We start from the raw sequence: 72,089 nt of genomic DNA on the forward strand, positions 1-72,089 counted from the left end.
ATTGTTGCAGGACAAAGAGGTATCAAGTTCTTGGGATTCCACCTACCCCATACTATCCAAATAAAATTTCAATGTCAACGTGGTGGAACTGGTATCAACAATGAGAAACATTAAAGAAGCACAGTTCCAGAAGAAGATGAGATCCTACCCCAGTCAGAGGGATCCCAATATGCGATGTGAGTATCACATGGCTAACGACCATCGGGTAGGCGAGTGCCATCATTTGCGCGAGGAGGTGATGACATTACTAAAAATGGCCATCTCAGAGAATTATTAAGCGACCGGGCTAAGAATAATTACGACCGCAACCGAGATAACGCGAAACCCTCAAAAGTAGGAGAAAATCCACTTTTTCTAACAATCAACATAATATTTGGGGGGAAGGAGATTTATGGTGTACCCTTTTTGGAAGCAAAAGATATAAAGTTATCGGTGACCCATAGAAAAAGATTCTGTAAAGTCGCCAAGGATGACATCACCTTCATGGAGGAAGATGCAGATGGACTCCTACTACCGCACAATGATGCCCTGGTAATTTCTCTTAATGTTTTAGATTTTAAAATTAGATGTGGTTTGGTGGACCCAATAAGTTCAACCAATATTATCCAATGGAGAGTGTTGGAAAAAACCAAGTTGGCCGGAAGTATGATTCCATCCACAAAGCTCCTCGTCGAGTTCAACTTAGCAAGCGTGTCAACCTGAGGGGAGATTTTGCTGCCTACGAATGCCGAAGGGCTAATGAAGACGACCCTTTTTAAAGTAGTGGACAGTGATATGGGCTACAATATTATTCTTGGGAGACCATGGCTACACGAGATGAAGGTTGTGCCATCAACATACTATCAGCTTCTGAAATTCCCAATTTTTGAGGGAATTAAACAAATAAGAGGAGACCAACTTACGATAAGGTAGATGAACGTTATCTCAGTTTCTAGTAGCACAGGGAAGGAGCGTGTGGCATAGCAATTACAGGAACCGACGCCTGCTCCTAAGCCAAACAAAGACAAATAGGAGGAGCCATCAGACTCATATAAGGTTCCATGATATTTCCAGGTACAAGAAGAAATAGACGCATTAAAGTCCACAGCGGAAGAACTCGAGCACGTTGCATAGTTCAAAAAGTTCTTGGAGAGGAATTTTCACTTGGGGACAGGACTAAACCCCAAGCTCAGGTCAGGATTTATAGAATTTATTAAATTCAACCTTGACTATTTTGCATGGTCGCATACGGATAATATAGGTATCCCACCAGAGGTGGCCGTGCATAAGTTAAGCCTGGATCCTAACATCTCTCCGGTAAGGCAGAAGAAATGCTCTACTACTGAGGTTAGGAACAAATTTGTCAAAGAAGAGGTAACTCGATTGCTTGATATCGGTTCAATCCAGGAGGTAGATTATCGTGACTGGCTAGCCAATGTAGTAGTAGTTCCAAAAAGGAATAATAAACTTTGCATGTGCTTAGATTATAAGGATCTAAATAAGGCGTGCTCAAAAGACACGTTCCCATTGCCAAAAAGTTATCAAATGATTGATGCGATAGCTTGGCACGAGTTGATGAGTTTTCTCGATGCCTATTCCGGGTACAACTATATCAAAATGTACCCGAAGGATCAGGAAAAAACTTCGTTCATAACGAACTTTGGCACAAATTTCTATAATGTGATGCCATTCGGGCTTCCGAACATCGGAGCCACCTATGAGAGGCTCGTAAACAAAATGTTTGAAAAGCAAATAGGGAAAACGATGGAGGTTTATGTAGATGATATGATGGTTAAGTCTTTGAACATTGGTGATCATTTGAAACACCTCCAAGAAACCTTTGACATCCTAAGGAAGCACAACATGAAGCTTAACCCCGAGAAATATTTATTCAGAGTTGGCTCTGATAAGTTCTTACGGTTCCTAGTGTCGCAAAAGGGGGATAGAAGTCAATCCTGATAAAATTAATGCCATCGAAGACATTCCCGACCAGTTGTCAATTGCGAAAGAGGTTCAGAGGTTGACAGAAAGGCTGGATGCTCTAAGCAGGTTTCTTTCTCTGTCTTTAAAGAAGTGCCATCACTTCTTCTCACTTATGAAGAAGAAGAAGAACTTCTAATGGACTTGCCAACATGGTCTGAAAGATTTGAAATGGTATTTATCGAGCCCTACATTACTATCGAAACATGAGGAAGGCGAACAATTGCTTATTTACTTAGCAGTCTCGGAGATAGCGGTGAGTGCTATTTTAGTCCGTGAAGACGAATGTATGCAATCTCCTATTTATTATGTTAGTAAATTTTAATGGGAGAGGAAACTCGCTACCCGCACCTCAAAAAACTAGTCTTAGCTCTCGTAGTCACCGCTCGAAAACTTAGGCTTTATTTCCAATGTCACATGATAGTTGTGGTGACAACCTTTCCCCTCCGAAATATCCTTCACAAACCTGAACTTTTAGGTCGACTAGCCAAATGGGCAGTCAAGAGTGAATTTGACATAGAGTATAAACATAGGACTGCGATCAAGTCACAAGTTTGGGCTGAATTTATGGCCGATTTCAGTCCCAGACTGCTGCCTTTGGCCACCTAAGAAGCGATGATGGTGTCGGAATCAACATCGGGAGTCTGGACCTTGTTCAAGGATGAAACTTCCAACCTGAAAGGGTCCGGGCTCAGTGTAGTATTAATCGAGACTTTGGGAGAAACCCTGAGGCAAGCCATAAGAAATGTTCCCTTGACTAATAATGAAGCGAAGTATGAGGCCTTGATTGCAGGACTCGAGTTGGCCCGGGGACTGGACTACGAAGTCATAGAAATCAAATGTGATTCCCAACTGAAGGAATGAGATCATTGACTATCTCGAGCACGGAAAACTACCTGAAGATCCCAAGGCATCTTTTGCGTTGCGCACTAAAGTTGCTCGATACTGCTTCAGGGGAGGTCAATTGTATAGAAGATCCTTCCAAGGCCCGTTGGCTTGATTTTTAGGAGCCGCCGAAGCTAACTACATTATTAGAGAATTTCACAATGGAATTTGTGGAAATCACTCGGGCGCGGATTCCTTGGTATTAAAGCTAATTAGGGGAGGATACTACTGGCCCCGGATGGAACAAGACGCTAAGGCTTATGTTTAGAAATGTGATTAGTGTCAATGCCACGCACCGTTGGTGTATCAACCGGAAGAGCTATTGCACTTGGTTTTGTCACCCTGGCCATTCATAAAATGGGGGATGGACATAGTCGGTCTGCTACCGCTAGGTAAGATACGATTTCTTTTGATTTTACCTGACTATTTTTCTAAGTGGGTTGAAGTAGGTCCGTACCAGAAAATCAGTAAGTGTGAAGTAGTCAATTTCTTGTAGGTGAATATAATTTGAAGGTCCGAGATACAAAATGAGATAGCTTGTGACCACAGACCACAATTTATAGGTGCAAAGGTCAGAAAATTCCTTGAAGAACTAAAAATCAAATGAATCACATCATCATCGTACCACCTGAGCACAAATGGACAGGCGGAATTGGCGAACAAAGTAATTATTCAAATTCTCAAAAAGATATTGGAAGCAGCCAAAGGAAAATGGCCTGAAGATCTACCGGGAATGCTATGGGCATACCAAACAATGGCTAAATCAAGCACGGGGGAGACACCTTTCTCTCTCGTATACGGAGCTGAAGCCTTGATCCCGGTGGAAGTAGAAGAACCTACCATGAGATACCTCCGGGAAGATGAAGAGACAAACAACGAAGCATTAATGGTCAGATTGGAGTTGCTCGACGAACACAGGGGCTTGGCATATATAAGGATGGCGGCCCAAAAACAAAGATTGGAAAGATATTACAACCGAAGAGCCAATCTCTATTTTTTTAAGTGGGAGACTTGGATTTAAAGAAAGTGACTCAAAATACCCGAGAGATCAACGCAAGAAAGCTGGGTCCAACATGTGAAGTCCCTTACCAGGTTTCATCTGTCACCGGGAAAGGATCATATGAATTGGAAAATCAAGACGGAGTAAAATTGTCGAGCAACTGAAACGTGGAACACCTCAAAAGATACTATTGCCAATGAGCATCGCCTATACTGAAAGTATGTGCTGCACTTTTTTCCCTTCGTCTAGTTTTTGTCCCAATTGGGTTTTTCTAGCAACGTTTTTAACGAGGCAATGACGGAAAGCATACTACAAAGAAAGCACCGTCAGCACAAATAAGACCTTTAAATGACAAGGCATGAAAGTAATAAGACACTACGGGTCGGTTAGACAGTTTTTTGCTCGATAGCAAAATTCCCATCGGGAAATAAAGCTTGCTATCAGGCCAAAGGTTACCCGACCGTTCATGAGGTTAGGTAATATTTGGTTCTATAGAAATGTTTATTGGGAAATGAATCTTGCTATAGGACCAAAGAATATCCTACCATTCACTAGTGGGATCTTTAAAGGAGCAAGACTTCTAGTATTCAAATTCGCATTCCTCACATTCGAACACTAGGTGGGAATGATATGAGAATAAGGCAACATGACTGCCTCCTAAATCCGGATTATGAAATCCTGGAACAAAGATGTATCATCGGGACCGGGGACTGCCCGGCCAGCCCCGTAGAAATAAGTTGTACAAATTAGCCACAAGTAATGGAAATTTCTTTTTCAGCACAACGAATGCTTATATAAATTTGAAAATGGAAGGAATAAAGTAAAGTCCTTTTATTTTTATCTTGTTTCTTATCTGAATGATGAATTAATTTTATCATTTGAAAGTTAATCAAGTATTTCAGATGCTAGTGCCATAATAAATAGGAGACGTCCTCTTCAAGAGCACCGTAAACATAAGAGGGCCCTCTCTTATGAAACCCTCATATTAAAGGGTTAGTTGCGGAAGAACCTATGCCCGGAATCCAAATGCCATTGGGGAAAAATACAGTCAAAGCCTTGCATAACTCGAGGGAACAAACGAAAAAGCACTTTTATAGACAACAAACGTGCCAAGAAGCACAAGTACAAAAGTATGGAAAAGAAAATCAAAGTGAAAAGAAAGCAAAAATGTAAAGTAATGCATCCTAGAATCCTAGAAGAAGTAGGTGGATCTGCCACCGACTCGAGATCTTGGCCTTCATCATCATCTCCTTCAGGTTTTTTTTTCAGTTCATGAGAACTCGAAACTAGAACCAAAAGAGTCAGTCGCATTAGATTGGACCGGGAGACCCCTTCGGGCAATTGATTGTAGCTCACGGGCATTGACAATCTGGGAATCAAAATCAATGACACCCGCTTTAGCGTCTTCCAAGTTTTTTCTCCTAATGCTATACATAGAGTATATTTTTTCAACAATGAGGGAAGCTGCTCGGCACTGAAGCTCTTCCTTAAGCTGGTCAACGTCGGTTGAAAGGTTATTCCGCTAAGATCTAACGGTTTGAAGGCTAACATCAAGGTCACAGATAGTGGATTTGTAAACTTTATTATGATCCATGACCTTCCTATACCTCTCCTTCATCCGAGAATGGTTCTCCTCAGCAATAACAGCCTTTTCAGCTTTGGAGATCAACGATGACTCCATATTGTTCAATCTTTCAGTAGAGGCAACCTGATGATCAACATCAGCAAGAACATCATTTTGGACCTCGACCCACTTTGCCTTGGACTCTTCAAATTATAACCTTAACAGGGCGGACTCTTGGCTGAGGGTCACCACCTCTTGCTGTGTTTTTATTAGATGTTTGACAGTAGGGCCCTGACCTGACCTCATCACTACTAGACCGAGGTTAGGCTTGGCACTTACTGGGTACCGATTGGGGTGTACACATATTACTCTCTGCACATGTTTTTCGTGTGCAGATCTAGGTGTACCTTATCAGTCGCACTATTAGTGAGCCGGGACAGTTTTGGAGACTTCAAGGTATATCTTCCACGTCCGCAGACCTCAGAGTCCACTTCTACTCTTTCTCATATCCATTATCTTCTGTATTTTCCTTGTTAGATTCTGATGTATAGAGACACTAGATTTTTCCTTCTGTAGTTTGTGATTCACGATGTTCCAGATTTTGGGATTTGTTGTGTATTTTTGAATAGTTGGTTAAATTTATATTTATTTCATTATTCCACAAAAATGTTAGGCTTACCTAGTTATAGAGACTAGGTGCCGTCACTACGTCACACGGAGGGGAAATTGGGTCGTGACAAGTTGGTATCAGAGCTCTAGGTTCATAGGTATCGTGAGTCACAAATCGGTTTAGTAGAGTCTCGCAGATCGGTACAGAGACGTCTGTACTTATCTTCGGGAGGCTATGAAACTGTTAGGAAAAGTTCACTACTTTTATTCCTTGTCGTGCAAAAACTTTGTTGACTTCAAAGAATATAAACTTCTGTATTCTATTATCTCACAGATGGTGAGGACACGTACAAGCAGATCTGATGACCAGGCACCCGCGCCCCCTGCTAGAGCTGCGAGAAGTCGGGGCCGGGGTAGAGGCCGAGGACGTCCACGTGGTGCAGCCAGAGCACTCGCACGAGCTGCTACAGAAGTGCCCCCAGTAGCTCCAGCTGGAGGGCAGACACCTGAGGCACCTGTTCCTGCACCAGCCCTCCAAGAGACTCTAGCCTAGTTTCTGAGCATGTTCAGCACCTTAGCTCAGGCTGGATTGATTCTACTTGCTCCTGCCACATCTCAAGCTAGGGGAGGAGCACAAACTCCCGTCACTAGTACTCCATAGCACCGGGTTTAGGTCGACCAGGTTCCAGAGGTTGTACCAATATAGCCGGTAGCTCCAGCTCAGCCCGAGGTTATGGCAGTAGCTTCTGAGGTGGAGCAGCTCAGACTTGAGAGGTACAAGAAGTACCACCCACCTACCTTCAGCGGATAGGCTACATATGTTGCTCAGGGTTTTCTGGAGGAGTGTCATCGTATTCTCCATACTATGGGCATAACGGTGACGAGCGGGGTTTCTTTTACTACATTCCAGCTTAGAGGAACAACCTATTAGTGGTGGCATTCTTATGAGTTGAGTAGTCTGGCTGAGGCAGCTTCACTTACATGGACTCAGTTCTCGGACATGTTTTTGAGAGAGTATGTTCCTTAGAGCCTTAGGGAGTCATGACGCACGAAGTTTTAGTAGCTACGCCAGGGATCTATGATTGTGTCAGAGTATGCAGTTCACTTCAGTGATTTGGCCCGACATGCACCAGCTTTGGTTGCCACAATTCGAGAGAGGGTTCGACGGTTTATTGAGGGACTTCACCCCAGTATTAGGATTAGTATGGACAGGGAGTTGGAGATGGATATTTCTTATCAGTAGGTTGTGAGTATCGCCAGGGGAGTGAAGGGCATGCTTACCCGGGATAGAGAGAAGAGTGAGGCCAAGGGGTCTCGAGAGACTGGTTCTTATTCTGGTGCTCGTGTCCCAGCAGTTTGCCATGGTAGAGGTTATGTGAGCCGCCCCGTTCATTCAGCTCTTCTTGACGCCAGTGGTGTTCCAGCTCCTTCTAGACCCCATGACCCTTATTATGCACCGCCAGTATCTAGTGTGCCTCCTGCATGGGGTGTTACTAGCGGCCAGTCCAGCATACCTGGTCTGAGCCAGCCACAACAACCACGCCATCCTAGAGCTTGTTTTGAGTGTGGCGACACTCACCATATTGTGAGGGATTGCCCCAGGATTAGGAGGGTTGCGCCTCCACAGACTTCTCATCCACAACGGGCTTCACTGGGTCCTCAGGCTATGATTACAGTACCAGCTGCCACCCCACTTGCTTAGCCAGCTTGAGGTGGAGGTCGGGGAGGTAGAGGCCGCCCTAGAGGGAAAGGCCAGGCCAGATATTATGCCATTCCTGCTCATACAGAGGCAATTGTTTCTGATTCTGTCATTACAGGTATTGTTCCAGTCTGTCATAGAGATGTGTCCGTATTATTTGACCCAGGCTCTACATATTCCTATGTGTCCTCTTATTTTTCCCCGTATTTGGGCGTATCGCGGGATTCTTTGAGTTCCCCTATTTATGTGTCTACTCCTGTGGGAGATTCTCTTGTTGTGGACCGCATGTATTGGTCGTATTTGATTGCTCTTAGTGGTTTTGAGACCAGATCTGACTTATTATTGTTCAGCATGGTAGATTTTGATATTATCTTGGGCATGGACTGGTTGTCACCCCATTTTGCTATTGTTAATTGTCACGCTAAGATCGTGATGCTGGCTATGTCAGGTTTACCACGGTTAGAGAGGAGAGGTATCTTAGAGTATACTCCCACCATAGTTATTTCATTTCTTAAAGTTTAACGAATGGTTGAGAAGGGGTGTGATGCGTATCTAGCTTATGTGAGAGACGTCAGCATTGATACCCCTACAGTGGAGTCAGTTCCAGTAGTGAGGGAATTTCCAAATGTGTTTCCAGCTGATCTTACGGGCATGCTGCCCGACAGAGATATTGATTTTGGCATTGATTTGTTGCCGGGCACTCAGCCCATCTCTATTCCTCCATATCGTATGGATCCTCCTGAATTAAAGGAGTTGAAGGAGCAGTTACATGAGTTACTTGATAAGGGTTTCATTCGGCCAGTGTGTCACCTTGGGGTGCTCCTGTCTTATTTGTGAAGAAGAAGGATGGTTCTATGCATATGTGTATTGATTACCGCCAGTTGAACAAAGTCACTGTGAAGAACCTGTATCCATTGCCTCGTATTGATGACTTATTTGATCAGTTACAAGGTGCCAGAGTGTTTTTAGAGATTGACTTACGTTCAGGATATCATCAGTTGAAGATTCGGGAACAAAATATCTTGAAGACTGCTTTCAGGACCAGATATGGTCACTATGAGTTTCTTGTGATGTCTTTTGGGCTGACCAAAGCCCCAACAACTTTTATGCATTTGATGCACAATGTGTTCTGTCCTTATCTTGATTCATTCGTCATTGTGTTTATTGACGACCTTCTGGTGTACTCCCCGACTCGAGAAAATCATGAGCAGCACCTGAAGACTGCACTTCATACCCTGAGAGAAAAGAAGTTATATGCAAAATTTTCAAAGTGTGAGTTTTGGCTAGACTCAGTGGAATTCTTGGGTCATATAGTATCGAGTGAGGATATCCAGGTGGATCCGAAGAAGATTGAAGCAGTGTAGAGTTGGCCCAGACCGTCCTCAGTTATCGAGATCCAGAGTTTTCTTGGTTTGGCGGGGTATTACCGCCGATTTGTAGAGGGTTTCTCGTCTATTGCAGCACCTATGATCGGGCTGACCCATAAGGGTGCTCCGTTCAGGTGGACAGAGGAATGTGAGTAGAGCTTTCAGAAGCTCAAGACAGCTTTGACTACAACCCAAGTATTGGTATTACCTACAGCTTTGGGGTCTTATACTGTATATTGTGATGCATCGCGGATTGGTCTCGGCGCGGTGTTGATGTAGGACGGTAGAGTGATTGCCTACGCGTCCAGACAGTTGAAGGTGCACGAAAAGAACTATCTTGTCCCCGACCTTGAGTTAGCAACTATTGTTCATGCCTTGAAAATATGGTGACAATATTTGTACGGTGTTCCTTGTGATATTTACACCGATCATCGGAGTTTGCAGCATCTGCTTAAGCAGAAAGATCCTAACTTACGTCAGCGGAGGTGGTTGGAGATGCTTAAGGATTATGATATCACTATTTTGTACCACCCTGGGAAGGCCAATGTGGAGGCCGATGCTTTGAGTCTCCGGGCAGAGAGTTTGAGGAGTTTAGCATATCTACCAGCAGCAGAGAGGCCATTGGCATTGGATGTTCAGGCTTAGCCAGCCAGTTTGTGAGATTGGATATTTCTGACCCGAGTCGAGTATTGGCTTGTGTGGTCTCTCGGTCTTCTCTTTATGATCGTATCAGGGAGCGTCAATATGATGACCCCCATCTGCTTGTCCTTAAGGACACGGTCCAACACAGTAATGCTGAGGAGGTCACTTTTGGAAATAATGGTGCATTGAGGATGAAGGGCAGGCTATGTGTGCCCAATGTAGATGGTTTACGTGAGTTGATTCTCCAGGAGGCTCACAGTTCGTGGTACTCTATTCATCTGGGTGCCGCAAAGATTATCAGGGCTTGAAACAACATTACTGATGGAGGAGAATGAAGAAGAACATAGTAGAATATGTGGCTCGATGTCTGAATTTCGAGCAGGTAAAATATGACCATCAGCGACCAGGTGGATTGCTTCAGAAGATAGATATTCTGAAGTGGAAATGGGAGCGGATCACTATGGACTTCGTTGTTAGTCTCCCACGGACTCAACGGAAGTTTGATGTAGTTTGGGTGATTGTGGATAGGCTGACCAAGTTGGCTCATTTCATTCCTGTGATGACTACCTATTCTTCTAAGCAGCTAGCTCGAATCTACATCTGTGAGATCGTCAGGCTTCATGGCGTACCGGTATCTATTATCTCTGAAGAGGGAACGCAATTTACATCATGGTTCTGGAGAGCTGTACAACATGAGTTGGGTACTAGGGTTAAGTTGAGCACATCATTTCACCCTCAAACGGACGGGCAGTTCGAGCGCACTATTCAGATATTAGAGGATATGCTCCGTACGTGTATGATAGATTTTGGGGGTGCTTGGGACCATTTCTTGCCACTTGCGTAGTTTACTTATAACAACAGTTATCAGTCCAGCATTCAGATGGCACCGTATGAGGCTCTGTACGGTAGGCGGTGTCGGTTCCCAATGGGTTGGTTCGAACCCGGCGAGGCCAGACTGTTAGGAACAGACTTGGTTGAGGATGCCTTAGAAAAAGTGAAGGTGATTCAAGATAGACTTCGCACAGCCCAGTCCAGACAAAAGAGTTATGCGGATCGGAAGGTTCGCGATGTGGCATTCATGGTTAGAGAGCAAGTCTTGCTCTGGGTTTCGCCTATCAAGGGCGTTATGAGGTTTGGAAAGAAGTGCAAGCTGAGCACAAGGTTCATTGGTCCATTTGAGGTGTTGTGTCGAGTTGGGGAGGTTGCTTATGATCTTTCCTTGCCTCCCAGTCTAGCAGGAGTTCATCCAGTATTCCACGTTTCTATGCTCCAGAAGTATCACGGCGATTCGTCCCATGTGTTGGATTTCAGCTCAGTTCAATTGGACAAGGATCTATCTTATGTTGAGGAGCCAGTGGCTATTTTAGACAGGCATGTCAGAAAGCTATGATCAAAGAACATTGCTTTCGTGAAGGTTCATTGGAGGGGACATCCGGTCAAGGAGGCGACTTAGGAGACCGAGCAGGATATACGCAGCCGTTATCCTCATCTTTTCACCACTTCAGGTATGTCTCTATGCTCGTTCGAGGACGAACGGTTGTTTTAAGAGGGGGAGGATGTAACGACCCGACCGGTCATTTTGAGATTTAGAGCCCTGAAACCCTATTAACTGCTTTCTCCATATCTATTTCTGCTATTTTGACTTGCCGGGATGATTGGTTTTGAGTTTCGATGTGTTTTGGGATACTTAGTCTCTAAATGAGAGCTTAAGCCTTAGGATTTGGACCGCAGTCAGAACTGTGTGAAGACGACTCCGGAATGGAATTTTGTCAGTTTCGTTAGCTCCGTTAGGTGATTTTGGGTTTAAGGGCGTGTCCGGATTGTGTTTTGGAGGTCCGTTGCTCATTTAGGCTTGAAATGGCAAAAGTCAATTTTTTAGAGTTTTGGGCCGGTAGTGGAATTTTTTATATCGGGGTCATTTTCCGATTCCGGGAATTGGAGTAGGTCCGTAATGTTGATTATGACTTGTGCGCAAAATTTGAGGTCAATCGGACGTGATTTGATAGGTTTCGACATCGGTTGTAGAATTTTGAAGTTTCAAGTTCTTTAAGTTTGAATTGGAGGGTGATTCGTGATTTTAGCGTTGTTTGATGTGATTTGAGAGCTCGACTAAGTTCGTATGGTGTTTCAGGATCGGTTGGTATCTTTGGCCGAGGTCATGGGGGCCTCGGGTGAGTTTTGGACGCCCAACGGATCTATTTTTTGACTTAGGGGGTTGCTGAAGTTTTCTAGTATCTGAGTTTTGGTTTCCTTACACGCGATCGCGTGGGGTGATCCGCGATCGCGTAGGGTTAGCTGGGCAGAGGATGGAATTATTCTTCGCGTTCACGGATATTGGCATGCGAACGCGTAGTGATGTGAGGTGGTGCTTCGCGAACGTAGAGACAAGGTCGCGATCATGTAGGGTTAAGTGTACCACAACTGGACCACGCGCTTTGCTCATCGCGAACGCGTGCGGATGTTCGCGATCGCATGAGTAGGGGAGCCAGAGCATCGCATTCGCATGGTGTTTTACGCGATCGCGTAGAGTAATATCTGGGGCAGCAAAGTTGTTCTTTGCGATCGCGATTAAGAAATCATTGGGCAGTGTTAAAGTTTCCAAAAAATGGGGGTTTTGCCATTTTACCAAAACTTGAGATAAGGAGCTCGGATTTGGATGAGATTTTGAGGTGTTTTCAAATATATCGATTGGGTAACGATTCTTAACTCCTTTATGGTTATATTTCATTGATCTATCATTAATTTCCTCTTTAATTTCGAATTTTTGGGGTTGAAATTGGGAAACAATTGTAAGAACTTCTTCAACAAAGATTTCGAGTTTTGAAAGGGATTTGTGGTCGGATTTGAGTAAATTTTATATGGTTAGACTCGTGAGCGAATGTATGTTCGTATTTTGTGACTTTTACCCGATTCTGAGACATCGGCCCCACGGGCAATTTTTGAGTTAATTTCAGAATTGTTTTGTTAAAGTGTTGATTTCATTAATTAGACGAGTCTATTATGGTTGTATTTATGATATGTAATTGCTTTTGGCTAGATTTGGACTATTCGGAGCCGGATATTCATGGAAAAGGCATTATGACCGATTGATTGAGCTTGGTTCGAGGTAAGTGGCTTGCCTAACTTTGTGTGGGGGAAATCCCTTTAAGATTTGGAATTATTGTGATATGTGAGCGCCGTGTACATGAGGTGACGAGTACGTACACGGGCTAGTTGTGGTAAAACTCGATTTTCTTATTGAGCAACATCATATTTTTCTGTTATTTTGAGTTATACCATTTTAATGAGTACTAATCTATTTTCATTCTTAATTGAGTTATTCCAATATTTGTAGCTATCATGTTTAGTCTAATACAACATGTCTACGTGTATTAATTATTTATGTGAATTATGTGCAACATGCTTAGTGAATTTTTTGCTTTTTCCCTGACTAGTACTTAGTCTAAGTTGTAAGAATTTCGTGATGTAGTTGTATTTCTATCGTTCGCGCTGCATATTTACTTTGGGACTACGGAACGGTATTGCGGGAGATCCGCATGTACTGCATATTTACTTTGGGACTACGGAACGTTATTCCGGGAGATCCCCATGTCTTGCATATTTACTTTAGGACTACGGAACGGTATTTCGGGAGATCCCCGTGTCTTGCATATTTACTTTGGGACTATGAAACGGTATTTCGGGAGATCCCCCCTGCACATTTACGTTTGGGACTACGATACGGTATCTTGGGAGATCCTCTGTTATGTTTTTATGTGTACTGAGTTGTTACCTTCTATGATTTCATTATTGTTAAATTTTATCCTTTATTTTATTGCGGTATTACACTCTATATTATTTTTATTAGATATTTGCCAGTAGGGCCCTACCATGACCTCGTCACTACTCGACCGAGGTTAGGCTTGGCACTTACTAGGTACCGATTGTGGTGTACTCATGCTACTCTCTGCACATGTTTTTCGTATGCAGATCCAGGTGCACCTTATCAGCCGCACTATCAGTGAGCCGGGACAGTTTTGGAGACTTCAAGATATATCTGCCGCGTCCGCAGAGCTCAGAGTCCCCTTCTACTCTTTCTCATGTTCATTATCTTATGTATTTTCCTTGTTAGATTCTGATGTATAGAGACACGAGATTTTTCCTTTTGTAGTTTGTGATTCACGATATTCCGGGTTTTGGGATTTGTTGTGTATTTTTGAATAGTTGGTTAAATTTATATTTATTTCATTATTCCGCAAAAATAATAGGCTTACCTAGTTGTAGAGACTAGGTGCCGTCATGACGTCACACGGGGGGAAATTGGGTCGTGACAACTGCCATATTATTATTTCATAAGGCAATCAATTGTTGATACTTATTCACCAATGCCAATATACTGGCAATTGATAAATCAAGTCACTCAACACACAACCGGTGTGTGACTTTACTTTGAAAAAAAGACTCCAATAATAGTGAAGATGATAATGTTTGCTTATCTCAATTGAAAGAAGGATATATTGAAGGAGACAGAATAAATCATATATTTCATCAAAGTTCTTTATGAGACACAATCTTCACCGAACGGTGAAATAGATGTTCAATGAATTTGTTCGCTTGATAATTTGGTGATTCTATTCAATGAAGCATGATCAACCTCATCATTTGAGAAGTTGGTATACAGGATCGGAACACATCATCTAGGTGAAATAAATTAATGTTTTCATCAGGGGGAGGCAAATACGCGTTGTACTCTTTTTTCCTTAGCTATGGTTTTATCCCACTAGGTTTTCCTAGCAAGGTTTTTAATGAGGCAGCAAGCAATGCGTATTACATGATATGTGTACTCTTTTTCCTAGCAAAGTTTTAACGAGACACATTATCTATGGACATCCAAGGGAGAGTGTTATAAAATCGTGAATTATGGTGGATGTCCATAACCACCAAAGGAGTAATGCTCACTACTCTTCTCTGTTATCTCCATAACTTTCACTACTATAATACTTATGGAGTTATGATTGTAACTCCATAACCTCCCCGTGATCTTCCTCCATGATCTCAAATGCTTAATGACATATTTCTTCACTTTTTATGCTTATATAAATGCCTTGTAATTGATGGAAAGATCACACAATTGAAGAAGAAAATATCTTCCTTCTCTCTATATCTCTATATCTCTTAACTTGTTTTTTCTTGGTATATATTGTTACTTTGAGCTATATTTTATAACATCCATCATACTTGGGCATACCATCTTTATTGGTTTAAGAAGGTGATTCCCATAACTTAAGGCTCGAAAAATACTTGACATGCATAATTGGACCGACGAACAAAATGCTTCTAGGTCCATAAAAATATTTATATTAAATGCCCAACAACAAAAGGAAACATTAAAATAGCAATGGTCCCCCACACTTATAATTTCTCTTGAAATAGCAGTTCTTTTCAACTGTTGTCGTTACTAGCAAATACCTACATAACTTACTAAAGCTCGTGCTTCTTCATAATAGACATAGTTAGCATCCAAAATATCAGTAGAACCCGGTAATATTAGTCCAAACTTTATATATATTTTTGTTAAAAAGTCTATTGAACATATGCATATTATAAACTTCACAACCTATAAACTTCAAATCATGAAACAGTTTTTGCGCAATAAGCCATACTAGAACTTGTGATTTAATTATAGAAAGTAAAAATGTAACCAGAGGTGTCGATACTTGATATTCAGAAAACTTGAGGGGTATGGTTGATACAAGTTCCAAAGGGAATAAAGAGTCAAATGAAAAGAAAATAAAACAAGTCTTATAATAAGCTCCAAGTAAGGCATTTATGTTTTCTTTTCTCTACATTCCATTATTGATAAATCAACTAAAAAACAACTGCCGATGAATAGAAATAAACTTCAGAAGAATCGGCTATAAAGATGAAAAGGTAAAATATTGAGAATGTCACCACCTTATTTCCCACAAACCAATCAAACAGAAATTTCGAACAAAAATAAACGTGAAAATATTTTAACCAATTTTGGACTTGTAATCTTAATGAAATTACACCACTTACATTCTTGGTTTGACCTTAGCTCTTAAAGGATTTTTCATCACCACAGTAAATACCAACTTCTCACTAAAATCCACTTTGCTATTTTCCGGGTAAGCGGACCATTCAAACTCTTGAACCATTCGGGCCAACATCAAATTCACATGCACCGTTCCCAGACCCAAACCCGGGCAAATTCTCCGCCCGACACCAAATGGCATCATTTTCACTTTTGTCACACCTGTTATATCAGCGTCCTCTCGCCCCGATAGAAACCTATCCGGGTCGAACTTCTCAGGGTCGGACCAAATCTTCGGGTCATGCGAGATCGCATGTGAGAAAAACTCCACATTAGCATCCGTGGGTATGTCATACCCGCCCAATTTAACTGGCTCTGTTACTGCATGGGTTAGTACAAAGTACGTAGGAGGATGTTTACGTAACAACTCTTTTACAACGGCGTTTAAGTAAGGCATCTTCTCCATGTCCTTCTCATCAACCTTTCTATCACCCACTGTGCTTCTGATCTCTTCATACATTCTCTTTTGTATGCTTGGGTTTTCGATCAGTCTCCCTATGGCCCACTCTAATGCTGTTGCAGTTGTGTCGGTCCCACCGTTCAAGAATTCTGAACATAGGGTTACAAGTTCCGGATTTGTCGGTCCTGATTTTCTACCTGTTGAAAATATAATTAAGTAAATATTTAAACATATGTTTTTTCTTAAAACTTAAATTTTTAAACGAGATGGCCATATAATATAACTCTATACCTTCGACTTTCACTTCGAACAAAGTGTCTAGGTACGAAAATGAGGCTGCAGTCTTGTCGGACCCAGGATTTTGTACAGCTCTACGACGTTTCTCGATCAAAGGGACAAGTGTTTCGATTTGTTGCTTGCGAACTTCTTGAACTTTCTTACGTTGTTTATACCCAACAAATAAGCTCAATATAGGAAGATAATCATCTATTCTTGGAAGAAGCTCAATTAACACATCCTTCATCATTTGATCAACGGTTTCAATCATTTTTTCATCCATTTCAACACCAAAACACATAGCCAAAAGTATATAAAACACCGCGAAACGCACGTTTTTCAGCACCCAAACGACGTCGTTATTGGCCTTAGCATCTGCATGAATCCTTTCAATCAACTTATCCATTGCTATTTCTCTACAATCACGAAACTCTTTCACTCTACTCGAACTAAGCATATTTTGGACCATGTTTCTTCTAAGGGATCGCCAAAGTGGCCCGTAAATTGCTGCATTGACACTGAACTTGTTGCAACTGAAAATGGTTCGGGTCGGGTTCTCACTCGGGCGGGTAGCGAATATCTGACCCTTTTCGATTAAAGCTTCATAAGCCAAGTCAGCACTGCTAACAATAATCATAGTACGAGCACCCATTTTGAGTGTGAAAATGGAGCCATATTTTGGTTTGAGTTCTGTAATGTATTCGAAAAATTGCTTACCAGAACCAGCTACTTGAAAAAGGTTACCGACTACCGGCCAACCCGGTGGTCCTGGAGGAAGATTGAGTTTTTTTGATTTGTTTTTGCGTGTGAACAAGAAGATGAGATTTAAGAGAAGAAATGCTAAAGCTGTGAATAAGAGGTCCATTGTTATGAAAGTTAGTGATGTATACAATTGAGATGGAAGTAATGAGTGGAACTAGCTAGTGAGGAAAAAGGAGTATAAGAATGGAAAAAAGCTTGAAATTATAGTTAGGAGATAATAAATGCTGTTACAGTAATTAAAGAAAAGAGAAAAAAACTATGCATGTTAATTGAAAGTATTTAACTTTACATGCATAAATTAAATGCAAATAAGATAGGTAAGACGGGCGTTCTTTATACTTAGTACTAGTATGAAGAAAAATACAGTAGTACTGCTACAGAAGTACTACAAAGAAGGGAAATGAAAGTCTGTGTACAAATTATCCCATATTTATGCGGGGTTCGGGGAAGAGCAGTACCCCAAGGGATGTGACATAGGCATTCTATCCTGATACAAGCATTTGTGGCTAATTCAACGGGTTGAACTTGTGACTTATAGGTCACATGGAGACAAAGTATCTCGTATTCACGCAAAGTCGAAAAAGAACTGTACCCAAGGGTGTGACATAGATAGACTATCATAATACAAGCATTAAACTGCTTTTACTCGAATTTATGACCAATAAATCACATGAAAATAACTATCTACGGTCGCTCCAAAGCTCCCTTCCACATAAGTACTAGAATATTGGTGAAAAAGATTAGGAAGGGGAAATGGTGGATCATTTGGACACAGAGAGACAGATGAGTCGGCGTCAATCCAACTAGTTCCACTACCTTACCAATAGTCATTAAAATTTCAACTGAAAAAGGACCTATCTATAGAGACGGCATTACTTTACAACAACAACTAGCTAATACTTGAAAAGCTCAACTAAAATCAGCAGTTAATTAAATCGAAGAACCAGTAGCATTGAACCCTAATAATATGGATTAGTTGTCAAATTATTTCAGCGAAGGAAGAGAGGTTAATTAAAGCCGCAAACTTTGGGAGATATCTTACCTATCCTGCCAATTATCATGCATTTATTACTTATTTCGGAAATTCGGTTCCAATTTTAATTTATCAACATTTTGCTCCTATTTTAAATGAAATAATTTGTTCTCTTTCAATCTTGCGTACGGGTAAAATCGGGGTAATGTCTAACTCGATTCCCTGATGAAAGAACAAGAGGGAAACACGGATCCGCGAGCCAAAGAGTTGTTGCGACCAGGGAAGGATGAACGATATATTCAACATCGAATGCGGTAAAATGACACACCCTGGACCGAGTATGACTTCTAGACCTAGGGAGACGCAATGGACGGTTATGCATGACTGATAAGGGGGCGCAATACTCGCCCTCAACCGGATATTACAATGCGAATATTCTCGCTCGATGTCTATTATGGATCAACAATTACAGGAAAAAGAAGATTTTACCTTTTTTCTAGACTTGTACTAGCACTAAAACTCTCCTACTATATAAAGGGAAAGTTTTTCTTTATTCTAACACATTTTAATATGCGATTCAAGCAATAAAAGTTTATTTTTACCTTCTAACTACTATGAAGAATTTTGCTCACTTGTTCTGTTATTCATTCACGACTGGACTCGAACCGAAGGTCCAATTGAAAACGAGGTCATTGTTCAATCTAAGTTCAGGCTTGGCCATAACATTGTAATTGGTTTGAACATTTCTTTCGTTTCAAATTCATTTATCTAATATTCTTAATTATTCGTATACAATTAAATCATGTCCTTAAAATCGCGTACAAATTTAATTGTTACCCAATTTTAGGGTAAATAATTTGGCTCCCACTGTGGGGCTAAGGATAATAGTGTGATTTGATACAAATCTTCATAACACCCTATTTTACGCTTGTTCTTTGAAGTTTTAATTTCAGGTCAGCCCGAAAATGTCAAACTCTCAGTCTGCTCCCTTGAACATTGACGCTGAGTCTTGCCATCATGGCAAAAATAATAATATGGTGCTCAGTAACGAGGTGCCCCCTACCAATTCCAACGGTGTCCCGGCTATCGATCCAGTCAATGCTAATTCGTAGGGGGCCATCAACGTCAATTTGCCAACTGACCTCGAAAATAGTGTTCACGAGGGACCCTGACCAACAACTCGAGAAGTGTCCGACGGCGAAGGTGATGGGATGAGCCTACAACTAATCTTCGAAATGCTTCAGGCTCAACAAGTGGCAATAGCATAACTATAGAATCAAAGTCATGCCCCCAACAGGGTCGAGCTCGAACAATCCCGGGAAAGCACCCGAAGAGACCAAATTGACGAGAAATCGGGTGAAGCCGTAATGAAAATTGCTCGAAGCGTTGATGAAACAGGTGGAGTTAGGGGAGAAAAGATTGAGGCTAATGACAAGAAGGTAGAAACTTACAATTCCAGGGTCGATCAGATCCCAGGAGCACCTCTGATATTGAAGGGGCCGAACTCCAAGAAATTTATCCAGAATCCCTTTTCTCCGAGCGCGGCACCAAAGCCGATCCCAAAGAGGTTTTGTATACCCGACATCCCCAAATATAATAGGACCACAGATCCAAATAAGTATGTGATCTCCTATACATGTACGATCAATGGGAACGATTTGGATGACGATGAGATTGAATTAGTGTTACTGAAGAAGTTTGGGGAGACTTTGTCCAAGGGAGCAATGATATGGTATCACAACTTGTCCCCAAACTCTATTGACTCGTTTCCTATGCTTGCAGATGCTTTCGTAAAGGCCCATACCGGGGCCATCAAGGTCGAGACCAGAAAGTCAAATCTCTTCAAGGTTAAACAAAGACATAACAAGATGCTCAGGGAGTTCGTGTCAAGATTCGAGATGGAATGGATGGACCTACCACCGGTTGAAAATGATTGGGCCGTTTAGGCATTCACTCAGGGGCTCAACCCCCGAAGATCCTTGGCCTTTCAACAACTAAAACAAAATTTGGTGGAGTACCCGACGGTAACCTGGGCCGACGTCCACAACAGGTACCAATCGAAGATGAAGGTCAGGGATGACCAACTCGGTGCCCCTTTTGGATCTGCTTACCCAATCATGGCCGATGATAGATCTAAGAGAATTATTGATCAAAAGTCGAGACCGGTCCGAGATCGATATAAACCATACAACGCGGACAGAGTAAATGGGTCTGGGCGTCAACCATATAGCACAAGAAATGAGAAGAGAAGTGATCGAGGGTCCGGTGGCCGAAGTCTAATGAGCTAGAATAGTTTCGACAATCCGCTCGGGATCAGGGAAGCATCGAGATTGTCGAAGTACAACTTCAACGTGGACGCCACCATCATCGTGTCAGCTATAGGGCATATAAAAGAGACCAAATGGCCCTGGCCATTGCTGTCCGATCCTACCCAAAGAGACCCTAATTTGATATGTAAATATTACGACACTCACAGTCACAAGACCGAAGATTGTCGAAAATTAAGGAAAGAAGTTGCCCGGTTATTCAACAAAGGGGACCTCCGAGAATTTCTGAGTGAGCGCGCTAAAAATCACCTCAGGAATAGGGACTCCAACAAACACGTCGAAAAAGTGGAGCCTCAGTACGTGATCAACATGATCATCAAAGGAGTCGATGTTCCCTAGGGACCAATGATAAAGTGCACTAAAGTATCTATCACGAGGGAATAATTCACTCGGGACTATGTCCCAGAGGGAGCCATTTCCTTGAGCAACAAAGATGCCGAGGGCATCATACAACTTTACAATGATGCACTGGTAATATCCGTACATATAAATAAATCTCGAGTTAAACGTGTGTTGTTTGATCCAGGTAGCTCGACCAACATTATCATATCAAGGGTCGTAGTGCAATTAGGGTTACAGGAACAAATTATACCAGTGGTCCGGGTATTGAACTGGTTTAACATGGCATGCGAGACCAAAAAAGGAGAGATAACCTTGCTAGTAAACACCGCTGGGACAATCCAAGATATGGAGTTCTACGTGATCGAAGGGGACATGAGGTACGACACTCTGTTCGGAAGGCCATTGGTCCACAACATGAGTGCGGTACCCTCGACCTTACACCAGGAACTGAAATTTCCGTCACCAAGGGGAGTCAAAAGGGTCTACAGAGAACAACCGACCGCGAGGGAGATGTTTGTTGTCGATGAGGTAATTCTGGTACCTGCGGTTTCGACATCAAGGAAAACGGAGCTGACCAAAAAGGAAAAGACTAAACAACAATCACTGATACCAGCCTCGGCCGAACCGAAGAAATAGGAAGAACGAGGAGCAGACGAGGAAGACGATTATGGAATCCCGAGATCATTCAAATCTCCTGATGTCATCGACACCACCAAATCAACGGCTGAAGAGTTAGAGCAAATCATGTTAATCGAGAATCTACCTGATGAAAGGTATACCTAAGCACGGGGTTACGTCCCGAGCTCAAAAAAAACTTAATTGTTTTCTTAAAGCTAACGCCGATTGTTTCTCTTGGTCTTATCTTGATATGACAGGGATCTCATCGGAAGTAACCACTTACAATCTGAGTTTGGACTCGAAGTTCTATCCGGTTAAGCAGAAGAGGAGACAACAGTCCGAGGTCAAACATGCGTTCATCAAGGATGAGGTATCCAAACTTCTAAAAATATGATCCATCCGGGAAGTCAAATACCCGGATTGGTTAGCTAATGTAGTGGTAGTACCTAAAAAAGAAAATAAACTAAGGATGTGTGTGGATTTTAAAGACCTAAACAAAGCATACCCTAAGGATTCTTTCCCTTTACCTAACATCGATCGAATGATTGACGCACCGGCCGGGCACGAGATACTCCATTTTTTATGCCTACTTCGGGTACAACTAAATTCGGATAGACCCAAACGACCAAGAAAAGACTTCTTTCATAACCCAATTTGGCACTTACTGCTATAACGTAATGCCGTTTGGATTAAAGAACGCCGGTGCCACCTACCAACGCCTAGTAAAATGGATGTCCGAGGAATAAATAGGGAAATCAATAGAATTTTATATTGATGATATGTTGGTCAATTCCCCACGAGCAGAGGACCATTTAAAACATTTGCAGGTATCCTTCGACATACTAAGGAAGTACAACATGAAGCTAAACCCAGAGAAGTGCACATTCGGGGTCGGTTCGAGTAAATGCCTCGGGTTTATGGTATCTAATCGGGGGATAGAGATCAACCCCGACAAAATAAAGGCCATAGAGGACATCATCATAATGGACAATGTCATGGGGGTTCAAAGTTTGACCAAGCGTATAGCCGCGTTGGGCCGGTTCATCTAGAGATCCTCGGACATGAGCCACCTATTCTTCTCACTATTGAAGAAGAAGAATAATTTTTCCTGGACTCCGGAATGCCAACAAGCTTTTAAAGAACTCAAACGGTACCTGTCGAGCCCCCTTCTGCTGCACACTTTAAAGGCAGAGAAACATCTATACCTCTACTTGGCAATTTTTGAGGTAACGGTAAGTGATGTCTTGGTCCGGGAGGAAGAAGGTATGCAAAACTCCAGGGGATGCTGAGTCAAGATACCCTCACCTGGAAAGGTTAGCACTCGCTTTGCTAAGCGCTTCCAAGAAGCTAATACCGTACTTTCAATGCCACCTTATATGTGTCGTAACCTCTTACCCGCTGAGGAATATCATGCATAAACCCGAGCTCTCAAGCCGCTTGGCCAAATAGGCTATGGAGATTAGCAAGTATGATATTGAGTACAGACCCCGAACTGCCATAAAATCTCAAAATTTGGCAGACTTTGTGGCAGACTTTACGCCGGCATTAATACCCGAAGTCGAAAAGGAATTACTGCTCACCTTGGGGGCTAATTCGGGATTCTGGACCCTATGCACGGAGGGTGCCTCCAACGCGAAGGGGTCCGGGCTCGGTATTGTGTGAAAATCACCTAGGGGAAGTATAATTAGGCAGTCTATTAGAATTGTAAAATTGACTAACAATGAAGCCAAGTATGAGGCCATGATTCCAGGTCTAGAACTGGCAAGAGCCTTGGGGCCAAAGTGATCGAAGCCAAATGCGATTCCATCCTCGTGGTAAATCAAGTCACCGGAACGCTCGAAGTAGAAGAAGAACGGATGCAGAGGTACTTGGACAAATTGCAGGTAACACTGCACCAATTCAAGGAATGGACTCTGCAACATGTAACCCAAATTCAAAACAGTGAGGCCGACATGCTGGCTAACTTGAGGTCGTCGGTCGACCCCGACGAATTTAGCTCGGGGGCGGTGGTATAACTAATGAACTCGGTGCTAAAATAAGGTGAGGCCAAAGTAAACTCAACAAGCTTGAATTGGGATTAGAGAAACAAATACATAGACTACTTGAAGATAGGGAAATTACCTCCGGATCCCAAAGAATTGAGAGCACTACACACCAAAGCTGCCAGATTTTGCTGCTAGACTTGGTGCTCTTTTTGAATTTTCGGACCCGGATGGTCCCCTTCTTCTTCTTCGCCTCGTCATTCGGCAGCCCGAGGACTTTCTCTTCTTCTTCTTTTTCTCCTCCGCGGCAGCCCCGGGCTGTCCCGAAGCGGATGGTTCGACAAGCGAGGATAGATCCTCATCCTCATCCAACGGCCTGAGCTCAATGTTTTTAGGCAAACCTGTAAGAAGAAAGAAGACTTAGATATGTGTAAGCCAAGAGTATGAAGGTAATCATTCGGGAGGGGGCCTCGCCATGAGAACGAGCCTCCCACTTGCCTTTCGAGAGCTTGTGTCATGGGTGCTCAAAGTATGGCATCTGTTTGCAAATCACCTCGATCCACTCCTTGAAGCGGGGGACTGCATTAGGAACTTGGAAAACCTGTGCACAATGACAAACACAAGCAATTAGAAAAGGGATAAAAGGGAAACCAAATACTCGAGAAGGAAAAGACTTACGGGAGGCATTCCACTACTCCGGGAATGGTAGCAATTCGGGGATTGGGGATGAGGATTCAGTTTTCACCCGAACGAACCTCCCCTGCCAGCCTAGATCTCGGTACTCATCGATGCTCGAGAACGAAGCCTTGCTTGCTCGGCGAACGAGCTTGATTAACCCCCCTTGGAAGATTCGGAGACAGTATAGACAAAGCATATGGACGAGGGTGAACCGAGGTGCTTCGGTGTTGTTCAAGAAGTGTCAGAGGAGGATTACGATCCTCTAAAATGATGGGTGATCTGCCCAAGATAGACCTCGTATGTTTTATAGAAGTCAAGGACTGTGGGGCCCATCGGGGCGAGCGTGAAGGGGTAAGTGTAAACACTTAAGTACCCCTGCACGTGAGTGGTGATGTCATCATCGGGATGGGAGACGACCACCTCCTTGCCCTCCCGGTCACAATCTCCTTCGCCTCGGTCCTGTTGATTGGAGGCCTTCTCGATGTTGAAGCCATTCCCGATAGAGCAGCCCCTGGGTACGAAGCTCTTCAAGGGGGGCTCCTGGGCCACCTCAGCGTCTGTGGCCGGGTTGGAAGGTGAATGAGCGGTTTACTGAGGCACGGATTTGGAAGTTTTTTCCATCGGTATATGGGAAATATGAAGGTTTGAAGAATGAATATGATGGTTTCTATAAAAATATGAAGATTTGAAGATGAGATGAAGATTTGAAGGTCTGGGTGAAAGATTCAAAGAGAATGTATGGAGATTGAGGATGCGGATATAAATATATAAAGATCAGTGTATGAAGATTTGAAGGATTTAAAGGCAAATAAGGAATTCGAGGGTAAGAATTCTAGAATCGGAAAGAGGAGAAGTGAAAAAGGGGTCGGAGTTTTCATTGGCATAGAATTATCAAAGCGCGATGTTTCGAATTCGAGGATAGTCAACCGGCGGCCGACACGTGTGTGAAGCCAGAACGACGCGAGACTCAGAAAAGATGAACAATATATCCGACATCGGACGCGGTAAAACGACACACCCCGGACCGAGTATGACTACTAAACCTCGAGAGGCACGATGGACGGTTATGCACAACTGATAGGGGGTCGCAATACTCGCCCTCAACTGGCTATCACAGCGCGAATCTTTCTCGATGTCAATTATGGATCAACAATTACTGGGGACTAACTGGCTAGAAGATTATGGATCAACTGGCTAGAAGATTGTACCTTTTTTAGACTTGTACTAGGACTAAAACTCTCCTACTATATAAAAGGGAAGATTTTCTTTCTTTATTCTGACACATTATAACACGCGATTTAAGGAAATAAAAGTTTATTTTTACCTTCTAACTCCTGCGAAGAACTTTTCTCACTTTTTCTATTATTCATTCATGACTGGGCTCGAATCGAAGGTCCAATCGAGGAAGAGGTAATTGTTCAATCTAAGTTCATGCTTGGCCATAACATTGCAATTGGTTTGATCATTTATTTCTGTCACGACCCAATTTCTCCCATAGGTCGTGATAGCGCCTAACGTCGCTGCTAGGAAAGCCTACGATGAACTTACTACGTGATTTCTTCTTTTAAACAATTTTCAAGTAATTAAATCCCATTTGTTTAGTAATTTGAGAAATAGAGAGTCAAATTATTTAAATGAAACATCTGAATGCAAGCATAAATATGTAAGTACCCAAAAGCAAATATTCTACTAGAATGTGTGCCAAGATCTGGTATCAGAAGTGTATGAGCCACTAGTAGAGTATACAAAACTCTAACTACTGTTCGAAATAAAGTAGACAGAATATAAATACAAAAGAGAGACTCTAGGGGCTGCAGAATGGCTTGGGAAGCAACTCACTATTAGGCCTCGGGATATCTGGGACGTGCGCCGGTAGGACCGCCAGATGCACCTGACTCAGATGCTACATGATTAGTCCAAAAGTGTAGCGTGAGTACATAAACAACATGTACTTAGTAAGTATCAAGTCTAACGTTTGAAGAAGTGGTGACGCGGGATCGACATCGACACTTACTATGGGCTACCAATAAAAGTACAGACGTTCTAAATAGCATGGGTTATGTAATCAAGATAATAACTAAGTAACAAGCATGGAGTAAAGAATTTCTTTCACACATGGTAAGTACCGAATTAATTCCATCTTGTATACTTTTAACCTTTCAAGCCATGAAATGATATCAAATATATAATTAAACTCTGAGTGTTAACACGCACGATTATGTCGAGGTCGTACGGTCCGATCCAGAATAATGTGTACACTGCCGAGGGTCGAGCGGCACGAACCATAGATGCATCTATCTAGTGTCGAGGCGTTCGGCCCGCTCCATAAGAAGAGAGGATACTTTGTAAGCATTTGACTTAGACGTTATTGAAAGCTATCACACAATGTAGTACAATTTCCATTAACAATCTTTCACAATTCCTCTAACAAGTTCTAACATATTATAGGCACTTTAATTAACAAATAGGGTGCGACATTTCAAATAATTCATGATTTGGGTCATAAACTACCGGACACAGCATAAATAGTAGCTACGCACGGACTCTCATCACCTCGTACGTACGTAGCCCCACAATTAGAGGCAAACATTAATTTAAATCACCTATGGGGTAAATTTTCTCTTACAAGGTTAGACAAGAGCTTTACCTCGTCTCAAGGCTCACTTTCCGGTCAAAATTCCGCTCTAAAGTCCCAACTCGGTGCCGAACAATCCAAAACTAACTAAATATTATATATATTAATCAATATATGTTTAAAAGTTCATATTCAAGCTATTAGAGTGATTGTCCAACTCCAATTTGAAGGATTCCTAAAATTCACTCCCGGGCCCACATGCCCGGATTCCAGAAATTTTGGAAGAAAATTGTTACCCATAACCTCACGAACTCAAATATATAATTTTTATTCAATTCCCTAATTATTTTTTGTGGTTAAATCCTATTTTTATCAAAACCTAGGTTTTTCATCTAAACCCATAATTTCACAAATTTTACATATTAAATCTACCCATAATCTATGTATTAAACTCATATTGCATAGAAATTACTTACCTTAATTAGCTAGGTGGAAATCCCCCTCTTTGAAGCTCAAATATCGTCGAAGTGTGCAATAAATGAACTCAAAATAGCCTAAGTCCCAATTTAAAAGGACCACACTGCCTCCAGCGATTTCGCACCTGCGGTCGCTGGGCCGCATCTGCGGACCAAGGTCTGCTTCTGCGGAAGTGCCTAAGGCTGGCTGGTTTCGCTTCTACGGACGGGAATCCACTTCTGCGGTCCCGCTTTTGTGGCGAGCGCGTCGCACCTGCGACCCTGGTACGCTTCTAGGATCGTCTTCTCCGCACCTGCGTCTCCGCAGGTGCGGTCCCTTCACCGCTTCTGCAATCACTGGGCAGCCTGTGTTGCGCTGCTTCTGCGGTTCATGGCTCACTTCTGCGAGCTCGCATGTGCGGCTAGCCCTCCACAGGTGCGATTACACCAGAAACCAGGTGCTTCAGCTGCTCTTCCAAGTCCAAATGAGTTCCGCGCCACGTCCGATTAACACCAGAGGCCCTCGGGGCACAACCCAAACATACCAACAAGTTTGAAATTATAAAACGAACTCGCTCGAACCCTCAGAATGCATAAAATAACATCAAAACTAAAAATCACACCCTAAATAAAATTGAATCAACTTATGAACTTCAAGTTCTTCCAACTTACTCCGAACGCGCCGAAACATACTTAAACTACTCGGAATGACACCAAATTTTGTCAGGCTCGGAATCCCAAACGGATCTCTATAACACCAAAACCTACTCCAAACCAAATTTAAAGAACTTTAAAACCTTTAGGGTGCCAACTATCAATATTAAGCGCCGAAACACTCCCTAGTCATCCAAAACCCGATACGAATATATGCCCAAGTTCAAATCAGCATACTAACCTATTGGAACTGTCAAATCCTAGTTCCGAAGTCGTTTACTTAAAATATTGACCAAAGTCAAACATAGCATTTTAAAGCCAAATTAAGGAACCAAGTGTTCCGATTTCAACCCGAACCCTTCCAAGCCCCGAACTAACCATTCCCGCAAGTCATATAACAGTAAAAGTACGTACGAGGAGTCTTATTTAGGGAAACGGGAATCTAGAAGGCAAAACGACCGGTCGGGTCGTTACAATTTCGTTTCTAATTCATTTATCTAATATTCTTAATTATTCGTATACAATTAAACTACGTATCTTCAAAATCGTGTACAAATTTAATTGTTACCCAATTTTGGGGTAAACAAAACTTTTACAATTTAATTACTACATCACCTCCCTCTTTCTTTCTTTATTTATTATTGTTGTTTCATTTTAAGAGGACAATACCTCTTTCCATATCCCCACCTAACTATAATTCGTTGTTATGTGCCAGCTTTCAGTTCTTTCTCTTCTTACTTCCATTTTCATTATTTTGTTATCATGAAAATGAAAGGTTGTTTTGTTGTCTTTTTCTGCAAATAATTAAAACGAGGCCGTCAATTTAGTTTTTGACTATATTTATTAGAAATTCTTGGTGACAATTGGCATATAGATCCTCCAGAGAGTTCTATAGGGCAATTTATTTCCATTATTAAAAGAAAGCTGATGGAAAAATATTTGTTAATATCCAAATTAAACATTCAACATGTGTATCGCGATGTAGGGTGGGCATAATACCTGCCGAACCGAAAAAATCGGTTGAACTGTTAATTTCGGTTTTTCGGTTTCGGTTTAATCGGTTATTCGGTCGGTGTGCGGTTTTTAAATTATTAGATTTCGGTTTTTCGGTGCGGTTTACGGTTTTGGTGTTTCGGTTTTTGGTTAAACCGAAAAACCAAAATTTTGGGTATGAGTCCAAAACTTAAGTTACTTTACCCATTTGAAATTCTGAAGGATGAAGCCCAATACCCATATGAAGCCCGCCCAATTTACCCAAAACCTAAGCCTAATTAGCCTACAAACTTTTAGGTTACTTTCTATTTCCCTTCCTTACTCCTTATAAATTAGAAATTAGGGTTCCTCCTCTGTCACTATGTGCGACTGCTGCAGTACTGCCGAGTGCCGACGCTCCTGTGACACCTTCTTCCTCAGCTCGTTGCTATCGCCGGTCGCTCATCCTTCTTCCTCAGGTTAGTGGTTACCTTCTTCCTCAGATTTAGTTGAGCTGAGACTTATTTCTACATATAGCAGCTATATAATACTATTTTTCTTACTTTTAATTTGTTAGGAGGATTTAAATAAATTATAAAAAAGAAGAAGGATCATAAGATGGAAGAGACGATGAAACCTGCATTGTTAGAATAATTAATGGCTAAGAAATTCTTTGCATGATGTGGGGTCCACGAAAATAGGAGGAAAAAATGAGAACATCTTCTGCTTAGAGTGTTGTCAAAGCTTTTTCCCTCACTGCCTTCCTTCTCATTATTTTTGTTTCCTAATTGAGAATTTAATTATTTACTCATAAAGCTTCCTCTCTTTTGTTAACATGACTTACAAATGTGCTATTTTGTTATTTTCTTGAATTTAATTTTATTTATTCGAGAATAAGTTTGAATTTTTAAGAGTATAAATGTGGAACTAAGAAGCTTGCTTCATAAGGTAATTCTTGTTAGGTGGTATCAAAATTTCTCTCTTCTTCTTTGCTTTTTTGGCAGGTTGTAAGTGAGAGGGAGGGGAACCACCTCTAATTTGTGTAAAAACATTCTTTGATTTTTATATTTTTAAAATTAAAAGAAGTATTCTTTTAATTGTTTATTCATTAAATTAATTTAAACAGAGCGATTTGGACATTGAGAATTCATATAATTGTTTCAAATTTGTTTGGATTTAGACTAACTGTTGGTAATTCTTTGCCCTTCTTAGTCCTTAACTAAATTGTGTTTGTATTTCCATTTTCTGTCTCAGGATCAGAATGCATGCCAATTAGACTCTATTACAGCTTTCTGATTTTCATATGGAAATTGGAATAGAAAACGCTTTTCTTTCTTCTTGTTTGAAGTATTTAATGGCACGTCTGGAATCTTTCAGTGACACGTATATTATATTCAGTTACATAAGTAGTCCACACCGGATATAAAAATCTTGAACCGTTAATAACCGAAAAACTAAATCGCAAAAAACCGAACCGAACTTTGAAAAAACCGCACCGAACCGTAAATACTTTGGTTTGATTTGGTTATTAATATTACAAAATCGAAAATCGATAAACCGAACCGTACTTTCATAATAACCGACCGCACCAACCGATGCCCACCCCTATCGCGATGTACCATCAAATTTTGTTACTAGTATTTCCAAAAACAGGAAATTATGTAATAGGAGTTTAATTTTGTACTAGTGTTCTGAATATCTTATAGACAAGTTGTTTCGTAACTCAAAAGTAGCAGTAAATTATTCCTACTATATAGAAGAGCGCAGAAGCAGCTCTCCGTCGACATCCCTGCTTGCCGATGGAGGGCAATTTGGTATTTGCAATACTCCTATATTAGGTAAAATTACTGTTGTGTCCCTGAAATAGCTGATTTGTGTCATTTCAATAAAGACTATTTATGTAATTTTGCACTCCGCTGCCACCGTTTAGTTTTGCTCTGCTTTACCATAATACCGTAATTTTGTTCCGCTTCACCCTCTTGCTTTCTGCAAACTTCGCGCATCTTTTCCTTCTTCGCCGCTTAGTGCTTTTTTGCTTTCATAAACTGAATATCAATTTTTGGAATATAAAGTAATATTTTAATATGAGATTGAGGTTTTTGCTGAGTTTTCTGCGGATTCACACTTGCTCCACTAAGATAATCACATGGTTGAAAGATTAGTCTTACTGTTCTATTTCTTCTCCTTCATATGAGTGACTTCATTTATTTTGTTTCACGATTTTTGTTGGTTTGTTGTTCGAGTTTTTGTTGTTTGTGAAACTCAAAGAAAAGCTTGAAAAGAAACTAGGGTTTCCGCCAGTTTTCCATCATTGTTTGTATTAGAATGTTTTGTCATTTTCTAAATTGGAGATTTTAGAATGGATGAGCCTTCTGATTTTTTCGTATTTGAGCCACAATTCTAATCTGCTTATGATTTATTTCAATTTGTTTCTCTGCGTTTACATGGATAGAAGGGAAGATATTTTTCCTAGCTCACTTCATCTTAATAATGTAAGGGTTTGTTTTGGTTGAAGTATTGGAATAATTAATCGCAACAGAAATTTTGCATAAGATAATACAATGTTTGGCCTCATAACAAAAAGATAATTGGCGCGTAGCTATGATGCAATGTTTTGTTTGCGTTATTAAATAATACACATAAAATTTTGTGGGAATCTATGTATTATTTTATGTGGAATTGAATGTAGAATAACAAACTACATTTGGTAACTAATTGTATACCTTTTCTGGCAGAATCTTATTCACATTGTGGACTTTTGGGCCATGATTGCTGAAAGAAGTGAGATGGAGGAGAAATGAGCGACGTCTAAGCTATATCAGACACCGCTAATGGTACAATAATTATTAAAAATGCGATACTGCATCAACAAATGATTTGACCTTGGTAGATGCACTGCCGTTTTTTTAACAATGGTTATATGTTATCAAAGAATTGGTTTATCTGCTAATCAGTATTGTTTAAATAATGTTGAATTAAACATGTGGTTTGTGTGTTCTAAAATTTGGTTTCCAAAGAGTGATAATGCTCCGGAGGTAATGCTTTTAATGCTTTTTTTAATCAATTTCAGATGTTAAGATTACAAGAGTTGGCAGATTAATTGATTAGAAGATATCCACTGCTTGAACATCTTTAATTAGTTTCTATCACTCCTCTTATCCAAAGTTACATATTCAAACGGTTTATCACTTTACTTTATTTTATTGTAACGAATTTGGTGTAGGGATTTCTTGAATAATGTTGGACCGAAAGGAACTCTTCCATCATCAATTGCAAATTTGAAGAATTTGACAACCTTGTAAGAGAATTTAAATGGCGATCAAGTATACAGAATTTGTAGTGGCAATCCTGACTTCAGAAACTGGTCATATTATGCAGAATCTTAGTTGGTTGCAGCTTCTTAGGTCCAATTCCAAAATCAATTGGTTCTCTGCAACAGCTGGTCTTTATGAGTTTATGTAAGAATTTACTATAACGACCCGACCGGTTGTTTTGAGCGTATTAGCCCTGATCCCCTATTTAATGCATTCTCCATATCTGTTTCTGCTTATGTGACTTGTCGGGAGGTCTTGTTTGGTTTCAGAGTATTTTGGGACACTTAGTCCCTAAAACGGAAACTTAAGTCTTAGGATTTTGACCGTAGTCGGAATGGAGTTGCGTCGGTTCTGTTAGATCCGTTGGGTGATTTTGGACTTAAGAGCGTGTACGGACTGTGAATTTGAGGTTTGTAGCTGATTTAGGCTTGAAATGACGAAAGTCGAACTTTTGGAAGTTTGACAGGGGGGTTGACTTTTTGATATCGGGGTCGGATTCCGATTCCGATTCCGGAAGTTGTAGTAGGTCTGTAATGTTGAATATGACTTATGTGAAAAAGTTTAGGTCAATCGAGCGTGGTTTGGTATGATTTGGCATCGTTTGTAGAATTCGGAAGTTAAGAAGTTCTTTTGGCTTGAATCCGGGTGTAATCGGTGTTTTGGTGTTGTTTTGAGTGATTCGAATGTTCGACTAAGTTCGTATTGGGTTATATGACTTGTTGGCATATTTGGTTGAGGTCTGATGAGTGGTGATTTTACCACTCATTCTAGTCTCTTTTCTTTAGTTTTTATGTCCTTTAATTATAATATGAGGGCGTTTATGGTGTGTATTGTTAGATTTTCAGGTAAATGATGCCATGAAGAGAGTTGAATTCAATTGAAATGGAATTGAGAAAAAAAAAAGTTGAAACAAAGCAAAACTCTTCAGTATTTCCGCATCTGCGGAAGACTGGTCGCAGAAGCGACCTCGCATCTGTGAGGAAATGGTCCGCATCTGTGGAATTGAGCTACCTCGCCTGGGATCGCATCTGCGAGACAAGAACCGCTTCTGCGGTTTTGCATCTACGCTTGCAAGTCCGCATCTACAGAACCAGAGCTTCCCTTCATTGTTCGCATCTACGATAGGCAATCCGCATCTGCGGAATGACATTTCACATTTTCTCAACTCAAAACCCACAAATACACGACCTAGCAAATTTTTGGAAGATATCTTTGGCTTATTTTTCTGTCTCCTAGACTAGAGAAGACAAATTTTGGAGTTAGGGTTCTTGCACACACACTCTTGGGGCTTGAAGATTTGACGCTTTGGGATGAGAATTTCTTACTCATTTATGCTCATTTCTTCATTTCCTTGCTTTGTATTGAATATTTAAGTGTGTAGTATTTTTTAAACACTTGAATCTTGTTTATGGGAATACTCATATTTAAAGTGTGGATTAAATATCTTGTTGTTTTTATGTATTGAACGATTTTTATTTATTATGAAGTGAGTTATTATTTCTTTAATTATTCTTGTTCTTTAATGTTTCCAAAGGGATTAGATAACCCTAACACTCGCCCATTAACTTCGAATTAATTTTGGAAAAGATTATTTGGGGTTGGGAAAGATTAATTGACAAGAACTCGAGGCTTTAACCCTCACTTTATAGATTCTACCTAGGGATAGGATTGAACTACTTGTAGTCGTATTCGGGTGTGCTTAATCTCGTAATTTCTTTAGGGATAATTCAATTAGGAAGTTTTGTTAGTCTTTGGAAGAAGCTAATATAGAATTATTACCCGAGGCTAATTAACATAAACTCGCTCATATTCGTAAAATCGTGAAATACATTGGATCGTTACTTGAGTGTAAATTCCGATGCATCCATGCTTGTAGCCATTGATCATTTTACTTTCTTTCTAGGTTAGTTCACATTTTTGCATTTAGCTATAATATTTCCACCACCAAATTCTAAGTGTTTGGCATTGCATAACAAGTGATAATTCTTTTACATTCCTAATCGCTTACATATTGTTCTCTGTGGGATTCGACCCCGACTCATAGTTGGGTAAATTATATTGCATGCGACCGTGTCCATTTACTTTTTAGTAGTGGATTTGGACGTCATCAAAATTGGCGCCGTTGCCGGAGAGCAATTTGGCGTAATTTAGGTTGTTTGAGAAGTAAGCGTAAGTGCTTTGGTCCAAACTTGTGAATATTTGTGTAATTATTTTCTTATCTTTGTTTATCTTCTTGTTTGTTTCTTGTTTATTTTCTTAATTTTTTTTAATAAAAAAAATGGCATCATATAATGAAAAATGGTCGGATGGTATTTGTTCATACTTTGATCACCCTTATCCTTATTGCGGAGGACCACACTCGTGGAAAAATTATTTAAATTCTCCCGGGGATGGATCGTGTGCACAATCTCAAACCCATGAGTGGATTATTTGTGATAAGAGTGGCCGTCAAAATGGTCATTGGGATAATTGTGCTTATGTGTCCTTCCCTTCCCCAAGCCTCCGCTATGATGACTCTACTTTTTGTGATGAAAATTATAGGGATATGGAAGTGGAAGAAATTGAGAATGGTCAAAATGGAGAGTTTAAGCTCATGTTAGAATGCCTACTTGAAGGAGGAAACAAAGAGCAAAATGCCTTGGAGGAGCTTTTGGAAAATAGTCTCCAAAATGATTTGGTGCTTGAAAGGTTGAACTTACAAATGGGAGAAATGCTTGAAGCTTTAGAGGTCCAAAAAGCCTCGGAAGTGAATGATAGCCAAGAACCTTACTTAGAGGTTGAAGCCGAAAATCCCTTTTTGGCACTTGATCAAAACCAAGAAGAACTCTCAAATGCCCAAAATGAGAAAATGATGCTCATGATGGAGGCCATTCTTCAAAATGAGGAGAAGCACCACTTGGCACTCGAGGACTTGAAACAAGGCTTGACTCAAAATGATGATGATATCCGCACCTTGAAAAAGCAAATGGAATCATTGATTGAGGCTCATTATGCCCATCAACTTGAGAGTGTGGAAAGAGATCAAGAAGTGTCTGACTTTGAGGAAGATAGTGAACTTTATTTTGAGGAATCAAGAATTGAACATCCGCCAACCGACTCCATGAGTGTTAATGATGCAAAGAAAAATATGGAATTAGATTCAACTGGTGTAAGTGAAAATATAGTTGAAGTTGGCTCTAGTTCGGGGGAAAAATAGGATGTCAAAATCCGGGAAGAATTGCAATTTGAAGGCTTGAGGTCGCATTCCAAGTATTTTTCAACCTTGAAATTGCATGGTGATATGGGAATTGAGCCGTGTGAATCCATATGGAAGTGCAAAGAAGATAAACAAGAGACATGTATTTTGCAATTTGCATGTTCAAAAAGGCAAAATGACATTCCTCACATGAAAGCCAATAAACGCAAGATGAAGAAATTAATGCTTGGCTTGATCATTTACTTACCACCCCCACCACTCGTGGTCAAAAGCTTGATTCCAAGTTAGGTGCCCAATTCATATCGTCCAAGTGGCGAGAAAAGTGATAAAGTTGATTCGTGTCGTGCCACGACATTAAATGCGGCGCTTGGTGGGAGGTGACCATCATTTTTTGTAATTTTTAGTCATTTTTGAAATTTCCTTTTTTAGAATAGCTTAGAATATTATTTTTGATTAATCTTCCAAGTTTCAGTTTTTTGGAGTTGAATTGAGGAGTTTGAGCACATACTCAAAATTCTCCATTGCTCTTGATTTCTACTGCTCTCACACAAGACAACACATGTATCTCTCATCTACTCCTCTTTTTTACTTCTTTTTTTTTCTTCTTCTTCTTCTTCCTCATTTCTGAGTTGCCATGGTTGTTTCCCCTGATTCCCCATTCCCCTCTGATTTATGTTGATATTAGGGTGAGAAAATTGGTTGAAGGTAGGTTTGTGTGTGCTGCTAATGAAGAAGAACAAATTTTGGGAAATCTGCGTACCCAATTTGTGTGAAAAAGCATAAATGTTTCACTGCTTGCAAAGTGTTTGACGGATTGTCCAAAAGAAAATTGTGAGCTAAGTACCACAAATCAGTTTTAATAGAGTCATAGGTTCATGTAGTGCACTAATTTAGAATTCTTGAGTATAGATTAGGTGCTAAACATCATGTTACAAGTGAAGAGTGTCGAAAAACGTCTGGGCATTTGAACCCTTTGATGAACACCGCAGAAGCGAAAAACGTGTCGCTGATGCGGCCTCGCACCTGCGTTGACTATTCCGCAGGTGCAATTTTTGGAAAACTGGGCAAAACCACAGAAGCGGAGGAAAACCCGCAAAAGCGTGACCGCACCTGCGATGGTTCTTCCGCAGGTGCGAAAACTGGGCAGATTCTGCAATTCCAGTAGCTTTGCAAATGGAGCTTCCTGGGACCGTTGAACTTGATTCTTTGGCCTAATTGCATTGTTTTAAATTGCCTAACATGATTCAACTGCCCGACTAACGTTGTTTTGATTTTTTGAAGGTACTTTAAGCTAAAATGGACCGAACATGAACGAAAATGCCTCGCATCATCATGAAATTGTGGAGGAAGCTGTGGCTGAACACTTTGACGAGTCACGTTTCATGTCGGCTGATTGTCACCACCGGTATTATGAAAACCTCCTCACCAAAGAGATAGTGCTTGTAAAGGGGATTGTCGAGGAGAAATTGGCCGAGCTACTCCCAGAATTCTATGGTTGTCTTCAAGCCTCCGGCTGGTCGGGCTTCATGCCTACTCCATGCAAAGACAATGAGGAGTGGGTTCATGAGTTTTACGCGAATCTTAAGCATACAAACTTTTCCGACCCACAACTCACCATAAGGGGAAAGACAGTGAGGTTTGGAACTGAGCAGATTAATGACATACTTGGGATTCCTGACCATCCATTCGAGCCAGTGCTAGAAAAAGATCGTTGCAACAATACAGAATGGCTTGTGTCTAAACTCTATCCCGCAAGCATGAAAGCAAAATGGGCTAACAAGAGAAGGGGTTTGAAGTCGATCTACTTCACAGCTGAAGCTAAAATATGGCTCTACATCCTCTGCAACAGGGTATCACCCTGTGGAAATATTTCAGGTGTATCATACACTAGAGCCTTGATAATTGCTTGCCTTCTTGATGGCATTCCTATGAATATCGGCCATTATATTCTACGGGAGCTTAGAGAGTACTTGCATAACGACAGCCCAGGGTTGATGTTTCCTTCAATGGTCATAGAGTTGTGTAGGTGGACAGAGGTTGAAGTGCGCAGCACTGATCATTGGTTGCCGGCCGACAAACCCTTTCATCCGTTGAGAGTAACGGGTGAGGATAGTGCAGTCAAGATCAAGAAGATGAAAGTCACCACAGTTGGAGGATTAGAGTCATCCTCACAGGTAGCAGTGCCTGAGGGACCATTTGGGATGTTGAACTCGCATCTTGGCGTCATCCGTGATTTAGTGTCACAGCTCCCCAGTGGACCCTCATAACCCCAGCCTGGGCCCGAGTACTTTACCATGGAAGACATGAAGACCTACCTAGATTCACAAAAAAGGCAGGCAGAGTCTCATGAGAAGATGGCAACAAACTCGAGGCAGCCTATGGCAACTTGACCAAGGCACATGTCGATCTTCAGTCGGACTTCAAAAAGGAGAAAGCGAGAAACAAGAAGAAAGGCAAGTTAATGATCAAAATGTGGAGATGCATCAAAGCCATCTTCAAATGAGGGCAGCCGAACAAGAAGATACTTGTTGCTGATGCTGAGGATAGCGAAGAGTACTCTTTCATGTCGAGTGTTGTTGATGATGATGATGCCGATGATACTGATGATGATGAGGCCGAGAGTTCTCAGTAGCAGTGATTTGACCTCTCCCGCAGTCTGCTAGTCTGATGCATCCCTCAGGGAGACCCTCAAACTACTCTTATTTTCTTTTGATATTGTTCCTTGAGGACACTGCAATATGTTTATTTGGGGTTTCTTTAGGGAGTATACTTTATTTGTACATTGATGCTATATATGTTCCCTTGCTGGGTGTATGTTGTGGTATGGATATTGTGTGCCCCTGCTGGGCTTGTTTTAGTAGTGCTGCTCTTGCCGAGCGTAGTTGTGATTGGTTATACATTTGCACGATTAGTCACTTTTTTTATTCTATTTTATTGTTCTTTCTTTACTTATTTTCTTTAGTAGTTTTTAGTTTATGTTATTTTTGTTCATTTAGTATTAGTTTCTTTAAGTAGTTTTTGTTATTTTATTTTATTTCTTTAGTCTTTATTTTATATTCTTTAGTAGTTTTAGTTTATATTTTAATTCTTTAGTAGTATTTCCTTGGGTTTTCTTTATGCTACGGTTCTTTCCCGTGGAATATTTTTGTGTTGAACCAGGTGACTTTTTCCTATGATGGATGCGTGACGACTTTCTTATGGGAGTTAGTCTTGTTTTGTTATGTGTAGACTTTTGGATTATTTGGTACTAATAAAATTAGTCTCTTGTATGTGAAGTGTGAATTAAGAATATCCCTCTGAATTTGCGGTATTAAAGTGAAAAAGTGAGTTGCATGGGGAAGAATAATTTTTGTGATAATGTTTTGGCTCTTTTGGTGACTCTTTTCCTACTAGTTGGCATGATATTGCTCTAGATGCTCTTATTAAGAAGTGAAATTGATTCGTCTTGACTAGTTCATGTGCCATGTGTGTTAGTTTTTGTTATAAATAATTCTTGTGTTTACTTCTATCATCTAGAACTTGCCCGATTGGTCTTTCAATGCTAATGTTAATTATGTTTGGTTGGAGAGCTGACCTTAGACATTCTTTGTGATCTTTGAAAAAGCCTCTTTAGCCTTTCAAGCCTACCATTGCATAAATATTATCACTAGTTTACCCCATTTAAGCCTTTAACCTTTTCTTTGGCCACTGATAAGTAGGGATTTTAGCCTATTAATTACTCTCTTTTACTTGTGTTTTGGGCCAAAAATGCATGAAGGTATTCCCGAAAACTAACTTAATATGCTTACTTGCAAGGATTGTTCAAAATGATCCAAAGGATCCATAATCAACTCATAAAGGAGTCAAAACTTGAACAAAAATCAAGACCGGGCCAAGAGGTGTGGAACGCGGACGCGGCCATTATTTCGCGGTCCGCGATATGAAGAATCAGAGAGATGATTTTTTGGGCACAAACATGAACGCGGACCGCGACAAGAAGATGCGGTCGTGAAAGTACCAGCACGGCCGCGATGGAAATTCCGCAGACCGCGGTTGCTAAGGTTCAGAGAGTGTATAATTCAAGCAAAAATGAGAATGGCGGTCCGCGTCAAAGTTATGCGGCCGCGAAAGTCTCTCACGCGGACGCGGTGGAAATTATGCGGTCCGCAAAACAAGGTTCAACCCAGGTCCAGATGTGAGGAAACGCAGACCGCGATCAGAATTACACGGCCGCAAAAGCAATTGTGCGGCCGCGCTCAGCATTACGCGGCCGCGAAACTTCCGCAGGGGTACTTTTGTCCGGAAGCTTAGTATAAATAAATCTTTTTGTCAATTTGAGGTTATTTTATGTTTTTGCTTAGTACGTGAGACGGCTAGGGTTTTTTTTAGGGACAATTTTGTACAAGATTTACCTTATAACATTAGATTTTCATCTTTTAATTTAGTATTATGGATTATATCTTCTCTTTATCTTTGATTTCTGCTATTATTATGAGTAGCTAGACCCATAGCTAGGGTTGTGACTCAACCCTAGTATGGGTATTTAATGAGTCTTGAATTTTAGGGCTTGAATATTTATGGGTTAGTGATATTTGTCCTAGTTCTTGCTAGAATTATAGAATTAGTGGTTGCAAATACTGATTCATGCCTTTATGATTTGATCTCTTCTTGAGAAAGAGGCATTAATTCTGGGAAAACTAGGCTAACAAGGAATTGGGGTGAACTCAAGAAATTGATAGCCCCAATTAAATGGTTAAACCTAGAGATAGTAATACCCGACTTGAGCTAATATCACATGACTTGCATGAATACCCAGTTGGGCTTGAAAAATCCAACTTGGGCAAAACCACTCAAACTATCGAGAGATATAGAGTGAGTACTTGGGTGTGATAGCTATATTACGATCCCAAATTAATCAAGCTTGCCCTAGATTCTTACTACCCGTTAGATGTCCACCTAGGCCAAAGTCACTTCCTTAGTCTTTTTAAACACTTGAAAACCAACATCAAAACAATATTGTACTAGCCTTAATCATTGCATACAATAGAATAGAATTAGACGTAGAATCAACACCATCATGTTTGGAAGTGCAATTAGGAACAAAACACACATCTAGACTTAGATATAAACCTAATTCCAAATCAATTAACTCCTTGTGAATTCGATCCCGACCTTGTTGGGTAGAACTGCATTGACCATCCTCGCTACTCAATAGTAGTGCAGGCTTGGACCCGATCAATTTTTGGTGCCGTTGCCGGGGAGTTAGACGGTCTTAGCTATATATCTAACTATTTGTGTGTTTTGTTTTTCTTTCTTTCCGTTTTTCTAATTTTTGTGTGTCAATTGCTTTTAGGTACCAAATGGCTCTTAACGAGGTCCTCAGACATATTCTTCGGGGGGAGGAGGTAGATGAAAATGAAGTGGATGAGGTTCATCTTGAACCTCAATTACAAAGAAGAGGTTGCCCGCCTCATGACAACGTTCCAAACCCTCCCCCACCTCCTCTAAGGGCAGCACACCGAGTGTTGCCCAATGAAGGCTACGCAAGTGCAATTGTCCCATCCCTGATTCGAGCGGGCAATTTTCAAATAACCAATGTCATGCTTACTCTATTGAAAAAAAGGGGTTTCTTCACCGATCTCCATATCAGAATGCATATAAGCATCTCAAAGGTTTTGTAGACACATTCCGGGGAAGCAAGCAGAGGAATGTATCTGAGGACGCTTTGAGGTTAAGGTTTTTCCCTTTCTCACTTAGAGGGAAGGCTTTAGATTGGCATGAGAGGCTACCCAACCATTCCATCTCCACTTGGGATGAGTTGGCCGAGAAGTTCATAACAAAGTTCTTATCTCCGGGACATATGGCAACATTGAGAGATGAAATCCTTGCTTTTAAACAAGAGCCAAATGAACCATTACATGAGATTTGGGAACGGTATCTGACAATGGTCAAAGAGTGCCCCAACAACGATATGACTGAATCAATGATCCAGCAAACCTTTTATAGGGGTATCAACACAACTAACCAGTGTGTGATGAATCAGCTCGCAGGGGGTAACTTCATGAACACGCCATATTCAGAAGCATGTGAAATATTAAATGAGATGGTGGACACCTCTTCAGCTTGGCAAAGTCAGGCCAACTTTCCTCAAGGTGACCCTAATGTTATCAACCTTCACAAGGAACTCCATGATCACGGACAAGCCATAGCAGAGTTGACAACTACCATGAATCAGTTAGCCAAGGCATAACTTCAGTAGGTTCAGGGGCCAAAGCAAGTAAATGCCATGGAAGGAGTGAATGTAATGGTTAACAAGAGGAGACAAAGAAGTCAACAAGTTCAACACAATGAGGATTAATTGGAGCAAAGTGGTAGTGGGTACAACCAAGATGACTCTTATGACAATCACAGTGAAGAGGTTTTATATGTGAACAATCACCAAGGTCAACAGAGCAATGCTCCATAGCAACAACAGTGGAGATCACACGGAAACAATCAAAATTGAGGCAACCAAGGCCAAAGGAATTGGAATAGTAGCAACAACAACAATCTGAACAATTGGGGGAACAACAATCAAAATTGGGGGATTCAATGAAATAACCAAGGCAATTGGGGTGGCAACAATAATAGTAATTGGGGAGGCAATGGAAACCAAGGGGGTTGGAACAACCATAATCAAGGGAACCGGGGGTCGGGTCCTCAAAGGCCCTCGATGTATCAACAACCCAACAACCCGCCTCCATATCCGTCACAAGGGAAAAGTTCTTCCAATAATGAGATGGGACGGATAGAAAGTATGTTCAAGCAAATGATGGAAAGAAACGCCGACTCTGATGCCCAAATAGCCTCCCACAATACTTCTATCCGCAACTTGGAAGTACAAATGGGTCAAATTTCTCAAGCATTGAATACTCGCCCTAAGGGGGCACTACCAAGTGATACGGTAGTAAACCCGAAGGGTAGGAACAATATAGGCCATGCTATGGTGGTGACCACAAGAAGCGGTAGAGGTGGAGATACAAGTTCCCCCAATCCAAGAAAGATTGTGAATGATGATTTGGTTATGCAAGAAGATGATGAGATCCAAGCCAATGATGGGAATGTGAATGATGAAGTGTGGATAGACATTGATGATACCATGGAGGAGACACAAAATGATGTGAACCCGTCTAGGAAATACGTGATAGACATATAAAAAACGATAATGCACAAAACCAAGGCACCTTTGCCAGGGCCTCCTCCACCATATCCTCAAAGGCTCGCAAAAAAAAACAACGAGAACCAATTCAGGAAATTCATTGATTTGATGAAAAGTTTATCCATAAATGTACCTTTGGTTGAAGCTCTAGAACAAATGTCGGGATATGCCAAGTTCATGAAGGACTTGGTGACAAATGAAAGGTCAATAAACCGTGAGATGATCAAAATAACACATTAAGTGAGTGCCATTGTGAATTCCATGGCTCCAAAGCTAGAATATCCCGGAGCCTTTACAATTCCATACACTATCGGTAGTGCCAATTTAGCCAAAGCCTTGTGCGATTTGGGAGCGAGCATTAATTTTATTCCATATTCTGTGTTCAAGACATTGGGGATTGGGAAACCAAGACCTACTTCTATGAGGTTGTAAATGGTGGACCGGACAATGAAGAGGCCGCTAGGGATTATTGATGATGTTCTAGTTCGGGTCGACAAGTTCATTCTTCTCGCTGATTTTGTGATTCTCGACTGCGAAGTTGACTATGAGGTGCCAATAATATTGGGGAGACCTTTCCTAGAAACAGGGAAGACATTGGTTGATGTGGAAGCGGAGGATCTCACCTTCTGGGTTGGCGATGAAAATATTGTGTTCCACGTGTGCAAATCAATGAGGCAGCCTAATAGCAAGGAAGTATGCTCTTTTGTGGATCTTGCGACGGAGGTGATTGTTGATGACACGAGTGCTATGATCAATGTGCAAGACCCTCTGGAAGCTGTGTTTTTAAATCATGAGGATGATGAGAAGGCAGGCTTGATAGAATGTACAAATACTTTGCAAGGAATGGGATCCTACACAAATGGACCCCGTAAACTTTCCTTGGACCTTGAGAACCGGAAGACTCCGCCAACAAAGCCCTCAATCGAGAAGCCACCAACATTGGAGTTGAAACCCTTGCCTTCACACCTCAGGTATGAGTTATTAGGCCCTTGTTCCACATTATCTGTTATTTTTTCTTCGTGCTTAACTAACGTGCAGGTAGATTCCACCCTCGCGGTGCTTCAAAGAAGGAAGAATGCAATAGGTTGGAAATTGGAGGATATTCAGGGTATAATCCCCGCCTTTTGCATGCACAAAATCATATTGGAGGAAGATGCCAAATCCTCCGTGGATCATCAAAGGAGGTTGAAGGAGGCCATGCAAAAGGTCGTCAAGAAAGAAGTCATCAAGTGGCTAGATGCAGGGGTTGTGTACCCCATTTCTGATAGTTCATGGACTTCGCCGGTACAATGTGTCCCAAAGAAGGGGGCATGACTGTGATCACAAATGATAGAAATATTAATCCCCACAAGAACTATCACCGGTTGGAGGGGATGCATGGATTATAGAATGCTGAACAAAGTGACTCGCAAAGACCATTTTCCATTGCCATTTCTTGACCAAATGTTGGATAGACTTGCCGGGCGTGCTTATTATTGCTTTTTGGATGGGTACTCCGAGTATAACCAGATTCTCATTGCACCTAAAGACCAAGAGAAAACCACTTTCACCTGTCCGTATGGCATATTTGTATTCTCACGAATGCCGTTTGGTTTGTGTAATGCACCGACTACCTTTCAGCGGTGTACGATGGCAATATTTACAGATATGGTGGAGGACTCTCTCGAGGTGTTCATGGATGATTTCAGTGTTGTGGGGGATTCCTTTGAAGAATGTTTGGATAATCTTGATAAAGTGTTGGCCCGATGTGAGGAGACCAGCTTAGTGCTTAATTGGGAGAAGTGCCACTTTATGGTCGATGAGGGCATTGTCCTCGGCCATAAGATCTCCAACAACGGTATTGAAGTGGACAAATAAAAAATTTAAGTGATATCAAAACTCCCTCCTCCGAGTTCCGTCAAGGGAGTGAGGAGCTTTCTTGGTCATGCAGGTTTTTACCGTAGGTTCATCAAGAATTTCTCAAAAGTGGTGAACCCCTTGTGCAAGTTGTTGGAAAAACATGCAAAGTTTGTGTTCAATGATGATTGCATGAAAGCTTTTGAGATTCTCAAGTATAGATTGACTACCACTCCCATCATTACCGCACCCAATTGGAGCTTACCATTTAAGCTCATGTGCAATGCTAGCGACGTTGTGGTGGGAGCGATTTTGAAGAAAAGGATCAACAAGATATATCATCCGGTCTATTATGCAAGAAAAACAATGAACGATGCCCAAGTCAACTATACGGTGAACGAGAAATAGCTTTTAGACATTTTCTTTGCCATGGAAAAGTTTCGCCCGTACCTCATGGGTACCAAAGTGATTGTGCACACCGATCATGCGGCACTTCATTATTTGATGAGTAAAAAGGACTCTAAGGCTAGGTTGATGAGATGGGTTTTTCTTCTACAAGAGTTTGATCTTGAAATCATAGACCGAAAAGGGAGTGAAAATCAAGTGGCGGACCATTTGTCCCGCTTGGAAGAGGAGGGGCGGCCCCATGATGGCCTCGAGATTAATGATTCATTTTCGGATGAACAACTCCTCTCCGTTTCTGTGACTGGGATACCTTGGTTTGCCGATGTGGCTAACTTTCTTGTGATCGACATTGTCCCGAATGATCTCTCTTCAAACCAAAGGAAGAAGCTCAAATGAGACTGCTTGGATTATTTTTGGGACGAGCCATATCTTTTCAAAATTTGCAATAATGGTGTTATCCGGAGATGTGTTCCAGAAGAAGAGAAAATGAGTATTCTTGAAGCTTGCCATTCCTCTCCCTATGGTGGTCACCATGGTGGGGAGAGAACTGCTACAAAGGTCCTAAGCTGTGGATTCTATTCGCTTACCTTGTACAAAGACGCTAGCGAGCTTGTTAGGCGTTGTGATGAGTGCCAAAGAGCTTGTGGAATTTCCAAGAAGAATGAAATGCCCCTCACCACTATTCTTGAGATTGATATTTTTTATGTGTGGGGCATCGACTTTATGGGGCCATTTGTGAGTTCATGTGGGAACACTTATATTCTGGTTGTTGTTGATTATGTTTCCAAATGGGTTGAAGCTGTGGCTTTGCCCAACAATGAAGCATGAAGTGTGGTGGCTTTCTTAAAGAAAAATATCTTCACAAGGTTCGACACCCCAAGGGCTATCATTAGTGATGGGGGTTCTCATTTTTGCAACAAAGCCTTCGATACTTTACTTTCTAAGTATGGTGTCAATCATAAGGTGTCAACTCCTTATCACCCACAGGCTAGTGTACAAGTTGAGGTCTCCAAGAGGGAGATCAAGAGCATATTATCCAAGACTGTCAATGCAAACCGGACTGATTAGTCAAGGAAACTTGATGATGCTTTATGGGCCTATCGTACAACTTACAAGACTCCAATTGGTATGTCTCCATACCGGTTGGTATTTGGGAAAGCATGCCATCTTCCAGTTGAATTAGAGCGCAAGGCCATGTGGGCGCTGAAGAAGTTGAACCTTGAATGGGATGTAGCTGCCAATCTCCGTGTAGAGCAACTAAATGAACTTGATGAGTTCCGGTTCCATGCTTATTCCAGCTCGTCCTTGTATAAGGACAAGATGAAGTACTTACATGACAAATATATCTAGAACAAATAATTCAAGGAGGGTGACTTGGTTCTTCTATTCAACCTTCGGTTACAGATATTTTTGGGAAAGCTCAAGTCATAGTGGAGTGGCCCTTTTGAAGTGGTGCATGTAACTCCGTTTGGTGCTCTCGATTTGAAAAACAAAAATGGTGAAATCTTTAGAGTCAATGGGCTCTGAGTGAAGCATTACCTTGGCAAGATTGATGATATCCACATGGTAGCTTTGATCCATTTCAAATGATGATGGTAACATGCGTCGTGCCGCGACGTTAAATCAGGCGCTTCTTGGGAGGCAACCCATGTGTTTTTCTTTCTTTTGATTTTCTTCTTAGATTAGGCATTGTTTTAGATTAACTGGTTCTGAAGTGTATGTAGGAACTGGTTGTGCAGTGTAGGATTTTGACAAAAAAAAAATTGACTAAGTGTTGGAAGTTCGCGGCCCGCGCCCAAAATTTCGCGGCCTTTGTGAGCATTTCACGGCAACACATTTTTGTCCGCGGACGCGTACTTAGAAAGAGCAAAATGCCAACTCTCTGAAGTTGGACTGTCAAAAATCCTTAAGAGATCGCGGTCGCGCTCCAATTTTCGCGGACCGCGTTGAATTTCGCGGCCGCAACCAATATTCCGCGGACCGCGCCTATGTGCTTGAAGCTGGTCTACATAAGGTAACATAGAACGGATCGCGATAGAATTTCGCGGCCGCGCTCAGGTAAAGCGGTGGTTTCCACAGTTGATTAGTATATATAAGGGTTCCTTAAACATTTTATAGTTTCGAACCCTAACGTTTCACCGCACAAAAAGCACTGTTCGTCTCATCCTGCTCTCAATTTTTATCTCATTCACATTAAGAGTTCATTTCCTACTATAATTTTACAACTGGTATGTTCAATTCCATGATGTGATTTTATCTTTTTCTTCTCTTTTCTCTTTGTTTTAATTTTTCTTTTTAGTTAGGGTTAGATGCATACCAAGATCTCAAATTAATGCTTAATTGATACTTAAATACATGTGGGTAGTGTTTATATGTCTATAGGGGGCTGGGGTTAGTAACTTTGCATGGTTAATTGAACTAATTTTTGCACACTTAGTGAAAACCCTAGTTATCAGTGTTCTTAGCACCGATATTATTTGAACTTCGCAGCCACGGTCCATTTTACGCGCTCCGCGATAGGGTAGGCGGTCGCGTTCATTTTTTCGAGGTCCGCGCTACCCTAGCTTTTAGTTACTAAGTGATTGCTAAGAGTTCGCAGCCGCGGTCACTTTTACGCGATCCGCAGTTGGTCTTTCACGGTTGCATTCAAGTTTTTGCCGTCCGCGCTTGAGAACTTCATAGAGTCTGTTAATTTCTTTCGCGGCCACGTTCATTTTTTCATGGTCCGCGATTGGTCATTCGCGGCCGCATCTAATATTTTGTGGTCCGCGTGTGTCCAAGATCAGAGAGTCAGTAGTCTGAACTTGACCTCTTCGCGGCCATATTCATTTTTTCGCGGTCCACGATGGGCATTCCGCGGCTGCGACCACTTTTTCGCGGTCCACGATGCCCTGTTTTGAGAAGCACTATTGTTCATTTCATGTGTACTGCCTTAAGGTATGATTGAACCCCAATTCTAATTATCTTTCACTAATTGTGTGTTGCAAAAAATGGTACGATCACGTTGAGGAGAAGAAAAATCAAAAGGGAGGGCAGAACCCTCCCGAGGACGGGGCAAAAGAAAGCAGGCTTGGCCCTAGCAGCTCAAAGAATCATAAGCAAAAAGAAAACCCTCACTAGACCTCCTGCCGATTCATCAGACACAAGTGAATATCTCCCATCCTGGGAGATTTTTGAGGGGGAATCTACACAACCTCAACAAGAGGCCCAATCACAACCCTTTTGCCTACTCGATGAAGCTACCTCATCTTCTGGGTCGTCTGATGGCTCAAAGGGAGGTAGTGAGGCATCGAAGCCATCTTCCCCACCTGTTGCAAGTACGGCCTCAACAGCTGCTCCTATCAATATAAATGAGGATGATGAGGTCCCGGATGATGGGAGAGGGGGTGATACCAATATGGGTGGTCTTTCTAGATCAAGGAAGCTTGAGGTGTGGGCGGATAGATTCGTGATCGAGAATCATACCTCAAATTTCGGGAATGGTGGCCCCAAAGGTCGCTCACCCTTGAGCGACAGTTTATAGACAGAGATCTCCTTACCCACAATCCAAATGTCAAGAGACAGTTTGAGGAGAGAAAAGGGTGGAAGTACTTCACTAGCAAGGTTCCGGATGCAAATGAATACCTTGTCAAGGAGTTCTACGCAAATGTTGCCCACATCAAAAAGGGCACCACTGTGACAAAGGTACGGAACTTGAAGATACGGTTGGATGGCGCCACCTTGAACACATATGCCGGGTTTGAGGATGTGGAAGTTGTGCAGTATTTGGAGAAGATGGCCTTAGATGAAGTAGCCCGACCTTGGCTAGTGGAAGTAATAGCCATCCCAGGGACAACACCGGCCTGGCTCACAGCTGGAGTCCCAATCGCCAAAAACACCCTCAGCTTTGAAGCCAAAGGGTGGTGCACATTTGTATGCAGCCGGCTTGATCCTAGCCACCATGATAGTGTCATCATACTCTCCCGGGCGATCCTATTAGCTTCCATCATGGCGGGGTATCCAATCTATGTGGGGAACCTCATGTCCCACCACATCTCCAAAGCAACCGGAAAAGAAGAAAGTTCCTACTCCTACCCCAACTTCATCACTATGTATCTCGAGGACCAAGGGGTAGAGGGGAGGCACTATGACACGAAGGTGAAGCCTAAGAGACCTTTCTTCTGGTATAGCCTCCAAGGACAGGAAAACTCTAAAGCTAAGGGTAAAGCAACTACCTCCACTGGCCAGTCTGAAGAGCCAAGGGTAGTGGCCACCGGGTTAGAGCCTTCCACAGCAGAGGGACCTTCAGCTGCCATGCCTCCTCCTTCATCCGGGCCATCCATCACTGTGATACTATATGTGCCCTCATCTTCTACTTACCCCCAGACTGCACTGCGGGTTTCTCAGATCTTATCCAGTATCAACAACTGGATGCATGCAGCTACATCAAAGCTGTATGTCTTATCCAATGCATTAGCAGTACAGTCAGCTCCAGCACAGCTTCAGGTACCTCCATCAGTGGAGGATTCATTGAAGGAGCTTCTGGACAACCAGAAGAAGCTCCTGGACAACCAAAATAAGATCCCGGAGACTTTGGATACTCATGGAAAGGTGATTAAGGATCTGGGCAAGCAGGTAAAGAAGATGAGAAAAACTCAAGCCTCAAAGGAGTCAGTGGAGAATCTGAAGAAGGAGGTAGAGAAGTTCACTTCTGCTGGAGATATCCCACTTGACTTGCTTATAGAAGAGACTGCCCCAGCAGCACAGGTAGCAGAGCATAAGGCAGACAGAGCTCCAATTAGAGGATTTATGGTCCCCCAATCAGAGGATTTGGAGATCCAGTTAGAGGACCCGGAGGGAGCTGATGATCGACGAACGCGTCCGATTCATACTTAAGCATTCTGGAACGATGCCAAACTTTACGCACAAGTCATAAATCACACTACGAACCTATTCCAAGGCTCGGAACCCCAAACGGACATCGATAAAACCAAATCCCACTTCAAACAAAACTTAGGAAATTCTAAAACTTTCAAAATGCCAAATTTTCCATATTAAGCGTCAAAATGCTCCCGGACCACCCGATACTCAACACGAACATATGCTCAAGTCTGAAATCATCATACAAACCTATTGAAACCTTTAAATCCTGATTCTGAGATTGTTTACTCAAAAGTCAAACCTTAGTCAACTCTTCCAACTTAAAGCTTCCGAATTGAGAGTTTTCCATCCGAATCAACTCTGAACTATATGAAATTCAATTTCGACCACACGTACAGGTCATGATGCATGAAGTGAAGCTACTCAAGGTCTCAAACCGCCGAATGACATGCTAGAGCTCAAAATGACCGATCGAGTCGTTATATCTTTAGTTGCTTTGTAGGCTATGCTTTGGTGCAATTATTCTAATAAGGTTCCAGATCTTTTTTGTATTTAGTGGCTCAGCTTCAATATGCAAGTTGTTTACCCTTAATATGAGTAACAATTAAATTTATACACGGTTTAACGGACACGTGATTTAATGCAATACGAATGATCAACAACAAGTAATTAAATTAAAAAGAGAATAAATGATCAAACCAATCACAATGCAACAGTCAAGCCTGATCTCAAGTTGAACACTGAAATTTGGCCTCGACCGAACCCTCGATATGATCTCGGTTATGATTAAAGAAGAGAATAGCTAAAGAACACTTTGAATAATATCTAGAAGATAGAAATAAACTTTTATTACTTTGATACGTGTGTCAATAGTGTTCTCTAATAAAGAACAACTCCCTATTTATATAATAGGAGAATTTCAGTCCTAATACAAGTCTAAAAATGTAACGACCCGACCGGTCATTTTGAGCATTAGTATTCCGTTCAGCTATTTGGAATCTTGATTAGCTCTGTATGATGTACTATGACTTATGTGAATCGTCAGTTTTGGTTTTCAGGTATTTCAAAATTTATTTGGAAGAATGAATTTCATGTTTGAAGCTTTAAGTTGGGAGAGTTGACCCAAGTTTGAGTTTTACGTATTTGACCTCGGATCGGAGTTTTGATAATTCCTTTAGGACTTGTGATTTTGGAGTTGGGCGTATACCCGGAATTTCATTTGGATATTTCTAGAAGGTTTTGACACTAATTGGAATTTTATTTTTGGCGTTTGATTATTGATTTTGAAAGAGAAATCGGAGGAATTTTCTATCATTTCATAAAATGAATTTCTGAGTTTTGAACATTGATTTGGTGTCGGAATTTGGTAAATTTGGTATGGTTATATTCGTGGTTGAATGGGTGATCAGATTTTATAACTTTTGTCGGATTTCAAGACGTGGGCCCCAATGTTAACTTTTGAGTTGACTTTTTTACCGTGATTAAGAACTTAGCATTTTTTATATGGAATTGATTCTTATAGGTTGTGTTGATTGTATTGAATTATTTGTGGATATATTCAAGGCGTTCGGAGGCCAATTTGAGAGGCAAGGGCTTATTGGAATAGAGATTTGCATGGCTTGAGGTAAGTAACACTTCTAAACTTGGTGTTGAGGGTATGAACCCTTATTGTACGTGTTATGTGTTTGGTGTTGAGGTGACGCACATGCTAGGTGACGGACGTGTGGGCGTGCATCATAGAAATTGTGACTCAATCGATTTCGTAGAATTGTGTAGTCAAATAATCTTGTCATTATCCATGTATTTCATGTGTTAAAGAAACTGAGTTGTGGATCACATTAGAAATCATGTTTAGGCTATATGCTAATCCTATTGGGACCTACTGAGGTCATTTCTATTGTTGAATTATTTGCTTAAATTGCAATTACATACTTAGTGATAAGGATTGGGTTACACGTCGTAGCATGCTTTATTGATTCATGCCATGATTGGCTTATATTAGTGCTTGGGCAGGATCTGCCCCTCCGAAGTCTGACTTACCAGCAGTGAGCGCAGGTACCTACTGAGTGCGAGTGCTGAGCACGAGTGCCGAGAGTGAGTGCCAAGTGACTGTGAGGACTGAGTGACGGTGAGGACTGAGTGAATTGATACTCTGAGAGTATGCATATGGTTTTATCAATGTGTTGCATTACATTTGACATGCACGCTTGACATGCAAGCATAGAGATGTATTTTCCTCATGTTGTGCGGTATTGTGCCATTTAGGACTTCACATACACATTGACATGTAGGCATAGAGATGTACTTTCCTCATGCCATTTGATAATGAAACATCTTATCTGTTATTGAAAGTTTTTGGGGAAAATCACAATTTTCAGATTTACTCATATTTTGGTGATTTCAGCAAAGGATTTGGATTTTACTGTTATACTTGAAAAGCATATCTATTTTTAAGGAAATGTGAACGAGATGAGCATTTTATTTTTGAGTTATTACTTGTATTGCTTTAATTATATTATTATGAATTGTTCCTGGCTGTTGGTGTTGGACTTTGACCTTTGTCCAAGCTCGTCACTACTTTCAACCTAAGGTTAGGTTTGTTACTTATTGAGTACATGGGATCGATTGTACTCATACTATACTTATGTACCTTGTGTGCAGATTTTGGATACTGATATTGCTGTGTATGGTGGGAGCTGGTATTGAAGATTCTTGGTAGTTTTAGAATTTTTAATCTGTTCATGTATATTTCAAACAGATGATGTATTTATTTCATACCAGCTTCATAAATTCTAAATCTTAGAAGCTCATGATTTGTACTACCAGTCCTTAGGAATTCTTTGTATAAAAGATCAGTATATTTTCATTACATTTATCAGTAAATCTCATTTGATTTGGATTGTTATTAGTTGGCTTAGCTAGAGGGTTTGGTTAGGTGCCATCACGACTAGTTGGATTTTTGGGTCATGACAAGTTGGTATCAGAGCTCTAGGTTCATAGGTTCTACAAGTCATGAGCAAGTGTCTAGTAGAGTCTTGAGGATCGGTATGATGACGTGCATACCTATCTTTGAGAGGCTAAAGAGTATTTATATTAAACCTCCCATCTTTCTTTCTTTATCGTGCGTCATTGATTCGGCTTAAAGCGTATCTCTTTGAATTACTTCCACTCACTCGTATGCGTATGTGAGCGCTCGGTATCACATGTGCATCGACGACTAGTGAATTTTATGGATGAGATGTGGGATGTATTGCTATATGTTTTGGAGTTGGGCAAGTCTGAAGGACTTGGGGCCAGGTTTGGACCGCAGCTTAGGCTCGGTAGTTTGAGTTGTGTGAACTTGTACTTTTGGACTCATCTGTCCGGGAATTTCCCTATGAGTGAAATTTGTGGCTCGATGAGTGGTTGGATGGCTACATGATAAATATAATATGACTACGGGATGTGTTCAGATTGTTTTGAATGTGACAAAAAGAGTTTGCTTGAGATGTAAAAAAAAGACTATTGGGTGCTTGATTTCTGTCTTGATTTGATGTATAGTCTCGAGTTATGAGTGTGTTGAAGGATCTTTCATGTTGTTTAATTGTGGAACGAATTAGATTCTTGTGTCTTGTTGATGAGTTTAAACTCGGGAAGACTAAGTGATTACATAGTAATTATGGTTATGAAAGGGCGTAGAGAGATGTCAGTTTGAGGTTAAGCATGTGGGTTATCGCCTGCGTGGTGTCCTAAGGTGGTGTGATTCCCATGTTGTTTCTGTGGAGATTTTTCTCTTACTGGTGAGTTATATGTGTAGAAACTTGAGTTTTGATCACTTGAGGAGGTTGGCTTGACTGTTACGAGGATGAATGCGAGCTTAGCAAATGATTTGATGTATTATATGTTTGTGTTACATGAGCCTATGAAGGATTTAGTTGACTTTATGTGCGGGATTATAGAAGTAATAGAGTATGTGTATTGTGAGTTATCGAATGTTTAATATTATGGCTTTGAGCCAAGTGAGGGAGTCTACTAGCGATGATTTTATTGCATGGTTATGTGTTAAATACTAGTTTTGGTCTAAGGAATACTTGAAGATCAATTATGACTTGCAGAGGTTGAGATCGAGGATGACTCGAGTAAGGAAATTTCAGGATATGGGTCATATTGCACTTTATGGGTATATGAAAATCATAGGAGCATTTGAGTTGATATTCGTGATAGATGTAGTGCTTATTGAGTAGGAATTTACTCGGTTGTGTGGATTACTTATTTAGGTGTTGTTGTGCTAATGGGGCATAGGTTGTTTGGCCCGTTTGGGCGGTGCAATTGAGATTTGAGTAGAGTGGATGATTATCGAAAAGGTTCTCATGGATTCAAGATGTATATGTAGCAATTGAGAATTTTTCAGATTTGTATATGGCTAGGATCTGAGATTTGTATTGGATGTGCGGGGACATGCGGTATTTCTATATGACTATGGATGTTATATTTCAGTATAATAGGGGTAAAAAGGAACAATTTTAAATTCACAAGAGGTCTCTTCTGAGTGGATGTCCTTGTTGTGGTAATTTTGGGATGCTTAAGAGAGAATACAATAGCTTATAGTCCTTAGGGCAGTGTGGTCTTATGATAGGATTTCTTGTGGCAAACTTTGGATAAGGAACGTGGTGTTCTAGCAAGGAGAAATGTCAAATTGCGGCTAATTCGGAAGGAACTCGGAGAAACAGGATAGCTTGGTAGTAGGCGGGGTCAGCACCGTAATGGATATGATCCGTTCTTTGGGTACTTAAGATGTGGTGAGGCTCTACAGATATTTCGGTGGCAATATTCTTGGGTTTGGCAACCTGCGTGGCTTGGTTGAGTTAGAGGATTCAATTTTAATGGTTTGATTATGTGTAAATGGGCTTCGGAGTATTCTTGACGATTTCTGCCATAAATTGAAATGGATTTATCTACAGGTATGAGGGGTATGTAGCGTATTATGATTATCTCCTAGATGGGATCATGTGAAAGGTTCCTGGATAATTGAGTATGTAGTTTGCTTGTGACTCAAAATTGGTAATAAGGTTCTCGTGTTTTCATATGATTGCAAAATAGAGGCGGCACGCGGTGTGAGATAGGGAATTTGCATGTGCCAGTATACGATTCAGTTTCAAAAGGAAGGTCATAAGTTTATGCAGTACAGACTATATAAGATGTTGTCACTATTTAGCATTACCTGAGAAGAGTGTACATTCAGAAGGCGTACTGAGTTTTAACTTACAGATGCTTCATTGGTATTGCGGTACTCGCCTGGTTGATCGACTGCTGATATTCAGATTTTACGATGTGGCGCGGAAAAAATTTTAAATTATTTCTCATGGGGTGATTGTGTATGATATATGTGCTAGTGATTCGAGTGGTGGAGTTGGGATGGACTATGGTTATTCAGGTGTTCTATGGATTTGGAGACTGGGAGGTCTCAAAAGCAGATTATCTCGGGGTTGCGGACTGTGAAGATATATCCAAAGTTATCTAGATGATGGTATGTGTTATGGTTAGATCATTGTGGACTTTTGGAGGGCTGTTTATCCATTTTGTGATGATCGAGGTTGATTTGGGGGGCCATTAGTAGGCCTGAGGAAGATTTGTATTCTACACCGGATCAAATTTGTTGATTTAGAATTGTTATTGCTGAAGGGTGTGCCATTCGATTAAAGTTGAGCTTGTTCGTGTTCATATATGTCTATGTGTTACTCTTCTATGCTATGAGGGGTTGTGATTTGTTGGTTATATGCACACATGATGTGGTTTTGTTTGTGTCTTGTAGCAGAATTTGAGCGAGATGGTTATTTGGGTGTTGAATGGTTTATTGCGCCTTGGTTATGTTCCTTCCGGGCGGTGGTATATAGTGTTATTTGCTTCTCCATTATTATGGTTATGTACTTGCATACTTGATGTTGAATTGCCTGTGGTTGTTGATTTTGAGCATTGTGACTTGATATGAGGTTATTACCGGTATTGGGTTTGTTTTAAGAAGCAATTATGCTCGGAAATTATCGCTACGAGTATGTGAGTTGTGTGGTATATCATGTGATTACATCTTGGGTTATGGTTATGGCTTGATACAGTTTATTAAGACTTATACAGTGTGTAGATGTGAGATTCGGGTCTTGAAATGATTATCAGTTATGTGGTGTTGTCGGGCCTATATGGAAGAGGGTGACGTGGGATCACCCCGGGTATGTACATGGTAAGGTTACACGTCGATTTGACGGCTTTGGAACGACTCTTTGCATGTTCGAGGACGAACGTATGTTTAAGTGAGGGAGAATGTAACAACCCGACCAGTCGTTTTGAGCATTAGTTATCCATTCAGTTATTTGGAGTCTTGATTAGGTCTATATGGTGTATTATAACGTGTGCGAATTGTCGGTTTTGGTTTTTAGGTGTATCGAAATTTGTTTGGAAGAATGAATTTCATGTTTGAAGCTTTAAGTTGGGAGAGTTGACCCAAGTTTGACTTTTGGGTATTTTACCTCGGATCGGAGTTTTTATGATTTTTTTAGGTCAGGATAGTGATTTTGGACTTGGGCGTATGCTCGGAATTTCATTTGGATATTTCTAGAATGTTTCGGCACTAATTGGTGAAAGTTGAAAATTTGAAGGTTTGGAAAGTTCATAAGTTTGACTGGGAGTTTCACTTTGATGTTATCGGATTTGGATTGTGATTCCGGGAATTGGAATGGCTTCGTTATGTCATTTGGAACTTTATTTTCCGTTTCGATGTTATTATGCGTGATTTGAGGCCTCGTGTCATGACCCAAAAACTATAAAGGTCGTGATGGCGCCGAACACCACTGTCAGACAAGCCAACAATAATTTTTTAATTGGGTTCTCATTTCATTATTTTTGAAATCATATTTTTCCTTCAATTTAAATAGTAAAGAACGGGGGATAACCCACCTGCTTAGCCTCAAATTGGCATCTTGTTATTCCCTTTCACAGTCACAATTTCTACGCAATCACTTAATCTTTCCAAGTCCAAACTTATTAACAAGACATGAGAATTTAGTTTGTCCCAAAATTTAACAATGCAAAAGATCCTTCAAAACATTCATACTCGAGACTTTACGTCATATCAAATCGAAAATCAAGCACTCAATGGCCTTTCCTTTACATTTCAAGGAAACACTCCTCGTTATGTTCAAATCATCTTAACACATCCCGCGGTCACATCATACCCATCACACCGCTATCCCACCGCTCATCGAGCAACAAATTCCACTATTGGGTCATTACCGGATGAGTCCAATTGTACAAGTTACAACTGAAGCTACCGAGCTTAAGCTGCGGTCGAAACCTGGCCTCAAATCCTCCAGACTGGCCCATCACCAAAACACATAATACACATCTCGAACCTCGTTCATAGAATCATAAGTTGGCGATGGACAGCTGATACCGAGCGCTCATATGCGCATACGAATACATTGAAGGAATATAAAGAGTTATGTCTCAAGCTGAATCAATTCCGCACGATAAAGAAAGAAAGATATGGAGTATATATCCTAAATGCCCAGTAGCCTCTCGAAGATAAGTATGGACGTCATCATACCGATCCGCAAGACTCTACTAGACACTTGCTCATGACTTGTAGAACCTATGAACCTAGAGCTCTGATACCACCTTGTCACGACCCAAAATCCAACTAGTCGTGATGGCACCTAATCTAACCCATTAGGTAAGACAACTATTCACTATCCAATTCCAATGTAATGTAACCATTACATTTCTCCAAGAACTGGTAGTACAAATCATGAGCTTCTAAGAATAGAGTATACAAAGATGGTATGAAATAATACATCATCCGTTTGAAAAGTACATAAACAGAGTTTTCATGAATCTAAGGCTACCATGAACAAGAGGCAACAATAATCGGACACAGGTACATTTTCAAATCCGGCAACCAGCGAACACAGCAACAACGACAGCCAATATATGCACGCAATGTGCAGAACTGTAGTATTAGTACAATCGATCCCATGTACTGAGTAAGTAACAAACCTAGCCTTAGGTTGAAAGTAGTGACGAGCTTGTACCAAGGTCAGAGTCCAATTTCCATAATCAACAATAGTTCATAACAATATAAAACAAGTAATACCATAAGTAACTCAAAGAATAAATGCTCAGCTAAATCGTGACTTCTGAAAATAGTTCTGCCCTTCAAGTACATCAGTGAAAACCCAAATCGTTTACCAAAGTTACCAAAAATATGAATAAATTTGAAAACAATAATTTTTTCAAACTACTTTCAATAATAAATAAAATGTCTCATTTTCTTTCCAGATAATCAGTATAAAACAAATGCATCACTATTCCCATCTGTCAACATGTATGAGAAATCATGAATAATGTGATACCATACAGCATGAGGAAAACACATCTCTATGCATGAATGTCATGTGTGTATGTCAATGCAATGTATCTCAGAGATTGTACTCATGTACTCACACTCTCAGAGTACTCAATCTCATTGTCTCGCATTCTCTCTCACTATGCTCAGCACACTCAATCACTCAACGCTATACAATGCCTGCTGCGGTGTGCAGCCCGATCCCTATTTATAGTCGACTGCGCTCACTGGGGGTGTGTACAGACTCATGAGGGGCTCCTACAGCCCAAGCGCTATAAGTGCGGACAACTCACGTGCTACACGGATAACTCACATGCTATAATATCATATCTGGATTTGCACGGACCACTCACGTGCCATAATAATATTTGGATATGCACGGCCAACTCACGTGCAATAGTATAATATATGAATCCGCACGGCTAACTCACGTGCTGCACGGCCAACTCACATGCAATAGTATAATATATGTAAAGCCAACATGGCCTGCTACGGTGTGAAGCCCGATCCCAAAAACAAATATCTTCTCAATCAGGCCCTCGGCCTCCCTCAGTCATCAATCTCTCCACTCTCTCTCTCTCTCATGGGCTCACAATGTCATGAGAATAGCCCAAAATGATGATATGATGTATCAATAAATAACAACAGAGACTGAGATATGATATGCAATGAAATGAAAATGACAGGGTATGAATTTTCAATTTAAAATAAATAATTCACAACAATATGACCTCTATGGGTCCCAATAATACTGGCACATAGCCTCAACATGATTTTTAATATGCTTTTCAGCTCAATTTCTTTAACTTATAAAACCGCATGGAAAATGCCAAGATCATTTAACTACAAAATTCCACAAAAATAATTACGTCATAATTTCTATAGTGCACGCCCACACGCCCGTCACTTAGCATGTGTGTCACTTCCCAACAATTCACGAAATACATATATTCAGGGTTCTACCCTCAACTCCAAGATTAGAAGAGTTACTTACTTCGAACAAGCCAAATCCAATGTCGAGCAAGCTAAGCAATGCTCCGACAATTCCACTATGCGCGTATCAAATTCTAAACGGCTCGAATCTAGTCACAATTAATTTGATTCAGCCCACAAAATTTATAGGAATTAATTCCATATCAAAATACTAATATTTCCACAAAATCCGAAATTACGCCCCAAAAATCACCCGTGGGGCCCATGTCTCGGAATCTGACGAAATTCACAAAATCTGATAACCCATCCAGTTACAAGTTCAACCATACTAATTTCACTCAAATCTGACTCTGAATCGGTGTTCAAATCTAGAAAATTCATTTTATGAAGTTTCTAAAATTTTCCCCAAATTTTCACCTCAAAGTACTAATCAGATGATGAAATCATTGATATATTCATGTATATTAACCAAATTTGAGTTAGAATCACTTACCCCGATGAATTTCTTGAAAAACTCACAAAATATCGTCTCCAACCGAGCTCGCAAAGTCCAAAAATGAAATAATAACCTAAACCTCGGTTATATAGCCCATTATCTGAACTCACCATGCGCAGTCCGTGAAATTCCAAGCGCGGCCGCATCCCAGGTCCCGCGGTCGCGAAAAAATGTTGCGGTCCGCGAAATTCTTGGAACAGCACTGCCAGGTTTTAGTATTTTGGCCATAACTTTCTCTATAGATGTCCAAATAATGACTTGTTTACCTTTCTAGAAACTAGACACGAAGGGATACAACCTTTGTTTTTGAATCATCTCAAAATTTCTTGTACATCAAAAGATATAGGCTTCCGAAGTCGGACCAGCGGATCTGCAGAACTTCATGGAGCACGGCCGCTGACAGAATTGCGCGGACCACGAAAATTTGAGCACGGCCGCGAAATTCTGCTGCTGTCCGCATCCCTCCTTCGCCTCAGCGCCCAAAAATGCGCGGTCCGCGTCCCCGAAAGTACCAAAACAATATTAGAGTGCCAAAATGCCCGGACTCGCTCTAAACTCACCCCGAAACTCATCCGGAACCTCCCAGACACAAACCATATATGAATTTCAATCATAAAACACGCTACGGACCTGCTCGCGCACTCAAAACATTGAAAAGAGGTTGTCTTGACCCGATATTGACCATGGCCAAACTCCCAAATTTCTTAATTTTATTAATCTCTCAACCAATGATCCAAAAATACACCCGAGCCCCTCGGGACCTCAACCAAATATACCAACATATTCCATAACATAACACGGACCTACTCAAGGCCTTAAATAACATCGAGACATCGAATCGCCCCTCAAATAAAAATTTATGAACTTTGAACTTTCAAATTCTATATCTTGTGCCAAAACACATCAAATCAATCCGTAATGACTTCAAATTTTGCACACAAGACAAATTTCACATTACGGTCTTATTCCAATTTCCATAATCGGATTCCGACCCCGATATCAAAAAGTCAACCCCCCGGTCAAACTTTCCAAAAATTCAACTTTCGGCATTTCAAGCCAAATTCCACTACGTACCTTCAAATAATTTTTCGGACACGCTCCTAAGCCCAAAATCACCGTATGGAGCTATTGCAATCATCAAAATTAAATTCCGAGGTCGTTAACACATAAGTCAATATCCGGTCAACTATTTCAACTTAAGCTTCCAACATGAAAATTCATTTTTCCAAGCTAACTCTGAAATACCTTAAAACCAAAACCAACAATTCACACAAGTCATAATACCTCGTAGGAAGTTATTCAAGACTTCAAATAGTTGGAAGGAGCGTAAATGCTCAAAACGACCAGTCGGGTCGTTACAATTTTTCTTAGTCCAAAAATTGATCCGTTAAGCATTTGAAACTCACCCGAGGCCCTCGGGACCCCGTCCAATCACACAAACCAGTCCAATAACATAACACGGACCTGCTTGAGGCCTCAAATCACATCAAACAACATCGAAATCATGAATCGCACCCCAATTCAAGCTTAATGAATTTTGAAACTTCAAACTTCTACAATCGATGCCGAAACCTATCAAATCACGTACGATTGACCTCAAATTTCGCACACAAGTCACATTCGACATTACGGACCTATTCCAACTTCCGGAATCGGAATCCGACCCTGATATCAAAAAGTCCACTCCCGGTCAAACTTCTTAAAATTATCCAAATTTCCAACTTTCGCCCAAATGACCCTCAAATGACCTACGGACCTCCAAATCTACTTACGGACGCGCTCCAAAGACCGGAATCATCATACGGAGCTATTCTTAGACCCAGAATCCCAATCGGACTTCGATATCATTGAAATGCACTTCAACTCAAATTTATGAAATTCTTCCAAAACGCTGACCCTCCACAATAGGCGCTGAAACGCTCCTGGATTATCCAAAACTCGATCTGAACATAAGCCTACGTCCAAAATTATCATACGAACCTGTTGGAACCTTCAAATCCCGATTCCATGATCGTCTACTCAAAAATCACACTTTAGTCAATTTCTCCAACTTAAGGCTTCCGAAATTAGAATCTTATTTTCAAATCAACTTCGAACTTCCCGAAATTAAATTCCGACCACGCGTATAATTCATAATACCTGAAGTGAAGCTGCTCAGGGTATCAAACCGTTGAATGACGCGCTAGAGCTCAAAATGACCGGTCAGGTTGTTACATTCTCTCTCACTTAAACATACGTTCCTCCGCGAACGTACTAAGAACTGCTCTGGAGTTGCCTAAAATCACTGCTTAACACCTCGTGCACCTACCCGTGCTACCACAACCTAGCTGAGCATATTAGCTCGAGCCAATCTGAAGATCTTCCTCTTTATTTAGTCAAGTAAGTCTTAGAGTCAAATTCCAACATCCAGAATTCTTCACCAGGTATGTTTCCAACATACGAACACCGCATCAATCACTGCACCTAAACACGATTGTATACCCTTACTAAATTCTTACCATGCACCGCATAATTCACATGCCATAATAACATCCTCCGATAACAATAGCCGAAATTCCACGAATCTGATGCCCGCAATACATTTCATGACACGTATAAGTCATGTTCCGCCTCTTGCAATATTGCCACAACGAAGGAGATGTGCAAAAATTCATAACCAACTGTTGAGTCAACAAATCATTGGGTTTCTTCTCTTGACAAGAACTGTTACCTCATTATGAACCAAATAACTATATTTGCTTTATAATATGCTTCATATAAATCTGATCGCACTGATCCCAGGTCCAAAAATCTCGTCTCACCCAGTACAAGTCGTTCCGGTAATAAGCCACCACAAACACTACCAAAGGTCTCATATGATGCCACCATGTACCAACAATCCATAAACTCGAATGTGGTACATAAGGAAACGAACTCTGGAAGGAACTACTCAACCGTCATAACTAATGAAACAACCGAAAAAGTGTTATGAACCTTCCCCAGGAACTGAGAAAAAAATACACAAGAATAGATATAGGGAACTGTACTCAACATCACACTGTTGCGGCGTGCAACCCGATCCATACATGATACTGTTGCGGCGTGTAACCCGATCCAACCATGATACCTGTGGCGGTATGCCACCCGATCCAAACAACGTACATGTGGAGGCGTGCCACCCGGTCCACACATAATAATTTAAAGAAAACATACCTCGACCCGTAACGCTCATACTCATGAAATTCTCGAATATCAACCATAAGCACGCCAAGTGCATAACACAAATCATGGGGAGACAGGTAGCGCCATAAGCTACAAAACTCAAGCATGACTAAGGTGAGATAAATGACCTGCATCTCGAGAGCCATCCTGCTCATATAACACCACAAACTATACGGGGTCTCAATATGAGTGTGAATAATCAAACCGCCTCACAACCCACATGGCACAATAGAGACTACACGGAAGGGCCAACATCATAAATAACATCCAAGGCCCGAAGAACCCTCCGAAAACAATGTTATGCTGAAATGAACACATTCAGCTTGATATAGAGCCCACATTCACATTTAGATCCATCCACGGACCTCAACTGATTTTGATCATACCATCTTTGGCTAAATAACCTCTCAAGGACCCACAATGACCTATTCACGACACATAAGAATAGTCGTCAAATCCGGAACAAACTTGCACCTTCTACAAATCATTGGCTCGAGCGCTCTTCAGGCATAAATTCTTACATTAGCGATAGTATCACAATCTCCATACTTAGTTTTAAATCTTTAATCAATAAAGTGACTACATGTCACACTTATACAACCTTTCCGTGGGATACACTCCTACGACCCTCCGCATCAGGTAACAAGTTTGCATATTCATACCATCGGTCATACTAATGTTGTAAAGCAAATCAAGAAGCCACAAATAAGTACACAAAGCCTATTACACAGGACACCAATCTCAGGTGACGCTAAATATAATTACCAGCTTACTCTGAACATCTGAATTCTTCCCTGATCATCCGAGCTCGTGACATTCTTGTCAACACCGAACCGCAACCTTGATCCTCGGCTTCCAATTTCCCATGCCGCTCGCTGCACCTAACATGGCAATATGTGAGAGTACCAGAATTCCATAATAACCCCTGATTCACTAATAGGATAAACACTTCATCATATAGAAACTTTTTACTTAGCTCATTACGGAAGAACCAATGCAACACGTAACCTAATTCCCAAAGTGCAGAAAATACAACCTCATGTTGTAATCTAAATTGCCATACCTCTTTGGGAAATTCCTTTACATAACAAAGCCATACCATTCGAATACCTCCCAAATCAACCAAGTTGTGGTGGTGCTCAAGCCCAAGTGTACAACCACAAACTACATGTATAACTTCACGCTGGAGAAACTGGCCACTGCCATAACTGTGTTGATTCAACCATTACCAACCGAGCCACTTCTTCTAATTCACTCGGGACTTGCCCTAGAAATAATGATAGATCTATTCAAAACCTCATGAACCCAAATCCGCACTCATCCTGAGTGACCTTATTTCACGAGACCATGTTGCCTCCAAAACACACAAACCATCTTATACCCTCCTTATGCGCATATTCACATCTTAACTGGTACACCCATTCTGAAAATTCTTCCATGAATCCAAAGCTCTGTCCTCCCGTTCCTATGATGCTGCACCGCAGACTGTATACAACATAGGATATTCTAAGTCCCATTTTCCATAATCCGCTGCCAAAACTCGATACTTAACCATACCACAGACTCGAAATCCTTAGGCACCGCACTTTGAATTTTTGAACCCACTAGAACCATTGTTGAAAGTCACACACTCTGACTTGTTCCCAATTATGATCAAACTCTAAGGCCCTGCTAGCATATGAACACTTTCTCAATGAAGCAACCGGCTAAATTCCTTTCCTTATACATCACATCCATACGAAGCATAGACTCTGAGTCTTACCAAAACCTGCACAGGAACAAATAAGGCCAAATTTAGCACATATTACTCCAATTCTTTGCTCAAATTACCACTGATGTCTTTTTTCCTTAGTCGTAATAACCCATCAATACACTGATAACCAGAAACCGCACAAGTTGACAACTGCGCAATCCAATCATAGGCGGTGGGGCTCTCCCACTTAGCTTGAAACTATAATTACATAACCCTAGGACCCGCCAAGGTTCCTCCTTCCCTATTGACATCACCTAAAGGTCCAACAACGCATTCCAAACTCGAAGTCATGTTGCATCCAAAAACAATCGATAGTCCTGATCACTGCCCATCTCGATTCCCAAATACTCTAAGCTTCCCTCAAGGCGTGTGGCTATCCTACCAAGGAACCCATATGTTACTCTACCACTCTCCCACTTTGGTCAAACTCTCCTCTTTTAAGCAATACTCGACTTCTATTTTCTTACACTTGGCCTTCTAGAGGTTTAACCACCACAAGAAACCTCCCACATGCCCTTATCATCCTTCGCTGCCCAGTTGTTGCCTTAAATAAAAATCCATATCAGTTACGCTTGAGCTAATAAATTGCCACCAACGCCAAGCCTCCTAGAAGATCATCCTTCTCGAGCCATCAACATTAGAAGTACCCCTTCGATTCTGAAACTGCTACACTCTGTTATCTCTGACAACCACATCACAGGAGCCATTTCACAATATCCTGCCCGAATGCAATTTGAAGAAGACCATAACATCGGCGATCTTAACACGTTCAACACAGACGACGATGACACATCACAGATGAAAATTCCACCACGCTCGAAAATATCAAGTCTCGTCACTTCATCAACCCAAACCTGAACATTCTCAGTTTGATTGCCTTTCCTTCTCCGGAAATAAAATACTGAATCTCTGAATCATGCAGTGAGTAAAACCTCATTTCAAGTTATTCGTTGCCTCGACGCATAGGCAAGCGTCCTACAATTACACAAACACGGTGCGATAACAACGCACGAATCGTCATAACAATTAATGCCAAATCTCAAAACCATAGGAAATACTGATGCTGACCTGAAACGACAGGACAACCTTCTGCAAAGCGACAGTAATAGCCCAATCAAATACGTGGGGAGAAACATCTTGCACCACATCTGTAGTACCATTACAATTCCTCGATCCCAAATTTATAACAAGTGATTCTCGTCGCATAAGATCGAATAGGAGGGAAATGAAGGCATAAGCCTCTAAGGAATCAAATCGCACGATGAGGAATCAAGAAGGGGCGTGCTCCTAAGAGTCTTGTAGCCTCTCGAAGATAAGTACATACATCTTCATACTGATCCGCAAGACTCTATTAGACTCTCTCATGACCCGTGAGACCTAAGTGAACCTAGTGCTCTGATACCAAGCTATCACGACCCAAAATTCATAAAGGTCATGATGGCGCCGGACACCACTGTCAGGCAAGCCAACAATAATTTCTTAATTGGGTTCTCATTTCATTATTTTTGAAATCATATTTTTCCTTCAATTTAAATTGTAAAGAATGGGGATTTACAGAGTAAATAATAATACTTTTAACAAATTCAATACAGAACAACCCATAATCATCCCAAAACCCGGTGTCATAAGTGCATGAACATTAACTAGGAATATAAAATAAAATACAACAGTTGTCCAGAATACAAATTGGATAGGAAAATGTAAATACTCTGAAGGAGACTCTGCTGGCTGCGGGTCGACAAATGAAATGCAGCTCACTTAGGTCCCCGCATGTATACATGCCTCTGCTCTTACATGTCCTCTAGACAAATATGTACCTGCACAAAAATGTGCAGCAAGTGTAGTATGAGTACGTAAGCAACGTGTACCCAGTAAGTATCTAACCTAACCCCAGAGAAGTAGCGATGAGGGGTCGACGTCGACGCTTACTAGTGGTTCAATAAGGCAAATACAGTAAGAAGTAAAACAGATATGAGGCATAATAAATACGCAAATTAAACAAATATAAATATGTGGTACAATCTTCCTCTCAACAATAAACTCAACTCTCGATTAGAAGTCACATCCTACCTCGGAGTACATATATATATATATATATATATATATATATGATGGACCTCACCAGATGGGTCGCCATAATTCAAATCAGGAAAAACTCCCAGATACACTGGCCCTTTGTACAATTAATACCCACGATTCCCTAGAAGGATTTTTACAAAAATACGGAGGCGTACGGCCCAATCCCATCATAATCTGGTATATAACCATAGATACATCTATTATATATATTGCCGAGGAGAATGGCCCACTCCCATAAGAGTGTGGTACATAATCCTACCGAGGTGAACGGCCCGATCCCATAAAATGTGCGCACTGCCGAGGGTCGAACGGAACGAACCATAGATGTATCTATCCGTCCGTGGCGAACGGCCCGCTCCCATGATAATAAGAAAGATTTGACGGGTCCTTGACCCCACTCACAAAGGGACAGGTAAGTTTTAGGAAAGCTTTGGGGAAAGCCCTTCGATGAGAACGCATAACGCGGGGGGGAATTCGTAAGAAGAGTACAATTATTCTGTGAAAAGTCATAAAGTTCATCCGATCTCTACAATAACGAGTCTACCGCTCTACACAAGTCTAGTCTCAAATTTTAACATGTAATAAGGAACCTAATAGGCAAGAGACAACTCAAATAGTACAGTTATAGCATGGTATGAACCTGAGTCTACCGGACAATAACATGAATATAGCTACGTACGGACTCTCTTCACATCGTGTGTACATAGCCCCCGCAACAAGTAGCAAATATCAATTACAACACCTAGGGGGTAGTTTCCCCCTCAAAGAGTTAGATAGGAGACTTACCTCGCTCTGAAGTTCCATAACCGGCTCCAAAGCCCTCTAACACCTCAAATCGATGCTTGTCGCTCCAAAACTAGTCAATTAAGATGCAACCCAATCAAAATGTAATCTAATACTCATAATTAATCAATTTATAATAATTTTCAACTCTGCTCGAAAACTCGATAAAGCAACACCCAGGCCCACGTGCCTGGATTCCAAAACATTTCGAATACAAACACTACGGATAGCACTACGAACTTCAATATATAATTTATTCTCAATTTCATGCCCAAATTCGTGATCAAAATCCAAGAATACCAATTTCTAGGTTTTTCTTCAAAATCCCAAATTTCTACAAATTTTCATGCTTGAATCCATGTAAAAACTATGTATTTAACTCACAATGTGAAGAAATAACTTACCCCATTATAGTTGATGAAGATGGCACTCCAAAAGTACTCCAACATCGGCTCTCATGGACAAAATGAAGTGAAAATGAGCCAAAACCCCGTTTTATAAAACCTCACTGCCCAGCAACTTTCGCACCTGCAGTACTTTGGGCCGCATCTACGGTCCCGCACCTGCGGCAAATGCCTTGCCGGTGCACCTTTCCCTCACCTGGCCAGGCTCCGCATCTACGGACAAGGAGGGTCCCTTCTGCGAGCCTAGCCGCACCTGCGACATGTCTCTCGCACCTGTGCTCACGCAAGTGTGCCCAATCTTCCACATCTGCGGTTTCTCAGCTGCCCTCCAGTTCTAGATTCTGTGGCTCGTGGCTCGCACCTGTGGCCCTTTTCACGCAGGTGCGATTGCACCAGGTATCAACCACATCAGCATTTTACTTAGTCCAAAAATCGATCCGTTAAGCATCTGAAACTCATCTGAGGCCCCCGAGACCCCGTCCAATCACGCCAACCAGTCCAATAAAATAACACGAACCTGCTCGAGGCCTCAAATCACATCAAACAATATCAAAATCATGAATCCCACCCCAATTCAAGTTTAATAAACTTTGAAACTTCAAACTTCTACAATCAATGTCGAAACCTATCAAATCACGTCCGATTGACCTCTATTTTAGCACACAAGTCACATTCGACATTACGGACCTATTCCAACTTACGGAATCGGAATCCGACCCAGATATCAAAAATTCCACTCCCGATCAAACTTCTTACAATTATCCAAATTTCCAACTTACGCCCAAATGACCCCCAAATGACCTACGGGCCTCCAAATCCACTTCCAAATGCGCTTCTAAAACCGGAATCATCATACAGAGCTATTCCTAGACTCGAAATCCCAAACGGATGTCGATATAATTGAAATGCGCTTCAACTCAAATTTATGAAATTCTTCCAAAATGTCAACCTTCCATAATTGGCGTTGAAATGCTCCTGGGTCATCCAAAACTCGATCCGAACATACGCCTAAGTCCAAAATCATCATACGAACCTGTTGGAACCTTCAAGTTCTGATTCTCGGATCGTTTACTCAAAAAGCATACTTTAGTCAATTTCTCCAACTTAGGGCTTCTAAAATTAGATTTTTCTTTCCAAATCAACTCCGCACTTCCCGAAATTAAATTCCGACCAATCGTACAAGTCAAAATACCTGAAGTGGAGCTCCTCTAGGTATCAAACCGCTGAATAACGCGCTAGAGCTCAAAATGACCGGTCGGGTCGTTACACCTCGAGTAGGTCTGTATTATGTTTCGATACTTGTTGGTATATCTGATGGGATCCCTAGGGGCTCGGGAGAGTTTCGGACATGATTAGGATCATTTTGAAAATTTTTGGTTAAGTATGGTTTGTGGCGGGATCTGGTGTGATCGCCCCTGCGGCTGGTTTTGCCCAAGTGCGGTGGTCGCAGAAACGAGGTAATTTGTGCACCTGCGAAGAACCTAGGTTGGGGAACAATCGAAGATGTGGTGTAAGAAGCACACCTGTGTGCGCGCAAAAGCGAGACCATAATCGTAGTAGCAGACAATTGCACAGACGCGCGATTAAATATAGCACTTGTGATGTCGCATAAGTGGATATTTTTCCATAAGTGCGAGGGCCATTTATCCAGCTAACTCCGCAGAAGAGGACACCACATCGCATAAGCGAAACTGTAGAAATGGCTCATTTGATCGCAGATGCGAACAGCGCTGGGCAGATTCTATATTTCAAATGTTGGACGTATTATTCACATATTTGGATTTTGGATCTCGGTTTGGGCGACTTTGGAAATGAATTTCACCACATGGATTGGGTAAGAATTCTTGACTTTCTTGTGATTATATTTAATGAATTAATCTTCATTTTTGGCGTTTGATTATTGATTTTGAAAGAGAAATCGGAGGAATTATCTATAATTTTATAAAATGAATTTTCAAGTTTTGAACATCGATTTGGTATCAGAATTTGGTAAATTTGGTATGATTAGACTCGTGGTTGAATGGGTGTTCGAATTTTATAACTTTTGTCGGATTCCGAGATATGGTCCCCAGTATTAACTTTTGAGTTGACTTTTTGACTGTGATTAAGAACTTAGCATGTTTCATATGGAATTGGTTCCTATAGCTTGTGTTGATTGTATTTAATTGTTTATGGCTAGATTCGGGGTGTTCGGAGTCCAATTCGTGAGGCAAGGGCTTATTAGAATAGATATTTGCATGGATTGAGGTAAGTAACACTTCTAAACTTGGTATTGAGGGTATGGACCCCTGAATATACGTGTTATGTATTTGGTGTTGAGGTGACGCACATGCTAGGTGACGGGCGTCTGGGCGTGCACCGTAGAAATTGTGACTCAGTCGATTCCATGGAATAATGTAGTCAAATAATCTTGTCGATATCCATGTATTTTCATGTGTTAAAATAACTAAGTTGTTCTCGTTAGAAATCATGTTTAGGCTATATGCTTATCATGTTGGGACCCACTGAGGTCATTTTTGTTGTTGAATTATTTGTTTAAATTTTAATTACATACATAGTCATACTCATTCATTGAATATCATATCTCAGTATCTGATATTCTATGTCTCACATCATATTATCATTGTTTGGGCCGATTGGCATGAGATTTGTGAGGCCAAGAGACTAGAGAGATTGATGGTGGTGTAAGGCAGAGGGCCTGATTGTGAGGATAATTATGGGATCAGGTTGGACGTCGCAACATACTTTATTGATTCATGCCATAATTGGCTTATATTAGCACTTGGGCAGGATCCGCCCCTCCATAGTCTGACTTATCAGCAGTGAGCGTAGGTACCTACTGAGTGCGAGTGCCGAGCGCGAGTGCTGAGTGATTGGGAGGACTGAGTGACTGTGAGGATTGAGTGACTGTGAGGACTAAGTGATTGTGAGGACTGAGTGATTGTGAGGACCGAGTGATTGAGAGGACCGAGTGACTGTGAGGACAGATGAATTTATACTCTTAGAGTATGCATATGGTTTTATCACTGCGTTGCATTGCATTTGACATGCACACTTGACATACATGCATAAAGATGTATTTTCCTCATGTTGTATGGTATTGCGCCATTCGTGACTTCATATACACATTGACATGTGGGCATAGAGATGTACTTTCCTCATGCCTTTTGATAATGAAACGTCTTATCTGTTATTGAAGGATTTTGGGAAAAATCACAGTTTTCAGATTTACTCATATTTTGGTCATTTTGGCAAAGGATTTGGATTTTACTGTTATACTTGAAAAGAATTTCTATTTTTCCGGAACCTTGAACGAGCTGAGCATTTTATTTTTGAGTTATTACTTGTATTGCTTTAATTATATTGTTATGAGTTGTTCCTGGTTGTTGGTGTTGGACTCTGACCTTTGTCCAAGCTCGTCACTACTTTTAACCTAAGGTGAGGTTTGTTACTTATTGAGTACATGGGGTCGTTTGTACTCATACTACACTTCTGCACATTGCATGCAAATTTTGGATGTTGATGTTGCTGTGTATGGCAGGAGCTGGTATTGAAACTATGAACGAGCTGAGCATTATATTTTTGAGTTATTACTTGTATTGCTTCAATTATATTGTTATCATTTGTTCCTGGCTATTGGTGTTGGACTCTGACCTTTGTCCAAGCTCGTCACTACTTTCAACCTAAGGTTAGGTTTGTTACTTATTGAGTACATGGGGTCGGTTGTACTCATACTATACTTTTGCACATTGCGTACAGATTTTGGATGTTGATGTTGATGTGTATGGCGGGAGCTGGTATTGAAGATGTACTTGCGTTTCGGTCATAGCTTCCTCTTGTTCTTGGTAGCTTTAGAATTTTTAATCTGTTCATGTATATTTCAAACATATGATATATTTATTTCATACCAGCTTCGTAAATTCTAAATCTTAGAAGCTCATGATTTGTACTACCAGTCCTTGCGAAAATATTTTTGTATAGAAGATCAGTATATTTTCGTTACATTTATTAGTAAATCGCATTTGATTTGAATTGTTATTAGTTGGCTTACCTAGCAGGTAGGGTTAGGTTCCATCACAACTATTTGGATTTTTGGGTCGTACCATCCGGTTGAGAGCGAATATTATGGCTCCCTACATGTCATGCACAACTGTTACTTCTTTTCACGTGGTCTCAAAACTTTACTTGGCCCGAGTTCGTTGTTTTTCGTGCCCGGCCCCAGATGCATCATTCACTCCTCCATAGTTATGATATGAGGGACCCTTTGGCGTTGTTTGTAGTTGAGTCGGACCATGCTTCCCTCTCGTTTCCTTATTGTATTCGAGGAAAACATTGCCATATATTTTACCCATACATAGATAGTCCCCTCGCTTTTCGAAAAGCAGGTTTATCCGATCGGCGGGAATCGATTAATTAACATTGGTTCCTTCTTCTGTACGCTATAA

General features: G+C 41.1%; 1 protein-coding gene and 1 long non-coding RNA gene across 3 annotated transcripts; one reads left to right on the top strand and one right to left on the bottom strand.

Annotated features, from left to right (window-relative positions):
• Nucleotides 1-15,484: 15,484 nt before the first annotated feature.
• Nucleotides 15,485-17,566, bottom strand: LOC104103772 (cytochrome P450 77A1-like). Its single transcript, XM_009611702.4, has 2 exons — nucleotides 16,511-17,566; nucleotides 15,485-16,416 (listed from the first exon to the last, which is right to left on the bottom strand). The coding sequence occupies exons 1-2, from the start codon at nucleotides 17,358-17,360 to the stop codon at nucleotides 15,761-15,763; spliced, it is 1,506 nt and encodes a 501-aa protein (XP_009609997.1). The 5' UTR covers nucleotides 17,361-17,566; the 3' UTR covers nucleotides 15,485-15,760.
• A 12,918-nt stretch (nucleotides 17,567-30,484) lies between these two features.
• LOC104103771 (uncharacterized) lies at nucleotides 30,485-33,653 on the top strand. 2 transcript variants are annotated; one of them, XR_011408167.1, is made up of 3 exons: nucleotides 30,485-30,671; nucleotides 31,569-31,667; nucleotides 32,057-33,653. It is a non-coding gene; the product is annotated as an uncharacterized lncRNA (long non-coding RNA). The 2 variants fall into 2 exon arrangements; XR_011408166.1 differs by lacking the exon at nucleotides 30,485-30,671 and having other exon boundaries at nucleotides 30,695-31,667.
• Nucleotides 33,654-72,089: the final 38,436 nt, after the last annotated feature.

Source organism: Nicotiana tomentosiformis, chromosome 5 (genome assembly GCF_000390325.3).
Source record: "Nicotiana tomentosiformis chromosome 5, ASM39032v3, whole genome shotgun sequence".
Taxonomy (NCBI): domain Eukaryota; kingdom Viridiplantae; phylum Streptophyta; class Magnoliopsida; order Solanales; family Solanaceae; genus Nicotiana; species Nicotiana tomentosiformis.

What these genes read in the sequence shown, in the direction of transcription:
- LOC104103772 (XM_009611702.4), bottom strand. Translation starts at nt 17,360, where the DNA reads ATGGACCTCTTATTCACAGCTTTAGCATTTCTTCTCTTAAATCTCATC. An exon ending in GTTCGAAGTGAAAGTCGAAG is followed by an intron (nt 16,417 to 16,510) that starts GTATAGAGTTAT and finishes TATTTTCAACAG; the next exon opens with GTAGAAAATCAGGACCGACA.